This window comes from Arachis hypogaea, chromosome 4 (assembly GCF_003086295.3).
Source record: "Arachis hypogaea cultivar Tifrunner chromosome 4, arahy.Tifrunner.gnm2.J5K5, whole genome shotgun sequence".
NCBI lineage: Eukaryota > Viridiplantae > Streptophyta > Magnoliopsida > Fabales > Fabaceae > Arachis > Arachis hypogaea.
In genome coordinates, this window is record NC_092039.1 from 100,655,142 (window position 1) to 100,727,230 (window position 72,089).

The following is a 72,089-nucleotide window of genomic DNA, read 5'->3' on the forward strand; positions in this document are numbered from 1 at the left end:
TGTCACACTTCCCAAAAACCTTCATCAATCACCTCACTCCCTCTTCACAATTACCCCATTCACCATTCACATCAACCCACTCTTCCCCATAAACCCCACCTACCTCCATAACATTCAAATTCAATTTCCCACCCATTCCCACCCAAAATGGCCGAAACCTAACCCTCCCCTCTCCCTATAAATACCCTTCCATTCTTCTTCATTTTCACACAACACAACCCCTTTCTTCTCCCACAAAGCCGAACCCACTTCTCTCCCTCTCTACCATATTCTCTTCTTCTTCTTCTACTCTTCTTTTCTTTCTTGCTCGAGGACGAGCAAGTTTTAAGTTTGGTGTGGTAAAAAGCCTAAGCTTTTTGTTTTTCATCACCATCAATGGCACCTAAGACCGGAATTTCCTCAAAGGAAAAGGGAAGGCAAAAGCTTCCACCTCCGAGTCATGGGAGAAGGAAAGATTCATTTCCAAAAGCCATCAAGACCACTTCTATGATGTTGTGGCAAAGAAGAAGGTGATCCCCGAGGTCCCTTTCAAGCTCAAAAAGAATGAGTATCCGGAAATCCGACATGAAATCCAAAGAATAGGTTGGGAAGTCATAACCAACCCCATGCAACAAGTCGGAATATTGATGGTTCAAGAGTTCTATGCCAATGCATGGATCACTAGGAACCATGATCAAAGTATGAACCCGAATCCAAAGAACTATATCACAATGGTTCGGGGGAAATACTTAGATTTCAGTCCGGAAAATGTGAGGTTGGCATTCCATCTACCCATGATGCAAGGTGATGAACGCCCCTACACAAGAAGGGTCAACTTTAATCAAAGGTTGGACCAAGTCCTAAGGGATATATGTGTGGAAGGCGCCCAATGGAGAATAGACTCCAAAGGCAAGCCGGTCCAACTAAGAAGACTGGACCTCAAGCCTGTAGCCAGAGGATGGTTGGAGTTCATCCAAAGATCCATCATCCCTACAAGCAACCGATCTGAAGTTACTGTGGATCGGGCCATCATGATTCATAGCATCATGATTGGAGAGGAAGTGGAAGTTCATGAAGTCATCTCCAATGAACTCTACAAAATAGCTGACAAGCCTTCATACATGGCACGGCTAGCCTTCCTCCACCTTATATGTCATCTATGTTACTCAGCTGGAGTTATCATAGATGGAGATGTCTCCATTGAAGAAGACAAGCCCATCACCAAGAAAAGGATGGAGCAAACAAGAGAAGTTCCTCACGACCCTCAAGAAGAACATGAGGGAGTTCATCATCAACAAATGCCTCAAGGAATGCACTTTCCTCCCAACACCTATTGGGAGCAACTCAGCACCTCCTTAGAAGATTTGAGCCATAATGTGGAACAATTAAGGGTGGAACACCATGAACACGCCCTCACTCTCCAAGAAATAAGAGAAGATCAAAGAGCAATGAGGGAGGAGCAACAAAGGCAAGGAAGGGACATAGAAGAGTTGAAGAACATCATTGGTCCTTCAAGAAGAAGACGCCACTAGAGGTGGATTCATTCCTTGTTCTTTATTTCTTTCTGTTTTCGGTTTTTTAGTATTATGTTTATCTATGTTTTGTGTCTTTATTTCATGATCATTAGTATGTAACCATGCCTTAAAGCTATGAATAAAATCCATTAATCCTTCACTTCTCTTAAATGAAAAATGTTTTAATTCAAAAGAACAAGAAGTACATAAATTTCGAATTTATCCTTGAATTTAATCTAATTATATTGATGTGGTGGCAATACTTTTTGTTTTCTAAATGAATGCTTGAACAGTGCATATTTTTGATCTTGTTGTTTATGAGTGTTAAAATTGTTGGCTCTTGAAAGAATGATGAACAAAGAGAAATGTTATTGATGATCTGAAAAATCATGAAATTGATTTTTGAAGCAAGAAAAAGCAGTGAAAAAGGAAGCTTGCGAAAAAAAATAGAAAGAAAAAGAAGGAGCAGTAGAAAAAGCCAATAGCCCTTAAAACCAAAAGGCAAGGGTAGCAAGGATCCAAGGCTTTGAGCATCAATGGATAGGAGGGCCCAAGGAAGTTAAATCCAGGCCTAAGCGGCTAAATCAAGCTGTCCTTAACCATGTGCTTGTGTCATGAAGGTCCAAGTGAAAAGCTTGAGACTGAGTGGTTAAAGTCGTGATCCAAAAGAGTGTGTTTAAGAGCTCTGGACACCACTAACTGGGGACTCTAGCAAAGCTGAGTCACAATCTGAAAAGGTTCACCCATTTATGTGTCTGTGGCATTTGTGTATCTGGTGGTAATACTGGAAGACAAAGTGCTTAGGGCCACAGCCAAGACTCATAAGTAGCTGTGTTCAAGAATCAACATGCTTAACTAGGAAAGTCAATAACACTATCCGAAATTCTAAGTTCCTAGAGAAGCCAATCACTCTAAACTTCAAGGGAAAAAGGGAGATGCCAAAACTGTTCAGAAGCAAAAAGCTACAAGTCCCGCTCATCTAATTAAATTAATATTCATTGATATTTTGGACTTTATAGTATATTCTCTTCTTTTTATCCTATTTGATTTTCAGTTGCTTGGGGACAAGCAACAATTTAAGTTTGGTGTTGTGATGAGCGGATAATTTATACGCTTTTTGGCATTGTTTTTAGATAGTTTTTAGTAAGTTTAAGCTACTTTTAGGGATGTTTTCATTAGTTTTTATGTTAAATTCACATTTCTAGACTTTACTATGAGTTTGTGTGTTTTTCTGTGATTTCAGGTAAATTCTGACTGAAATTGAGGGATTTGAGCAAAACTCTGAAGAAGGCTGACAAAATGACTGCTGATGCTGTTGGAATCTGACCTCCCTGCACTCGAAATGGATTTTCTGGAGCTACAGAACTCCAATTGGCGCGCTCTCAACGGCGTTGGAAAGGAGACATCCAGGGCTTTCCAGAAATATATAATAGTCCATACTTTATTCGATGAATGACGACGTAACTTGGCGTTGAACGCCAAGTTCATGCTGCTGTCTGGAGTTAAACGCCAGAAAAACGTCATGATTCGGAGTTGAACGCCCAAAACACGTCATAACTCGGAGTTCAACTCCAAGAAAAGCCTCAGCTCGTGGATTGATCAAGCTCAGCCCAAACATACACCAAGTGGGCCCCGGAAGTGGATTTATGCATCAATTACTTACTCATGTAAACCCTAGTAGCTAGTCTAGTATAAATAGGATAAGTTACTATTGTATTAGACATCTTTGGTCTCAGTTTTGTTTTATTCTTCATCTGAGGAGATCATTGATCACGTTTTAGGGGGCTGGCCATTCGGCCATGCCTGAACCCTTTGCTTATGTATTTTTAACGGTGGAGTTTCTGCACACCATAGATTAAGGGTGTGGAGCTCTGCTGTACCTCAAGTATTAATGAAATTCTATTATCTTTTATTCAAATCTCTCTTATTCTTATTCCAAGATATTCATTCGTACCCAAGAACATGATGAATGTTATGAGTCAGATTACCCTCATTATCATTCTCACTTATGAACGCGCGTGATTGACAACCACTTCCGTTCTACATGCAACAGAGCTTGAATGCGTATCTCTGAGATTCCCCAACAGAATCTTCGTGGCGGCATTTATGAGGATCCGGAAAGTCTCACCTTGTCTGTGGTATTCCGAGTAGGATCCTGGGAATCCGGAAAGTCTCACCTTGTCTGTGGTATTCCGAGTAGGATTCCGGTAATGAATGACTGTGACGTGCTTCAAACTTGCAACCTGCTGGGCGTTAGTGACAAACGCAAAAGAATCAAGGGATTCTATTCCAGTAGGAGCGGGAACCAACCGGTGATTAGCCGTACTGTGACAGAGTGCGTGAGCATTAGTTTTCACTGCGAGGATGGGATGTAACCATCAACCATGGGTGATGCCTCCAGACGATTAGCCGTGTGACTGACAACCGCATAGGATCATTTTCCCGAGAGGATGAAAGTAGCCACAGCTGATGGTGAACCCCTATACAAAGCTTGCCATGGAAGGGAGTAGGAAGGATTGAGTAGAAGCAGTAGGAGAGCAGGCGTCCTTGAGCCATGCAGCATCTCCATTCGCTTATCTGAAATTCCCACCAATGAATCTGCATAAGTCTTCTATCCCTTTTATTATTCCTTTTTGTTTATTATTTATTCCAATAATCACAATTACCATTTAATCTGCCTGACTGAGATTTACAAGGTGACCATAGCTTGCTTCATACCAACAATCTCTGTGGGATCGACCCTTACTCACGTAAGGTTTATTACTTGGACGACCCAGTACACTTGCTGGTTAGTTGAATGGAGTTGTGAATTCAACCAGTGCCATAATAAAGCTTTCATTCAAAATCCAAAGAACGTAGATCACAATTTCGTCCACCAATTAACAACAATGATGTTAAAATAACATCTTATCAACGATTAGCAGTAGTGAATAGTAAACAATATTAATAATCCAATACTTAGTATGAAAAAGAGAAAATAAAATAAAAATTTAACTAATTAAATAACTAATTAACTAACTAATTAAAAGAAGTGGTTAAAATGGTGTTTGGGAGTGTTTGATGAGGGGTAGGAGAAAGGAAGAAGAAAGGAGAAGGAAAGAAATGGAAAGAAGAGAAGAAAAGGAGATGATGGAAGAAGGCTATCCACGCGTACGCATAAGTGACGCGTGTGCATGGGTGGTGGCGAAATGGAGGCGACACGTACGCGTGGGTCACGCGTACGCGTGCATGGAAAACCAGAGAGGCAACGCATACGCGTGAGGCACACGTACGCGTACGTTGACTTGTGCCTGAGGCACAATATTCGCACAGTGCAGGCGCAACTCTCGGATTTTTGGCTGGGAGGTGGAATTTTGCAATCCACGCGTATGCGTGGTTGACACGTGCGCGTGGATGGTCGAAAATGCTCGGGGCACGCGTACGCGTGGGTTGGTGCTTTGTTTTTCAAAAATTTTTCAAGTTCTTGCACCAAAGCAAGCATTCTAATCTCCAAACAGCTACCAAAACACCATAAAACCTTATTGAACATGCTAGGCTACCAAATAAACTCAACAATTAATCAAAACATGAAAGTAAACTAATTACCAATATGTACAAAAGAGAAAAATGAAAAGATTTTACCATGGTGGGGTGTCTCCCACCTAACACTTTTGTTTATTGTCCTTAAGTTGGACTTATGGGGAGCTCCTCTCAAGGTGGTTTGTGCTTAAATTCATCTTGGAACATCCACCAATGCTTGAATCTCCAATAAGCTCCATTATTCAAAGTTAATGACTCCAAGCTTTGATGGATTTCTTCACAAACCATGAGCTCCCAAAGTTCATTCTCCTTGTGCGATCCGGGATCCCACACTTTGTTTTGACACCCGTCTTTAAATTGATCATTATTAGTCCATATGGGTAGTAGGCAAGATGAATTCTCAATAAAGTGACCAAACATCTTCCAGGATCCATGCACTCTAGTTCTACACCAACATTTGCTTTTAAGTCTTGAGCATGTAATCATCATGGACTTAGAATGATGTTTCCACCTACTAACCATCTCCCTTTTGCTTTTAAAGCCACAAAGATGTTTAAGTTGACCATCCGTTTCAAGTAAACCATATTCAAGGGGAATAATAAAGCTTAAGAATAAGGAATTTACCCACTTGAATGAAAAAATGGATGGTGATGGCTTGGGGAGAGGTATCTCCAATGTGCTAGTAAGCTCTACTCCCTTGTGTTTTTCCTTGATCATTTCCACCTCTTAACAAACTTCTTCAATTTCAATTCTTTGCTCGTCAACTTCATCTAACTCTTCTTCATCACTCAAATCATAAATGGGAGGATGAAAGAAATCTACTTCCACGTCATTCTCTATCTTATCGGGAGAAAGGCTCTTCAAGTTCAAAAGATTCACCACCAAGAAGGTTTGATGCATGGTCCCCATTACCAAGGAAACTCAATTCTTGCTTCACTCTCTCCAAGTCTTCATCCAAAATTTGTTTTGGAGGTTGTGCACATTCCTCCTTAACGTCAAATTCAACCTTCTTGGAGGGGCTCTCTTCAACTCTAAGTTCCAATGGCAGTTCCGCATCTCCTAAGTCTTCAACCACTTCCTTTTCTTCTTTAATGATCATAGACTTCTCCAATTGTTCTAACACAACGTAGCATTCCTCCCTCTCCACCGGAGTATCCAATCTCTCTTTCATGCTATGCTCCTCAATTAATTCTCCACATGTGACCATGGGAGTGCTTTGAGTACTCAAGCATTGGGAGGCTAATCGGCTTACTACCTCGGTCAAGGTAGCCATAAATTGTTGCACATCCCTTTTCATCTCATCTTGCCCTTGAAGAAGAACACCAAGGGTTTCATCCATTGGAGATTGGAGTGGGTAGGAGGGATTCATTGTTTTGGAGAAAGGGTTCATGATAGGAAAGTGGTTCTTCTTGGTAAGGATGTGGAGGTGGTGTGCTTGAGGTGGTTCTTGGGAGTATTGATATTGGAATGGTGGTGGTTCTATATGTGGCTCATATGGTTCAAAAAGTGGTTGGTATGGTAGAAATGGGTTAAGGTCACATGGAGGTGTTGGGTGAAAAGAGGCTTGTGAGTGTGGTTGAGGGTTATATTGAGGATATGGCTCATAGGCGTATGGTGGTGGTTCTTGAAAGTCATAAGGAAACTCACCATAGCCATTTGATTAGTATGCATCATAGAATGGCTCTTGTTCATAGTGTATTGGTGGAGGTTGTTGCCATGAAGATTGATCATATGCATATGGCTCTTTCCACTATTGATTGTCCCATCCTTGATGCATATCTTCATTGTAGCTTCCATCTCCTACAACATAGTTAGAACCAAACTCATAGCTAAAGTGAGAATTCATAGTGAAGAGAAAATAGAAACAAAACTAATAAGAAAGAATGAAACAAAGTCCTAAAGATAGCAAAAACTAACAAGCACTCTAAAAATCAAGCTATTCACAATATTCACATATATACAATAACCAATAACACAACACCATTGCAATTCCCTGGCAACGGTGCCATTTTGATGAATGGATTTCTGATGGTATAGAATTTCACAATAAATTCTCGTTGCAAGTATAGTTTCTAAACCAACGATAATCTTTTCATACAAAAATTTGTTTGTCACAAGTATAAACCCCTAAAAATAATAACCAAAGTATTCAAACATCGGATCGTTCTCCCTAGGAATTACAATAAGGTGTTCTTGTTATTGGTTATGAAGTATGTTTGGTGTTTTTGAGATAATAGACAAGAAATATAAATGGCAAAGGAAATAAACTAACAACTAACAAAGCTCTTGGCAAGATATAAAAACTAGAAGTCCTATCCTTATTATCAACATCAATTGTGATGAGAATTATCCATTGCTCCCACTTAGTTAACCTCTAACTATGAAAGAAAGTAAAGTGGATGAATTAACTTGATTCCACAAGTCCTAGCCAAATCATAATGAAAGACTAGCTTTAGTAGTATTCAAGTCAATTAGCAACTTCTAATTATCAATCAACAAGAGAGTTTGATAACTCAAGAGTCACCAATTACTCAACCACAACCAAGAGGAATAAAATCTAACTCATAACTAGAAGAAGCATTTCATCAAACACATAAAAAGCAACAAAGGTAAACAACATGAATTGCAAGAATTAAAGAGAGATCTAACTACAAAGACAAGAGATCCATAATAGAAAATCAAAGCAACATAAAAAGACATGAAAATCATAAATTGCACTGAAAGAGAAACAGAGATTTACATAAGAATTCATAAAGCAAAAGGAAAATTGAAGCAAGAGTAGAAGTAGATCTAGATCTAAGAGAAGAGAACTAAAATCCTAACCTAATCCTAATTCTAGAGAGAAGTGAGAGCTTTTCCCTCTAGAAACTAAATTTTCCTCCAAAACTAAACTAAACTAAAACTAATATGATGGAAGGTGTTGATTTCCCTTCAATCCTTGGGTTAAATAGTACCAGAGATGAGTTGGATTTGGGACTGGGAAGCCCAGAAATCGCCCCAGCGAATTCACTTTAAGTGGGTCATGTGCGAGCACTAACACGTGCGCGTGGGTCACACGTATGCGTCGCTTGACAAATTTCTATCCATGCGTACGCGTCATATACGCGTACATGTCACTTTGCGACGTCACTTTCCACGCGTGCGCGTCTGCTGTGCGTGCGCGTCGATCTCGGCATCCCAAATCCTTGTTTCTTCATGAGTTCTCCACTTGCATGCTTTTCCTCTCCATCCCTTTGATCTATTCCTAGCCTTTCTAATCTGAATTCACTAACAAACATATCAAGGCATCTAGTGGAATCAAAGGTGAATCAAAATTAGCAATTAAGGGCCTAAAAAGCATGTTTTCACACTTAAGCACAAATTAGGAGACAATCATGAAAACATGTCATTTTCTTAGATAAATGTGAGAAATGGTAATAAAATTCCCTAAATTAAGCACAAGAGAAACCCTAAAAATGGAGTTTATCACTAACACTCTTTAAATTCATGTTATCTAACACTCATTCAACTATTTTATACCTAATTTTTTTCTACTTTGATCTACTTAGTTAAAATAAATCAATTTCTAACAACATATAAGAGCATATATGGCTAAAATCAATATAACAAACAATTCAATCTCATTAATCAATTTGAGTTCTAAAAAAAAACTTGCAAGATAAGATTTTCATGAGAAGGGAGAGCATAAATTGAGCAATTGAACCCTCACCGGATATGTTTACTTATTGTTCTAGTGTTTAGAATTCATTCTCTCAATTTTCTTCTAACCTTGCTTTCTACGACTTGTCTCCTTCTAACAATTTACAAATTTTCGAGGAATACATACAAATATATCAAGAGGACTTTAGAAAGTTGTAATGAGTATAGGGATAAGGTGAGGATGTATTTAGTTAAGTGAACTGGAAATTTGAATAGTTTAAACTTTTATATAACCTACAGCAACCTATTCAACTCCAATGCAAAATCCTACCACCCATTATATTCTGCACTTTACTTTTCACACACACACACAAACACACATGCATTTTTAATTAATTTTCACATATGTAATTATACACTTATTACTCCGAGGAATGCTTAAACAATATTTATTGCTTTCAGTTTTTTTCTTCTTCTTTTTCCTTTTTTTATTATACAAATTTTTATTTTCTTTTAATTTTTTTAATAAATGCATATTCTTTCACAATACAATGCATTTAACATATTCTTACCCAATTTCTAAAATTTTCAATCAAAATACTTTTTCTCCCCACCAATGTCTTTCTTTTCTCCCCATACTTGAATGATGTAACATCCACTAGTCTAAGCTAATCAAAGATCAAATTGGAGAAATTCATTATTTTTCATTTAGGGGAATGTTGTGCTAAAAATTAAGAACAAAGATAAATACATTAGGCTCAAAATTAGTTAACAATGGTTGATTGATGAGATAAGGCTCTTTGGACAAGTGAGTTCATATGAACAATGGTCTCAATCATATAAATGCATGCATACACGAAATATTAGACATCAAGAACCAAACAAGTCAAAGATTACAATCGTAAAGAGAATAACATACATAAAAATAAAATAGTGGTTCAAAAGATGCAACCACATATCTTAGGCTCAAATCTCACTAGGTTGTGTATTTTAGCTCTAATCTATGTTCCATAATCCTTACTCAAGTAAGTTTCAATGAAAAACTTTAACTCAAACTAATGGGATGTCCTAAAATAAATGTTTTCTTAGAAACTTATTATTCTAACCAAGTAGCCAAGTAGTTAATTAATAATTTTTTTCAAAGGGTGGTTGGATGAAAATTAAAATTTTAAGTTTTTTCTCTATTGTCTACTATTCTCAATTCAACACCCGCTAGAGAAAAAAATCTAGGTCTTATTATCCACAATAATCCAAACACAATAAAAGATAAAAAAATATACAAACCATATTACCAGAACTAAATTAAAGCCCTAAGTAGACACCCATGCGTTAAAACGTAGTTAAGAGTACATTGAGAGTACGACAAAAAGAATGACGGTGCAAGTGGGAAATAGGGTTCAAGGGTGGCTCAAAGTGAGCTTTCCAGCATGGCCAGAGGCGAAAATAAGGGAGAGAGTGTGGAAGGGGTTGCTTCGGGTGTCAAGGAGGTCCCAATTTTGCGATGAAGTTATGGGAGCTTCTACGCCAGCTATACTAGGAGCATTGGACCTTCTTGATAGAGATCAATTGGCATCAATCAAAGGAAAACAGAGAAATCATTCTCCTCCTAGTGTTACCTTCAAGGAGGAGGTGAGAGTGACTCTTGCTCAACCTTACAAGGACGCTATAGTTCTTAAGGTTCTGGACAAGAATCTAAGTTACACTGCCTTGTCATACAAGCTCAACAGTGTTTGGAGATTGAAGTGTGGCTATGAACTTCTTGACGTGGGATATGAATACTTTTTGGCAAAGTTTGATATACTAGGAGAAAGAGACAGAATTCTGCTAGGAGGACCGTGGAGTTCTTCTTTTTGTGCGGGTGAAAGGTCTTTTGGAGCTACCATGGTATGGGTTAGGATTGTAGGATTACCTATCATGTATTATCATGAAAAAGCCATGAATAAGATAACTTCCGCCATAGGTAACCCCATTAAGATCAATTTTGCAACAATCAACAGAAAGGGGGTAAATATGCTCGTGCTTGTGTTCAGATCAATTTGGATTTACCAGTAGTGCGAAGGATTATAGCGGATGGAATTGAATATAATGTTGAATATAAAAGTTTGCATTTGGTTTGTGGGCTTTGTGATTGCTACGGACATATTGCAAGAGAGTGCTCAAAAGGGAGAAACGATGAAATCAAGAACGGTCCATCATCAGCAATGGCAGCTAAGAAGCAGTAATAGCAACAGGGTGCTCCGGCATTGGAAATTTTGAATTGCGAGAAACTGGACAACCTGTGAGATGTTTTCGAATTTGGCAAGAATCCTGGCACAATTAATGAGAAACTAAATTCAACAAATTCTCAAGAAAAAATTAGCATGCAATGGGGGTAACGTATCTCCACATGCAGATGAGGCGAGATGGGAAGTAGTCCACCGAAAAGGAAATGCAAAAATGGACAAGGGTCCACTACAAAAAAGGCCAACTTCTTTTTAACACAAGCCCAAAACTAAGAGAAAATAATGGACCATCCTCTTCTGGATCCAAGAAAATAACACTCCCTTAATGTGTTGGTTTGCAGATCAACCCCCGTAATGTTACTAAATCTCCCATGCGCACAAGAGGAGAAGACCTCCATCGCTGCAAAGCTAACCCAATATAGTGGAGGAAAACGTTTAGGCAAGTGCACCTAGCGAGAAAGGAGTCGAAACCAATCAAGATGTTCATGGAGCTTCTAAGGATGGCTACTCATTAATGGGTACTTGGTTTCTCTCTTTTATTTTTCATGGTTATTATGGATAGTACAAATTTCAAAATCTTGGCTTGGAATGTGAGCGGAGTCTCTAATAAAATGGCTAGGGTTCACTGCAAGAAACTTGTTAAGAGATATCATCCTTCATTTGTTATTTTAGTTGAGACTCATGTCCTTTTTTCTAATTTAAAGTATTTTTGAAAGAAGTTGGGATTTCATGATGTGAGTATTGTCAAGGCTTGTGGCCATAAAGGGGGACTTCGGTTTCTCTCGTCTGTTAGTCGTGTAAGTTGTAATATTGTGAATTTCTCTCATCAATGTCATATGTTGAAGTTCAGCTGGATGGTAAAAACTGGATGTGTAGCGTAGTGTATGGGAGTCTGCAATATTTCCATCGTATTTTGCTTTAGGAGCTTCTTATTTCTCTAAATTCTAGTCGTTAATGTTCTTGGTGTCTTGATAGATGATTTCAATGAAATTTTACATCCAGAAAAAGTAATAGGAAAAATTTTTATGAAACCCATTTGAGTGTCTTTGTTGATACGTTAGATGCTTATGGTCTTCTTGACTTGCCTTGTACAGGTAGAGGTTTTACTTGGTATAGAAAAAATTATGGATGTTGCAATATTGCTAAAAAACTTGATAGGAAAATTTCATATGTTTCTTGGAGGTACTCCTTTCTAGAAGCTTTTTTAGAAGTTTTATCTAGACTTCATTTAGATCGCTGTCTCATTCTTCTTAAATGCTTTGGTTTGGTACAGCCAAAAGGGAATAGACCTTTCAGATTTTAACAAGTATGGAGTACTCATCCTAGTTACAAGATAGTGGTGCAACAAGCATGGAGTAAGAAAATGCCTCGAATAATTGATTATTTAGTTGAAGTGCAAAAGAGTTCATTGGAGTTCAACAAAGAGACCTTTGGCAATATATTTATAAGGAAGCAAAACTTGAAAAAGAAGACTGATGACAATCACAAATAGCTTGAGCATTTAGATAGTCTATCTCTCAGAACAAAGGAGAAAGAGTGCCTTGATGAATACAATGTTATCCGGCTTCAAGAAGAGATGTTGTGGGCTCATAAATTAAGGAAAAAGTGGGTTTTTTTGGGTGATAAAAATGCAAAATTTTTTCACACACAAACACTTGTGAGAAGAAAATACAAGAAGATTCATGACCTATTTATCAATGATAGAACTTGGGTAATAGAGGCAGATATCCTTCAAAAAGAAGCAAGGACGTTCTTTCAAAATCTTTTTTGTTCCACAGAAAAGGTAGTACTGGACAGCATGGGTGAGTATCCATTACCTTCTCTCCCTCATAAAGCACGTGAAGCTTTGACATCTCCAATAAGGTTTGAAGAAGTGAAGTCAGCTTTGTTCAGTATGAGTCCCCTTAAGGCTCTAGGACCTGATGGATTTCAAGCTAACTTCTTCAAGGAAAATTGGAGTATAGTGAAAAAATATGTTTGGGCTTTGGTTAATAGTGCTTTTTTGGGTGCTACCATTGATTCTTCAATTTTTGAAACTTTAATTGTTTTAATTCTGAAGATTAATGCTCCAACTAGTTTGGCACCCAAGACCTCATAACACGTGCCTCGTTTATGGAGACATGGCACTAAACGCCTAACCACCGTCGTTTAGCACCCAAGCCCATAATTTGTGTGCAACCTCCACTACTTGGGTGGCACCAAATGCCCAGAACCTGGCATTTGGCACCAAGCACATACTAAAAAGGATGGGACAACGTTTATAACAAATCAACAACGCTTTTGGAGATTTGATTTTGTAAATCACAAGACTGTTAGAAAAGATCTTATAGGATTGAGATCTACCTACGCGGGAATTTCTCTTCTCCTAATTTTCATTCTGCACTTTTCATACTTTTTCTCTACTAGGGTTTTCTTCACCATGAGCTACTAAACCTTCATTGTTAAGGTTAGGAGCTCTGTTTACTTGAATGGATAAATAAATATTTGTTTTTTTATTCTTGATTAATGCTTCGATTATTATTTAAGGATTGGTTTTGTTCTTCATTCTAGGGATTAGTGATTATTGGAAAATAACTCTAATTCTACTTGAATTCTATTTGAGTCTTGAAAAAATGATGTCATTAGAAGTACAGCTTGAAATCAATTCCTCATAACTTCTAATTATCTAGACTTAATATGGTACGTGACATATAACTACATTATGCTTTGGGATTCTTAGGGTTGTGTGGCATGTAAATCGGAATTTGAACTTAACCCTCTAATACAATTTAGTGATCAAGGAATTGACGGTCAATTGGACTAGAGGAGGTTGGATTGCCTTGGAATAGGAATTTAATCACCTGGGGTTTGCTATAAATATAATCATTGCATGATCAAGGTAGTTAATATTTGATATTAATCTGGACATTTAAACATCTCCAAAGTCTTAACTTTATTCTCATACCAATTTCTCAACCATTCATTGTTAGTCTTCCTAGTTTGTTGTTTCTTATGCTATTCAAACATCAACCTCTTTATTTTAATCTGTCTAAATAGAATAGCTCATCAATCATTGCTTGCTTAGTTTGTTAATCCTCATGGGATCGATATTCACTCACCTGAGTTTATTACTTGGTATGACTCGGTGTACTTGCCAGTTAGTTATGGATTGTAAATTCTGCACCACTACTGCGTCTCTTCAAGCTAAAAGAGACCTTGCTAATTGTAATATTTATCTTTGTTGCTACAATGGAGTGGAGTCTATTTTTCATTGTTTGCGTGACTGCAGTATTAATGCAAAATTTACACCACAATACTACCGGCAAGTGCATCGGGTCATACCAAGTAATAAACTCACGGTGAGTGAGTGTTAATCCGAGAGGATTAACGAATTAAGCAAGGAATGGTAAATAACTCAAAAATTGCACTGTTAAGCAAAACAGGGGTCATGCATACACGAGAATTTGGAAAAAGACAGTTCTGCATACAAATACATTGTTTGCGTACACAAGATTTTTAGGCAGCGAAGAGGTTCCGCGTAGCATGATACATCCCGCGTACGCATGAGTGTAAAAATGTCAATGTCGTGTATACAGCCATGTTCTGCATATACGAGTGTGTGGTAGAGCTTAAAACTCGTGTCGCGTGACACTGTCGCATATGCAACCATATCAGATTTGCCAAAAAGCTTTTAAGTTCAGAAAAATCATTTTTTCATACCGAAATTCAAACGCAAATAACTTTTTTGTTAAAAATAATTTTCAATATGTTCTTTGTATGTTATAAACTTTTCGGACCCAATTTTTATTCAAAATAAGTTTCACACGATTTAGGGTTCTGGAAGCTAAGTTATGGCTTGCCAAAATTGGTCAAAAATAACAATTATAACATACAAATAATTTTCAATATGTTCTTTGTATGTTATAAAGGTGTTTCCTCTATCCTATTCAAACTTTTCACTATCTTAACAATTAGCAACCAATTTTGTGACCAACAGCCCCAAAGATGTTACTTTTTGTTTTGGTTGCTAAATTAAAAAAAAAGCCACCGACTCTAGCGACCAACTTTATTCTTGTTTATAAAAAATTTATTGGTCATTAATTCGGTTGCTATTCGTGACTTATTTTTTTTGGTTGTTGAATATAATTTAGTGACTAATTTAGTGACCAACATTTTTTTATCCTAGAAATTCTATATCGGTTGCTAAATCAGTTGCTATTAGCAACCAATTTTTTCGATCGCCAAAATCGGTTACTATTCTGTAATTTTTGTAGTGATAGGTCATTAGATATATACATGGTTTTTGGACCAAAAAATTTAACAAACATTATTTATTAACAAATTGAAATAAAAAATTTTTTCTCCAAATTAAATAAAAAAAGTGAGGCTCTCCTCCACCCATTTTATTTCTCTTATTTTATATTATCATTAAAAATAATTAATTTATCCTTTATATATTAATACAAAAAGAATAGTTTTAAACAGAAAGTAAGGGCAATAGTCTGTAGAAAAATATATCTACAATGTTGGACAACCACTCGTCAATAGAACCTATCCTTATGTCAGCCTACCAAGAGTAATTGCTAATTGACTTCGAGAAATAAACACAACTGATTGACCACTAGTCGACATCTGTGAAAATAAAGACAACTGATTGACCACTAGTTGATATTTGTGAAACAACTCTTTTTGATTGTCGAACAACACTTATTGACCTACCTTATCAAACCCTGATCGACTACTGGACAATGACCTCAAATTATGTAGGTCGGTCACCATCTTCCCATCCCTTGGTGCCTGCTAACTAGCCTTGGATGACCTCTTTGTCCACGAGAGCTTTTGGTCCTAGTCTCCTCAGCCCACGTGATGTTTCTGCTCTACGAGTTTTTTTGTAAAAATAGTCTGATGAGCGGATAATTTATACGCTTTTGGGCATTATCCTCCGAGTCATGGGAGATGGAGAGATTCATCTCGAAGGTCCATCAAGACCACTTCTATGAAGTTGTGGCCAAGAAAAAGGTGATCTCTATACAATTCAGCTAGAATTGTCATAGAGGAAGACACCTTTATTGAAGAGGACAAGCCCATCACTAAGAAAAGGATAGAGCAAACAAGAGAGCCCACTCATGGACCTCAACAAGAGCATGAGGAAATTCCTCATGAAATCCCTGAGATGCCTCAAGGGATGCATTTTCCTCTACACAACTATTGGGAGTAACTCAACACCTCTTTGGAAGGCTTGAGTTACAACATGGACCAACTAAGGATGGAGCACCAAGAGCACTCCATCATTCTCCATGAGATTAGAGAAGATCAAAGAGCTATGAGGGAGGAGCAACAAAGGCAAGGAAGAGACATAGAGGAGCTCAGGTGTTCCATTAGACCTTCAAGAGGAGGAACTAGCCGCCATCACTAAGGTGGACCCGTTCCTTGATTTCCTTGTTCCTATTTTCTGTTTTTCGAATTTACTACTTTATGCGTCATCCATGTTTGTGTCTTTATTACATGATCATTAGTGTCTAGTGTCTATGCCTTAAAGCTATGAATAATTCCATGAATCCTTCACCTCTCTTAAATGAAAAATGTGCTTAATTACAAAAGAACAAGAAGTACTTGAATCTCAAATTTTATCTTGAAATTAGTTTAATTATTTTGATGTGGTGGCAATACTTTTTGTTTTCTGAATGAATGCTTGAACAGTGCATATTTTTTATACTGAAGTTTATGAATGTTAAACTTGTTGGCTCTTGAAAGAATGATGAACAAAGAAAAATGTTATTGATAATCTCAAAAATCATAAAATTAATTCTTGAAGCAAGAAAAAGCAGTGAAAAAAAAAGAGAGAAAGAAAAGGAAAAGGAAAAGCAAGCAGAAAAAGCCAATAACCCTTTAAACCAAAAGGCAAGGATAAAGAGGATCTAAGGCTTTGAGCATTAATGGATAGGAGGGCCTAAAGGAATAAAATCCTGGCCTAAGCGGCTAAATCAAGCTGTCCATAACCATGTGCTTGTGTCATGAAGGTCCAAGTGAAAAGCTTGAGACTAAGTGGTTAAAGTCGTGATCCAAAGCAAAAAGAGTGTGCTTAAGAACTCTGGACACCTCTAACTGGAGACTTTAGCAAAGCTGAGTCACAATCTGAAAAGGTTCACCCAGTTATGTGTCTGTGGCATTTATGTATCCGGTGGTAATACTGGAAAACAAAGTGCTTAGGGCCACGGCCAAGACTCATAAAGTAGCTGTGTTCAAGAATCAGCATACTGAACTAGGAGAATCAATAACACTATCCAAAATTCTGAGTTCCTACAGATGCCAATCATTCTGAATTTCAAAGGATAAAGTGAGATGCCAAAACTGTTCAGAAACAAAAAAGCTACTAGGCCCGCTCATCTAATTGGGACTAAGTTTCATTGATATTGTGAGATTCATTATATGTTCTCTTCTTTTTATCCTATTTGATTTTTAGTTGCTTGGGGACAAGCAATAATTTAAGTTTGGTGTTGTGATGAGCGGATAATTTATACGCTTTTTGGCATTATTTTTAGGTAGTTTTTAGTATGATCTAGCTACTTTTTAATATATTTTTATTAGTTTTTATGAAAAAATCATATTTCTGGACTTTACTATGAGTTTGTGTGTTTTTCTGTGATTTCAGGTATTTTCTGGCTAAAATTGAGGGACCTGAGCAAAAATCTGATTCAGAGGTTGAAAAAGGACTGCTGATGTTGTTGGATTCTGACCTCCCTGCACTCGAAATGGATTTTTTGGAGCTACAGAAACCCAAATGGCTCGCTCTTAATTGCGTTGGAATGTAGACATCCAGCGCTTTCCAGCAATATATAATAGTCCATACTTTGCCCGAGTTTAGATGACTCAAACTGGCGTCCAACGCTAGCTTTCTGCCCTATTCTGGCGTTAAACACCAGAAACAAGTTACAAGCTAGAGTTAAACGCCCAAAACAGGCTGTAAACTGGCGTTTAACTCCAAGAAAAGTCTCTACACGTGAAAGCTACAATGCTCAGCCCAAGCACACACCAAGTGGGCCCGGATGTGGATTTCTACATCATTTACTTATTTCTGTAACCCTAGTAACTAGTTTAGTATAAATAGAACTTTTTACTATTGTACTCAAGACTTTTGGGATCATCTTTTGGAATATCTTTGGATCATTGTTCACGTTTTGGGAGGCTAGCCATTCAGCCATGCTTACCCTATTTTCACTTATGTATTTTCAACGGTAGAGTTTCTACACACCATAGATTAAGGTGTGGAGCTCTGCTGTTCCTCGAGTATTAATGCAAAGTACTATTGTTCTTCTATTCAATTCATGCTTATTCTTATTCTAAGATATTCATTCGTACACAAGAACATGATGAATGTGATGATTATGTGACACTCAACACCATTCTCACTTATGAACGCGTGATTGACAACCACTTTCTTTCTACATGAAAACAAGCTTGAATGTATATCTCTTGGGTTTCTAATCAACGATTCACATCGACTCCCCTCTGAAAATGGGGCATCTGAATCCGAGATTGGAATCTTCATGGAATAGGCTAGAATCCATTGGCAGCATTCCTGAGATTTGGAAAGTCTAAACCTTGTCTGTGGTATTCCGAGTAGGATCTGGGATGGGATGACTGTGACGAGCTTCAAACTCGCGACTGTAGGGCGTATTGACAGACGCAAAAGGATAGTAAATCCTATTCCTACATGATCGAGAACCAACAGCTGATTAGCTATACGATATCTGTGCATGGTATTTTTCATCCGAGACGAGAAATCCAACAGTTGATTAGCCGTACAGAAACCGTAGAGGACCATTTTCACTGAGAGGACGGGAAGTAGCCATTGACAACGATGACACCCAACATATAGCTTGCCATGGAAAGGAGTATGAAGGATTGGATGAAGGCAGTAGGAAAGCAGAGATTCAAAAGGGATAAAGCATCTCCATACACTTATCTGAAATTCCCACCAATGATTTACATAAGTATCTCTATCTTATTTTATGTTTTATTTATCTTTTAATTATCAAAGCTTCATAACCTTTTGAATCCGCCTGACTGAGATTTACAAGATGACCATAGCTTGCTTCAAGCCGACAATCTCCGTGGGATCGACCCTTACTCACGTAAGGTTTATTACTTGGACGACCCAGTGCACTTGCTGGTTAGTTGTGTGAAGTTGTGAAAAAGAGTTGAGATTAAAATTGTGCGTACCAAGTTGTTGGCGCCATTGAGATCACAATTTCGTGCACCAAGTTTTTGACGCCTTTGCTGGGGATTGTTCGAGTTTGGACAACTGACGGTTCATCTTATTGCTCAGATTAGGTAATTTTCTTCTTTTTTCAACCTTTATTTTATTTTCAAAAAATTTTCAAAAATATTTCAAAAAATTTTCTTCTTTTTCGTTATTTTCAAAATAATTTTTGAAAAAAAAAAATACAAAGGAATTATAAAATCATAAAACAAAAAAATATTTTGTGTTTCTTGTTTGAGTCTAGAGTCAAGTTTTGAGTTTGGTGTCAATTGCATGTTTTAATTTTTTTTTCTAAAAATTTTTGAAAATTCATGCATTGCATTCTTCATGATCTTCAAGTTGTTCTTGATTATTGTCTTTGTTTAATCTTGTGATTTTCTTGTTGTTGTTTTTTTTCATATGCATTTTAAATTTGTTAGTGTCTAAACATTAAAAATTTATAAGTTTAGTGTCTTGCATATTTTTCTTTTCTTGAAAATTTTCAAAAATAAGTTCTTGATGTTCATCATGATCTTCAAAGTGTTCTTGGTGTTCATCTTGACATTCATAGTGTTCTTGCATGCATCATTTGTTTTAATCCAAAATTTTTATGTGTTGAGTCATTTTGTGGTTTTTCTCTTTCCTCATTAAATTCAAAAAAATAAAAAAATATTTTCCTTATTTCACTCATAAATTTCGAAATCTTTGGGTTCACTTAGTCAAAAATGTTTAAAATAAGTAGTTTCTTGTTAGTCAAGTCAAGATTTCATTTTTAAAAATCTTATCTTTTCAAATCTTTTTCAATAATCAAATATTTTTCATTTTTTCTTAATATTTTCGAAAATTTAAAAATTCTTTTTCAAAATCTTTTTCTTAATTTCATTTCAAATTTTCAAAAACTTTACTAACAATTAATGTGATTGATTCAAAAATTTCAAGTTTGTTACTTTCTTGTTAAGAAAGGTTCAACCTTTAAATTCTAGAATCATATCTTTTAGTTTCTTGTTAGTCAAGTCATTAACTTTAATTTTCAAAATCAAATCTTTCTAAATTTCTTTTTCAAATCTTTTTCAAAATAAAGTTCAATCATATCTTTTCAATCATATCTTTTTTTTCAAATCATATATTTTTCAATCAAATCTTTTTCAATAATATCTTTTTCAAAAATTTGATTTCAAAAATCTTTTCTAACTTCCTATCTTTTCAAAATTGATTTTCAAATCTTTTTCAACTAACTAATTGATTTTTTTGTTTGTTTTACTATTTCTTATCTTTTTCAAAACCACCTAACTACTTTTCTCTCTCTAATTTTCGAAAATTCCTCACCCTTTTTCAAAATTCTTTTTAATTAACTAATTGTTTTAAATTTTAATTTTAATTTTATTTCTTCTCCTTATTTTTGAATTCTAACTATATTTTAAAATAAAAACAAAAATATCTTCCTTTTCTTCTTAATTATTTTTGAAAACTCCTCTCTCTCATCTTCTTCTATTTATTTATTTATTTACTAACACTTCTCTTCTACTCATAATTTGAACCCTCTTCTCTTCTCTCTCTGAGTTCGAATTTTTCTCTTTCTTTCCTCATTCTTATTCTTTATTTCTTCTACTCACATAAAGAAATCTCTATACTGTGAAATAGAGGATTCCACACTTTCTTTGTTTTCTTCTCTCTCATATGAGTAGGAACAAGGAAAAAGGCATTCTTGTTGAAGCTGATCTTGAACCTGAAAGGACCTTGAAGAGGAAGCTAAGAGCAGCTAAAGCACAGTACTCTGAAGAGGACCTAATTGAAATTTTTGAACAGGAAAAGGATATGGCAGCCAAACCCAACAACAACAATGCAAGGAAGATGCTTGGTGACTTTACTGCACTAAATTCCAACTTCCATGGAAGAAGCATCTCAATCCCTGCCATTGGAGCAAACAATTTTGAGCTTAAGCCTCAATTAGTTTCTCTGATGCAACAGAATTGCAAGTTTCATGGACTTCCATCAGAAGATCCTTTTCAGTTCTTAACTGAATTCTTGCAGATCTGTGATACTGTTAAGACTAATGGAGTTGATTCCGAGGTCTATAAGCTTATGCTTTTCCATTTTGTTGTAAGAGACAGAGCTAGAACATGGTTAGACTCTCAACCTAGAGATAGCCTGAACTCTTGGGATAAGCTGGTCACGGCTTTCTTAGCCAAGTTTTTTCCTCCTCAAAAGCTGAGCAAGCTTAGAGTGGATGTTCAAACCTTCAGGCAGAAAGAAGGTGAATCCCTCTATGAAGCTTGGAAAAGATACAAGCAACTAACCAAAAAGTGTCCGTCTGACAGGCTTTCAGAATGGACCATCCTGGATATATTCTATGATGGTCTGTCTGAATTGTCTAAGATGTCATTGGACCATTCTGCAGATGGATCTATTCACCTAAGAAAATGCCTGCAGAAGCTCAGGAACTCATTGACATGGTTGCAAATAACCAGTTTATGTACACTTCTGAAAGGAATCTGTGAGTAATGGGACGCCTCAGAAGAAGGGAGTTCTTGAAATTAATGCTCCGAATGCCATATTGGCTCAAAACAAAATGTTGACTCAACAAGTCAATTTGATTTCTCAGAGTCTGAATGGATTGCAAAATGCATCCAACAGTACTAAAGAAGCATCTTCTGAAGAAGAAGCTTATGATCCTAAGAACCCTACAATGGCAGAGGTAAATTACATGGGTGAAGCCTATGGAAACACCTATAATCCCTCATGGAGAAATCATCCAAATCTCTCATAGAAGGATCAACAAAAGCCTCAACAAGGCTTTAATAATGGTGGAAGAAACAGGTTTAGCAATAGCAAGCCTTTTCCATCATCCTCTCAGTAACAGATAGAAAATTCTGAGCAGAACCCATCTAGGTTAGCAAATATAGTCTCTGATCTATCTAAGGCCACTCTCAGTTTCATGAATGAAACAAGGTCCTCCATTAGAAATTTGGAGGCACAAGTGGGCCAGCTGAGTAAAAGAGTCACTGAAACTCATCCTAGTACTCTCCCAAGCAATATAGAAGAGAATCTAAAAAGAGAGTGCAAGGCCATAACCTTACTTGGTGTGGCCGAACCTAGAAAGGAGGAGGAGGACGTGAATCCCAGTGAGGAAGACCTCATGGAATGTCCTCTGGACAAAAAGGAGTTCCCATTTGAGGAACCTACGGAATCTAAAGCTCATCTAGAGACCATAGAGATTCCATTGAACCTACTTCTGCCATTCATGAGCTTTGATGAATATTCTTGCTTTGAGGAGGATGAAGATATTACTGAAGAGCAAGTTGCTAAGTACCTAGGAGCAATCATGAAGCTGAATGCCAAGTTATTTGTAATGAGACTTGGTTGGATGAACCCCCCCTTGCTCACCAATGAACTGAATGACTTGGTTAGGCAGATATTACCTCAAAAGAAATAGGATCCTGGTAAATTCTTAATTCCCTGTACTATAGGCACCATGACCTTTGAGAAGGCTCTGTGTGACTTGGGGTCAGGCATAAACTTAATGTCACTCTCTGTAATGGAAAAATTGGGAATCTTTGAGGTACAGACTGCCAAATTCTCATTAGAGATGGCAGACAAATCCATGAAAAAGGCTTATGGACAGGTAGAGGACGTGCTAGTAAAGGTCAAAGGCCTTTACATCCCTGCTGATTTCATGATCCTAGACACTGGGAAGGATGAAGATGAATCCATCATCCTTGGAAGACCCTTCCTAGCCACAACAAAAGCTGTGATTGATGTAGACAGAGGAGAGTTGATCCTTCAATTGAATGAGGACTACCTTGTGTTTAAAACTCAAGGATCTCCCTCTGTAACCATGGAGAGGAAGCAAGAAAGGCTTCTCTGAATGTAGAGTCAAACAAAGCCCCCATAGTCAAACTCTAAGTTTGGTGTTGGGAGGCCACAACCAAACTCTAAGTTTGGTGTTGAACCCCCACATTCAAACTCTAAGTTTGGTGTTGGGAGGTCCCAACAATGCTCTGAACATCTGTGAAGCTCCATGAGAGCTCACTGTCAAGCTATTGACATTAAAAAAGCACTTATTGGGAGGAAACCCAATTTTATTTTTCTATGTTATTTTCATTTTTTAGGTTGATAATCATGTGGAGTCACAAAAACAACTGCAAAAATTAAAGAAAAATAAAAAATAGCATTAAAACGCCCAATCTGGCACCATTCTGGGCGTTAAAACGCTAGAAAGAAGCACCAGACTGGCGTTAAACGCTAGAAAGAAGCAACAAACTGGCGTTAAATGCTAGAAACAGGTTGTAGCTTGGCATTTAACGCTAGGAAAGGAATAGAAGCTGGCGTTTAATGCCAGAAACAAGCAGCAGTCTGGCATTAAACGCCAGAATTGCACAATAAGGGCATTTTGCACGCCTAAAAGGAGCAGGGATGAGAAATCCTTGACCCCTCAGGATCTGTGGACCCCACAGGATTCCCACCTATCCCACCTCTCTCTCTCGCCCCCTCACACATCTCTATAATACTCTACCCAAAATACCACTCACCTATCAAATCATACCCTCTTCCCTATATTCTCTTCACCAATCACCTCCATATCTCTTCCGGAAAAACCCCACCTACCTCACTTTTTAAATTCAAACACTTTTCCCTCCTAAACCCACCCAATTCCATTCGACCACTCTCCCTCTCATTCTCTATAAATACCCCCTCTTCACTCCTTCATTTTCACACATTACCACCACTCTCCTACCCCTTGGCCGAACCTATCTCTCCCTCTATCACCTCCATTTTCTTCTTCTTCCCCTTCTTTCTTTCTTCTTTTACTCGAGGACGAGCAAACCTTTTAAGTTTGGTGTGGTAAAAGCATTGCTTTTTTCCATAACCATTTATGGCACCTAAGGCCGGAGAAACCTCTAGAAAGAGGAAAGGGAAGGAAAAAGCTTCTACCTTCGAGTCATAGGAGAGGGAGAGATTCATCTCGAAGGTCCATCAAGACCACTTTTATGAAGTTGTGGCCAAGAAAAAGGTGATCCCTATGCAATTCAGCTGGAATTGTCATAGAGGAAGACACCCTCATTGAAGAGAACAAGCCCATCACTAAGAAAAGGATGGAGCAAACAAAACAGCCCACTCATGGACCTCAACAAAAGCATGAGAAAATTCCTCATGAAATCCTTGAGATCCCTCAAGGGATGCATTTTCTTCCACACAACTATTGGGAGCAACTCAACACCTCTTTGGAAGGCTTGAGTTACAACATGGACCAACTAAGGGTGGAGCACCAAGAGCACTCCATCATTCTCCATGAGATTAGAGAAGATCAAAGAGCTATGAGGGAGGAGCAACAAAGGCAAGGAAGAGACATAGAGGAGCTCAGGTGTTCCATTGGACCTTTAAGAGGAGGAACTAGCCACCATCACTAAGGTGGACCCATTCCTTCATTTTCTTGTTCCTATTTTTCTGTTTTTCGAATTTAATGCTTTATGTGTCATCCATGTTTGTGTCTTTATTACATGAACATCAGTGTCTAGTGTCTATGCCTTAAAGCTATGAATAATTCCATGAATCCTTCACTTCTCTTAAATGAAAAATGTGCTTAATTACAAAAGAACAAGAAGTACTTGAATCTCCAATTTCATCTTGAAATTAGTTTAATTATTTTGATGTGGTGGCAATACTTTTTGTTTTCTGAATGAATGCTTGAACAGTGCATATTTTTTATAGTGAAGTTTATAAATGTTAAAATTGTTGGCTCTTGAAAGAATGATGAACAAAGAAAAATGTTATTGATAATCTAAAAAATCATAAAATTGATTCTTGAGCAAGAAAAAGCAATGAAAAAAAAGGAGAGAAAGAAAAGAAAAACAAAAAGCAAGAAGAAAAAGCCAATAGCCCTTTAAACCAAAAGGCAAGGGTAAAGAGGATCAAAGGCTTTGAGCATTAATGGATAGGAGGGCCTAAAGGCATAAAATCCTGGCCTAAGTGGCTAAATCAAGCTGTCACTAACCATGTGCTTGTGTCATGAAGGTCCAAGTGAAAAGCTTGAGACTGAGTGGTTAAAGTCATGATCCAAAGCAAAAAGAGTGTGCTTAAGAACTATGGACACCTCTAACTGGGGACTTTAGCAAAGCTGAGTCACAATCTGAAAAGGTTTACCCAGTTATGTGTCTGTGGCATTTATGTATCCGGTGGTAATACTGGAAAACAAAGTGCTTAGGGCCACGGCCAAAACTCATAAAGTAGCTGTGTTCAAGAATCAGCATACTGAACTAGGAGAATCAATAACACTATCCAAAATTCTGAGTTCCTATAGATGCCAATCATTCTGAATTTCAAAGGATAAAGTGAGATGCCAAAACTGTTCAGAAGCAAAAAGCTACTAGCCCTGCTCATCTAATTGGGACTAAGTTTCAATGATATTGTGAGATTCATTATTTGTTTCTCTTCTTTTTATCCTATTTGATTTTCAGTTGCTTGGGGACAAGCAACAATTTAAGTTTGGTGTTATGATGAGCGGATAATTTATACGCTTTTTGGCATTGTTTTTAGGTAGTTTTTAGTATGATCTAGCTACTTTTTAGTATATTTTTATTAGTTTTTATGCGAAAATCATATTTCTGAACTTTACTATGAGTTTGTGTATTTTTCTGTGATTTCAGGTATTTTCTGGCTGAAATTGAGGGACCTGAGCAAAAATCTGATTCAGAGGCTGAAAAAGGACTGCTGATGTTGTTGGATTCTGACCTCCCTGCACTCGAAATGGATTTTTTGGAGCTACAGAAACCCAAATGGCTCGCTCTTAATTGCGTTGGAAAGTAGACATCCAGCGCTTTCCAGCAATATATAATAGTCCATACTTTGCCCGAGTTTAGATGATGCAAACTGGCGTCCAACGCCAGCTTTCTGCCCTATTCTGGCGTTAAACACCAGAAACAAGTTACAAGCTAGAGTTAAACGCCTAAAACAGGCTGTAAACTGGCATTTAACTCCAACAGAAGTCTCTACATGTAAAAGCTTCAATGCTCAGCCCAAGCACACACCAAGAGGGCCCGGAAGTAGATTTCTGCATCATTTACTTATTTCTGTAACCCTAGTAACTAGTTTAGTATAAATAGAACTTTTTACTATTGTACTCAAGACTTTTGGGATCATCTTTTGGAATATCTTTGGATCATTGTTCACGTTTTAGGAGGCTGGCCATTCGGCTATGCCTACCCTATTTTCACTTATGTATTTTCAATGGTGGAGTTTCTACACAACATAGATTAAGGTGTGGAGCTCTGCTATTCCTCGAGTATTAATGCAAAGTACTATTGTTCTTCTATTCAATTCATACTTATTCTTATTCTAAGATATTCATTCGCACACAAGAACATGATGAATGTGATGATTATGTGACACTGATGTTAGGATTTTTGCTAGTAAAGAATTTTATAAAAATATAGTTGCGTTGTAAGTATAGATTCTAAACCAACAGAAAATCCCTTCGTACAAATATTTTGGTTGTCACAAGTAACAAACTCCCTTTAAAATTGATAACCGAGTATTTAAACCTCAGGTCGTTGGTGCGCGAAATTGTGAACAATACTTTTCACAACTCTCATAATCCCCGGTCATGAACCCCAAAAACTTGGTGTTCAATACCATGGCATTACACAACTTCGCACAACTAACCAGCAAGTGCACTGGGTCGTCCAAGTAATAAACCTTACGCGAGTAAGGGTCGATCCCACGGAGATTGTTAGTATGAAGCAAGCTATGGTCATCTTGTAAATCTTAGTCAGGCAAACTCAAATGGATATGGTGATGAACGCATAAAAACATAAAGATAAAGATAGAGGTACTTATGTAATTCATTGGTAGGAACTTCAGATAAGCGCATGAAGATGCCTTCCCTTCCGTCTCTCTGCTTTCCTACTATCTTCATCCAATCCTTCTTACTCCTTTCCATGGCAAGCTTATGCAAGGGTTTCACCGTTGTCAGTGGCTACCTCCCATCCTCTCAGTAAAAATTTTCCTATGCTCTGTCACAGCATGGCTAATCATCTGTCGGTTCTCGGTCAGGCCGGAATAGAATCCAGTGATTCTTTTGCGTCTGTCACTAACGCCCCGCCTGCTAGGAGTTTGAAGCACGTCACAGTCATTCAATCATTGAATCCTACTCAGAATACCACAGACAAGGTTAGACCTTCCGGATTCTCTTGAATGCCGCCATCAGTTCTAGCCTATACCACGAAGACTCTGATCTCATGGAATGGTTGGCTCGGTTGTCAGGTGAGCACTCGGTTGTCAGGCGATCAACCATGCATCGTGCAATCAGGAATCCAAGAGATATTCACCCAATCGAAGGTAGAACGGAGGTGGTTGTCAGTCACACGTTCATAGGTGAGAATGATGATGAGTGTCACGGATCATCACATTCATCAAGTTGAAGAACAAGTGATATCTTAGAACAAGAACAAGCGGAATTGAATGGAAGAACAATAGTAATTGCATTAATACTCGAGGTACAGCAGAGCTCCACACCTTAATCTATGGTGTGTAGAAACTCCACCGTTGAAAATACATAAGAACAAGGTCTAGGCATGGCCATGAGGCCAGCCTCCCAATGATCTAAGATAGCATAACAATGAAGATAGCTACCCCTCGATGTCTCAATACAATAGTAAAAGGTCCTACTTATAGAAAACTAGTAGCCTAAGGTTTACAGAAATGAGTAAATGACATAAAAATCCACTTCCGGGCCCACTTGGTGTGTGCTTGGGCTGAGCAATGAAGCATTTTCGTGCAGAGACTTCTCTTGGAGTTAAACACCAGCTTTTATGCCAGTTTGGGCGTTTAACTCCCATTTTGGTGCCAGTTCCAGCGTTTAACGCTGGGATTTCTGAGGGTGACTTTGAACGCCGGTTTGGGCCATCAAATATTGGGCAAAGTATGGACTATCATATATTGCTGGAAAGCCCAAGATGTCTACTTTCCAACGCCGTTGAGAGCGCGCCAATTGAGCTTCTGTAGCTCCAGAAAATCCGCTTCGAGTGCAGGGAGGTCAGAATCCAACAGCATCTGCAGTCCTTTTCAGTCTCTGAATCAGATTTTTGCTCAGGTCCCTCAATTTCAGCCAGAAAATACCTGAAATCATAGAAAAACACAAAAACTCATAGTAAAGTCCAGAAAAGTGAATTTTAACTAAAAACTAATAAAAATATACTAAAAACTAACTAGATCGTACTAAAAACATACTAAAAACAATGCCAAAAAGCGTACAAATTATCCGCTCATCACAACACCAAACTTAAATTGTTGCTTGTCCTCAAGCAACTGAAAATCAAATAAGATAAAAAGAAGAGAATATGCAATGAATTCCAAAAACATCTATGAAGATCAGTATTAATTAGATGAGCGGGGCTTTTAGCTTTTTGCCTCTGAATAGTTTTGGCATCTCACTCTATCCTTTGAAATTCAGAATGATTGGCTTCTTTAGGAACTTAGAATCCAGATAGTGTTATTGATTCTCCTAGTAGAGTATGATGATTCTTGAACAAAGCTACTTATTGAGTCTTGGCTGTGGCCCAAAGCACTCTGTCTTCCAGTATTACCACCGGATACATACATGCCACAGACACATAATTGGGTGAACCTTTTCAGATTGTGACTCAGCTTTGCTAGAGTCCCCAATTAGAGGTGTCCAGGGTTCTTAAGCACACTCTTTTTGCCTTGGATCACAACTTTATTTCTTTTTCTTTCTTTTTCTCCCCTTTTCTCTATTTTTTTTTCGATTTTTTTTCTTTTTTTTCATTGCTTTTTCTTGCTTCAAGAATCATTTTTATGATTTTTCAGATCCTCAGTAACATGTCTCCTTTTTCATCATTCTTTCAAGAGCCAACATTCATGAACCACAAATTCAAGATACATATGCACTGTTTAAGCATACATTCAGAAGACAAAAGTAATGCCACCACATCAAAATAATTAAACTGTTATAAAATTCAAAATTCATGCAATTCTTTTTCTTTTTCAATTAAGCACATTTTTATTTAAGAGAGGTGATGGATTCATAGGACATTCATAACTTTAAGGCATAGACACTAAGACACTAATGATCACAAGACACAAACATAGATAAACATAAGCATGAAATTCGAAAAACAGAAGAATAAAGAACAAGGAAATCAAAGAACGGGTCCACCTTAGTGATGGCGGCTCTTTCTTCCTCTTGAAGACCCTATGGAGTGCTTGAGCTCCTCAATGTCTCTTCCTTGTCTTTGTTGCTCCTCCCTCATGATTCTTTGATCTTCTCTAATTTCATGGAGGATGATGGAGTGTTCTTGATGCTCCACCCTTAGTTGTCCCATGTTGGAACTCAATTCTCCTAGGGAGGTGTTTAGTTGCTCCCAATAGTTTTGTGGAGGAAAGTGAATCCCTTGAGGTATCTCAGGGATCTCATGATGAGTGGGGTCTCTTGTGTGCTCCATCCTCTTCTTAGTGATGGGCTTGTCCTCATCAATAGGGATGTCTCCCTCTATGTCAACTCCAACTGAATAACAGAGGTGACAAATGAGATGAGGGAAGGCTAACCTTGCCAAGGTAGAGGACTTGTCCGCCACCTTATAGAGCTCTTGAGCTATAACCTCATGAACTTCTATTTCTTCTCCAATCATGATGCTATGAATCATGATAGCCCGGTCTATGGTAACTTCGGACCGGTTGCTAGTGGGAATGATTGAGCGTTGGATAAACTCCAACCATCCTCTAGCCACGGGTTTGAGGTCATGCCTTCTCAATTGAACCGGCTTCCCTCTTGAATCTCTCTTCCATTGGGCGCCCTCTTCACATATGATTGTGAGGACTTGGTCCAACCTTTGATCAAAGTTGACCCTTCTAGTGTAAGGGTGTTCATCTCCTTGCATCATGGGCAAATTGAATGCCAACCTTACACTTTCCGGACTAAAATCCAAGTATTTCCCCCGAACCATAGTAAGATAATTCTTTGGATCCGGGTTCACACTTTGATCATGGTTCTTGGTGATCCATGCATTGGCATAGAACTCTTGAACCATCAAGATTCCGACTTGTTGAATGGGGTTGGTAAGAACTTCCCAACCTCTTCTTCGGATCTCATGTTGGATCTCTGGATATTCACCCTTTTTGAGTGAAAAAAGGGATCTCGGGGATCACCTTCTTCAAGGCCACAACTTCATAGAAGTGGTCTTGATGCACCCTTGAGATGAATCTCTCCATCTCCCATGACTCAGAGGTGGAAGCTTTTGCCTTCCCTTTCCTCTTTCTAGAGGTTTCTCCGGCCTTGGATGCCATAAATGGTTATGGAAAAACAAAAAGTAATGCTTTTACCACACCAAACTTAAAATGTTTGCTCGTCCTCGAGCAAAAGAAGGAAGAAGAGAGGAGAAGAAGAAGAAATGAGGAGAAAGGGAATGACTTTGGGTTTGGCCAAAGGGGGGAGAAATGGTGTTTAGGTTGTGTGGAAAGGAAGGAGTGAAGGAGGGTTTATATAGGAGAGGGAAAAGGGTAGGGTTTGGTCATTGGAGGGTGGGTTTGGGTGGGAAAGTGGTTTGAATTTGAATGGTGAGGTAGGTGAGGTTTTATGAAGGATGGATGTGAGTGGTGAAGAGAAAGATGGGATTTGATAGGTGAAGGGTTTTTTTTTTGGGGAAGAGGTGTTGAGGTGATTGGTGAATGGGTGAAGAAGAGAGAGAGTGGTGGGGTAGGTGGGGATCCTGTGGGGTCCACAGATCCTGAGGTGTCAAGAAAAAGTCATCCCTGCACCAAATGGCAAGCAAAATCTCGTTTTGTGCCAATTCTGGCGTTAAACGCCGGGCTGGTGCCCCTTTCTGGCGTTAAACGCCCAGAATGGTGCCAGACTGGGCGTTAAACGCCCAACAGCTAGCCTCACTGGCGTTTAAACGCCAGTAGGTGCGTCCTCCAGGGTGTGCTGTTTTTCTTCCTGTTTTTCATTCTGTTTTTGCTTTTTTCATTGATTTTGTGACTTCTTATGATCATCAACCTACAAAAAATATAAAATAACAAAAGAAAATAGTTAATTATAAAACATTGGGTTGCCTCCCAACAAGCGCTTCTTTAATGTCATTAGCTTGACAGAGGACTCTTATGGAGCCTCAGAAATGCTCAGAGCTATGTTGGAACCTCCCAACACCAAACTTAGAGTTTGAATGTGGGGGTTCAACACCAAACTTAGAGTTTGGTTGTGGCCTCCCAACACCAAACTTAGAGTTTGACTGTGGGGGCTCTGTTTGGCTCTGTTTTGAGAGAAGCTCTTCATGCTTCCTCTCCATGATGACGGAGGGATATCCTTGGGCCTTAAACACCAAGGATTCTTCATTCACTTGAATGATCAACTCTCCTCTATCAACATCAATCACAGCCCTTGCTGTGGCTAGGAAGGGTCTGCCAAGGATGATGGATTCATCCATGCACTTCCCAGTCTCTAGGACTATGAAATCAGTAGGGATGTAATGGTCTTCAACTTTAACCAGAACATCCTCTACAAGTCCATGGGCTTGTTTTCTTGAGTTGTCTGCCATCTCTAGTGAGATTTTTACAGCTTGTACCTCAGAGATCCCTAACTTCTCCATTACAGAGAGAGGCATGAGGTTTACACTTGACCCTAAGTCACACAAGGCCTTCTTGAAAGTCATGGTGCGTATGGTACAAGGTATTGAAAACTTCCCAGGATCCTGTCTCTTTTGAGGCAGTTTCTCCCTAGACAAGTCATCCAGTTCCTTGGTGAGCAAAGGGGATTCATCCTCCCAAGTCTCATTTCCAAATAACTTGTAATTTAGCTTCACGATTGCTCCAAGGTATTTAGCAACTTGCTCTTCAGTGACATACTCATCCTCTTCAGAGGAAGAATACTCATCAGAGCTCATGAATGGCAGAAGTAAGTCCAGTGGAATCTCTATGGTCTCAGTTTGAGCCTCAGATTCCCATGGTTCCTCATTGGGGAACTCATTGGAGGCCAGTGGACGCCCAGTGAGGCCTTCCTCAGTGGCGTTCACTGCCTCTTCTCCCTCCCAAAATTCGGCCATGTTGATGGCCTTGCACTCTCCTTTTGGATTTTCTTCTGTATTGCTTGGGAGAGTACTAGGAGGGAGTTCAGTAATTTTCTTGCTCAGCTGACCCACTTGTCCTTCCAAATTTCTAATGGAGGACCTTGTTTCAGTCATGAAACTTTGAGTGGTTTTGATTAGATCAGAGACCATGGTTGCTAAGTCAGAGGTGTTCTGCTTAGAATTCTCTGTCTGTGGCTGAGAAGATGATGGAAAAGGCTTGCTATTGCTAAACCTGTTTCTTCCACCATTATTATTGTTGAAACCTTGTTGAGGTCTCTGTTGATCTTTCCATGAAAGATTTGGATGATTCCTCCATGAAGGATTATAGGTGTTTCCATAGGGTTCTCCCATGTAATTCACCTCTTCCATTGAAGGGTTCTCAGGATCATAAGCTTCTTCCTCAAATGAAGCTTCCTTAGTATTGCTTGGTGCATTTTGCATTCCAGACAGACTTTGAGAAATCATATTGACTTGTTGGGTCAATATTTTGTTCTGTGCCAATATGGCATTCAGAGTGTCAATCTCAAGAACTCCTTTCTTCTGACCAGTCCCATTGTTCACAGGATTCCTTTCAGAAGTATACATGAATTGGTTATTTGCAACCATTTCAATCAGTTCTTGAGCTTCAGTAGGCGTCTTCTTCAGATGAAGAGATCCTCCAGCAGAGCTATCCAAAGACATCTTGGACAGTTCAGAGAGACCATCATAGAAAATACCTATGATGCTCCATTCAGAAAGCATATCAGAAGGACACTTTCTGATTAATTGTTTGTATCTTTCCCAAGCTTCATAGAGGGATTCTCCTTCCTTCTGTCTGAAGGTTTGGACTTCCACTCTAAGCTTACTCAATTTTTGAGGTGGAAAGAACTTTGCCAAGAAGGCATTGACTAGCTTTTCCCAAGAGTCCAGGCTTTCTTTAGGTTGAGATTCCAACCATGTTCTAGCTCTGTCTCTTACAGCAAAAGGGAATAGCATAAGCCTGTAGACCTCAGGGTCAACCTCATTAGTCTTGACAGTGTCACAGATTTGCAAGAATTCAGCTAAAAACTGATGAGGATCTTCCAATGGAAGTCCATGGAACTTGTAATTCTGTTGCATTAGAGAAACTAATTGGGGCTTAAGCTCAAAGTTGTTTGCTCCAATGGCAGGGATAGAGATGCTTCTCTCATAGAAGTCGGGAGTAGGTGCAGTAAAGTCACCCAGCACCTTCCTTGCATTGTTGGCATTGTTGTTTTCGGCTGCCATGTGTTCTTCTTCTTTGAAGAATTCGGTCAGGTCCTCTAAAGAGAGTTGTGCTTTGGCTTCTCTTAGCTTTCTCTTCAAGGTCCTTTCAGGTTCAGGGTCAGCCTCAACAAGAATGCCTTTGTCTTTGCTCCTGCTCATATGAAAGAGAAGAGAACAAGAAAATGTGGAATCCTCTATGTCACAGTATAGAGATTCCTTGAAGTGTCAGAGGAAAAGAAGAGTAGAAGACAGAAGTAGAAAATTCGAACTTATCAAAGAAGATGGAGTTCGAATTTTGCATTAAGGGATAGTGTTAGTCCATAAATAGAAGGATGTGAGAAGGAGGGAAGTAATTTTCGAAAATTAAGTAAAAGATTTTGAAAGCATTTTTGAAAACACTACTTGATTTTCAAAAATGAAAGTGGAAAAGAAATCAAGTGATTTTTGAAAAAGATTTTGAAATTAGAAATCAAGAGAGATTTGATTGAAAACTATTTTGAAAAAGATGTGGTTAAGAAGATATGATTGGTTTTAAAAAAATGTGATTGAGAAGATATGTTTTGAAAAACATTTTAAAAAGATTTGATTTTGAAAATTAAAAACTTGACTAACAAGAAAAGATATGATTCAAATATTAAACCTTTCTCAACAGAAAAGGCAACATACTTGAAATGTTGAATCAAATCATTAATTGGTAGCAAGTATCTTTGAAAATGGAAAGAAATTGATTTTGAAAAAGATTTGATTGAAAAATTGATTTGAAAAAGATTTGATTTTGAAAAGATTTTGAAAACTAAAAAAAATTTGATTTGAAAACAAAATCTTCCCCCTTGTGCCATCCTGGCGTTAAACGCCCAGAATGGTGCACATTCTGGCGTTTAACGCCCAAAATGCTACCCTTTTGGGCGTTAAACGCCCAGCCAGGTACCCTGGCTGGCGTTTAAACGCCAGTCTGTCCTTCTTCACTGGGCGTTTTGAACGCCCAGCCTTTTCTGTGCAATTCCTCTGCTGAATGTTCTGAATCTTCAATTCTCTGTATTATTGACTTGAGAAGACACAAATTAAAAATATTTTTGGATTTTTAATAATAAGGATAAATCAAAATGCAACAAGAATCAAATAACAATGCATGGAAGACACCAAACTTAGCAGTTTGTATACTGCTGACACTAACAAAATGAGAATGCATATGAGACACTCAAAACACTCAAGTCAATAGAATTCAAAGATCAGAGCACGAAAATCATCAAGAATTACTTGAAGATCCTTAAGACACATGAATGAATGCATGCAATTGACACCAAACTTAAGATGAGACACTAGACTCAAACAAGAAATTTTTGGATTTTATGATTTTTTTTTTTATTTTTTTGTGTTTTTCGAAAATTAAGTGGAAAAAGAAAATAAAGGTATCAAAATTCTTAATGAGAATTCCAGGAATCATGCAATGTTAGTCTAAAGCTTCAGTCTAAAGGAATTAGACATGGTCAGCCAAGCTTCAGCAGAACATTGCATTCAAGAGCTAAATTGATGAAGATCAATCAGCTTTGGTGATGATAAGAACATCACCTTGAAACACTAGAATTCATTCCTAAGAACTCTGAAGAAAAAATACCTAATCTAAGCAACAAGATGAACCGTCAGTTGTCCAAACTCAACAATCCCCGGCAACGGCGCCAAAAACTTGGTGCGCGAAATTGTGAACAATACTTTTCACAACTCTCATAATCCCCGGTCATGAACCCCAAAAACTTGGTGTTCAATACCATGGCATTACACAACTTCGCACAACTAACCAGCAAGTGCACTGGGTCATCCAAGTAATAAACCTTACGCGAGTAAGGGTCGATCCCACGGAGATTGTTAGTATGAAGCAAGCTATGGTCATCTTGTAAATCTTAGTCAGGCAAACTCAAATGGATATGGTGATGAACGCATAAAAACATAAAGATAAAGATAGAGGTACTTATGTAATTCATTGGTAGGAACTTCAGATAAGCGCATGAAGATGCCTTCCCTTCCGTCTCTCTGCTTTCCTACTATCTTCATCCAATCCTTCTTACTCCTTTCCATGGCAAGCTTATGCAAGGGTTTCACCGTTGTCAGTGGCTACCTCCCATCCTCTCAGTAAAAATGTTCCTATGCTCTGTCACAGCATGGCTAATCATCTGTCGGTTCTCGGTCAGGCCGGAATAGAATCCAGTGATTCTTTTGCGTCTGTCACTAACGCCCCGCCTGCTAGGAGTTTGAAGCACGTCACAGTCATTCAATCATTGAATCCTACTCAGAATACCACAGACAAGGTTAGACCTTCCGGATTCTCTTGAATGCCGCCATCAGTTCTAGCCTATACCACGAAGACTCTGATCTCATGGAATGGTTGGCTCGGTTGTCAGGCGAGCACTCGGTTGTCAGGCGATCAACCATGCATCGTGCAATCAGGAATCCAAGAGATATTCACCCAATCGAAGGTAGAACGGAGGTGGTTGTCAGTCACACGTTCATAGGTGAGAATGATGATGAGTGTCACGGATCATCACATTCATCAAGTTGAAGAACAAGTGATATCTTAGAACAAGAACAAGCGGAATTGAATGGAAGAACAATAGTAATTGCATTAATACTCGAGGTACAGCAGAGCTCCACACCTTAATCTATGGTGTGTAGAAACTCCACCGTTGAAAATACATAAGAACAAGGTCTAGGCATGGCCATGAGGCCAGCCTCCCAATGATCTAAGATAGCATAACAATGAAGATAGCTACCCCTCGATGTCTCAATACAATAGTAAAAGGTCCTACTTATAGAAAACTAGTAGCCTAAGGTTTACAGAAATGAGTAAATGACATAAAAATCCACTTCCGGGTCCACTTGGTGTGTGCTTGGGCTGAGCAATGAAGCATTTTCGTGCAGAGACTTCTCTTGGAGTTAAACGCCAGCTTTTATGCCAGTTTGGGCGTTTAACTCCCATTTTGGTGCCAGTTCCAGCGTTTAACGCTGGGATTTCTGAGGGTGACTTTGAACGCCGGTTTGGGCCATCAAATCTTGAGCAAAGTATAGACTATCATATATTTCTGGAAAGCCCAGGATGTCTACTTTCCAACGCCGTTGAGAGCGCGCCAATTGGGCTTCTGTAGCTCCAGAAAATCCGCTTCGAGTGCAGGGAGGTCAGAATCCAACAGCATCTGCAGTCCTTTTCAGTCTCTGAATCAGATTTTTGCTCAGGTCCCTCAATTTCAGCCAGAAAATACCTGAAATCACAGAAAAACACACAAACTCATAGTAAAGTCCAGAAAAGTGAATTTTAACTAAAAACTAATAAAAATATACTAAAAACTAACTAGATCATACTAAAAACATACTAAAAACAATGCCAAAAAGCGTACAAATTATCCGCTCATCAGTCGTCTTCTCAAGGAATTGCATGGAGGTATGTTCTTATTATTGGTTATGCAAGGTATATTTTGGGGTTTTGAAAAGGGTTGAACAAGTAATGTAAAATAACAAGTCGTTAAAATAATAACTAATAAAGCTTTTGGCAAGGTTTGAGAACTGGAGGTCCTATCCCGGTTATCCTTATCAATTGTGATGAGAATTGGATTTTTCTCCCACTAAGTCAACTTCTAACTATGAAGGTAAGTCAAGTGGATGAATTAATTTTGATTCCTCAGGTCCTAGTCTTTCCTTGGGAAAGGCTAGAGTTATTGGAACTTGAATTAATTCTTATAGAATTCCAATTTTCAGTCAACAATGAGTTTGATAACTCAAGAGTTACCAATTAATCAACCAAAGCCAAAAGTGAAGAAAATCTACTCAAATGAAAATAAATTGGATAAAGCTAAAGTATCCATAACATATAAGTCTGAAATACCTCAATTTATATTAAATAAAGAAAATTCTAACATGAATGGCTCATAAGCCAAATAGGCAACATATGTAATACAAGCATTAAAGTATCTGAAACTAAAAGAGAAATATAAAGTAAAAGGAATATTGAACCTGATGAAGAGTTGAAATCCTAAATCCTTTAAGAGGAATTCTAATCCTAAATCCTAAGAGAGAGGAGAGAACCTCTCTCTCTATAAAAACTACATCTAAACTAAAAATTATGAATTATGAAAAGCATGTTGAGTCTCTGCATGTTCCCTGACTTTAATCTGTGTTTCTGGGCTGAAAAGTGGGTTGAAATGCGGCCCATAATGTCTGCCAGTGACTTTTGTAATTCTGCAGATCGCGCACGTCACGCGTCCGCGTCGTCCACGCAATCGCGTCACTCAACGTTTTTCGTACCACGCGTGCGCGTCGTCCACGCATTTGCGTCGTTCGTGCAGCTTCCAATCCGCGTGATCGCGTCAGGCATGCGAACGCGTCACTCTGATTTCTTCCATTTCTCGCGGTCGCGTGAGCCATGCGACCGCGTGTCTTCTCGCTGGTCATCTCCTCAATTCCTTGTGTTCCTTCCATTTTTGCATGCTTCCTCTTCATTCTCTAAGCCATTCCTGCTCTATGAATCCTGAAACACTTAACACACAGATCAAGACATCGAATGGTAATAAGAGAGGATTAAGATTAGCTAAATTAAGACCAAAGAAGCATGTTTTCAATCATAGAACTAAACTAGGAAGGAATTGTAAAATCATGCAAATCCTATGAATAAGTGGGTAAAAAGCTTGATAAAACCACTCAATTAAATACAATATAAACTATGAAATAGTGGTTTATTAACCTCCCCACACTTAATCATTAGTATGTCCTCATGCTAAGCTCAAGGAGACTAAATAAATGAGTAGGGAAAGGTAAGACTCATGCAATGCAACCTATGAATGTGAATGCAACTACATGCTAGAATGATTCTACCTACTTGGTGAAAAAGTAAATAAATCTTTCAAGAATAAATATTAGCTGGATTTCACTAATTCAAATCACAAAATACAATACAAATAACTTGCAAGAAAAAGATAGCTCATGAAAGCAGGGAATATAGAATTGAGCGCTGAACCCTTACTGGTAGTGTATATCACTCTAACTCTCAAGTGTCTAGGGTCAATTCTCTCAATTCTCTACTAATCTTGCTTTATATAGCTTGCTCTTCATCTAACAATCAACAAGAATTTAATGCACTAATACACAAATCAAGAGGTCTTTTAAGGGTTGTAATGGGGTTAGGGTCAAGGTAGGATTGTATTTGGCCAAGTGGACTAAAATTTGAATCCTTAATTAACATAAACTTTCCACCTAACTTAAGACAATCCATTTAATTAAAATATAAATCTAATTTCCCATTAACTATGTTTTCCATATATTCATGCATCCTAAATTTGAGTTTAGTACATATGCATTGATACCAACACTTACTTTGGGGCATTTTGTCCCCTTTTATTATTTTTTTCTTTTTCACTTTTTTTTTATTTTTCTCTTCCTTTTTTTTATTTTTCTTTTATTTTTCTCAATGCATATGATTAAAGTATTGAATGCAATAATATGTGCTCAACTATTATTTTGCACATTTTCACACAAAGTCTAACATACTCAATTCTCAAACCAAACGTTTCCAAACCCACTTTCCCCACACTTAAATCATGGGCACTTTTACTAGTCTAAGCTAACTAAGGATTCAAATTAAGGACATTATTGTTTTCCGCTTAGAGTTAGTAATGAGCTAAAGTAAAGAACAAATAGGTAAAATAGGCTCAAATTGGTTTGCAAAGGATAATGGAAGGGTAAGGCCATATGGGTATGTAAGCTTAGTGAAACAAGGCCTCAATCATATAAGTGCATGCATACATCAAACAATGGAAATATAGAATTAAGCAAGATAAAGATTACAATTTTAGAGAGAATAACACACAAAAACAAAATATATTGGTTGATAAAATGCAACCAATCAAATGGGCTCAAAATCTCACTGGTTTTGTGTGTTCGAGCTCTAAACCATGTTCTAAAATAATATTTCTTCATACAAGTTTTTCAAAAAGTTTTATTCAAATTAGTGAAATATTATAAAAGGTTTCTTGAAAAAGAAAATATTACTTCAACCAAGTGGTAAAATATGCACAAAATAAAACAGACATGCAATCAAACATGCAAATGCAACAATGAAAAACAAAAATTGGTGTTGAGAAGGGACTAACTTACCCGTGGAGATCGGTATCAACCTCCCCACACTTAAGGATTGCACCGTCCTCAGTGCATGCAAAGATGTGTAGGTGGCGGGGGATGTGGTTCCTCAGCTGTTGCTCGTTGTAGAGGCATTCTCTTTACTCTTCCTGGTGGCCAGCCTGAAAAAGGGAGAAGAGAAAGGGGCATAAAGTCAAAGGGATAGAGCAAGGGAAAGGGCAGTACTAGTAAGAATCATGCCAAAATAAAGAAGAATGTCGTTAACACATGGTCGCGACTCCATGAAATTAGGACAGCAATGGAAACAGGGCATGATAAATTGAGGCAATTAAATGCAAGATGTTTATTGGCATGCTGGAAAAGGCATGAGTAGCGTAAATCAAGCATTAAAAGCCTTAATGTATTATTAGTCGTGAGAAACTAACAATAACGTTTGTATTGACAATTATATTTAATTAATAAAATAGTAAAGGGAATTTGTGAAAAGCAAGCATTGAATAGTAGAATAGAATAATGTAGAAAAGTGCATGATGCCATACGGGCTTTTTCACAAACACATAGCATGCATGGTAAATAAGTTATTGAAAGTATTAAATTGAACATGCAAGCAGCCTTTTTTTAAAAAAAGTTATATAATTGTCAAACAATTCTTTGAATAACCTACAAGCAAAATAAATAAATTTCTAACACCAATGAAAATAATGCAATGAATAAAATATGAAAATAAATTAAATGGAAGTGAAGAGGGATGAGAAGAAGAAAGTAAGAAAAGGAAGAAGAAAGAAGAAAAGAAATAAGAAGGGAAGAAAAGAATTAGATATAGGGAAGAAAAGATAAGATATTTGGCTACCCTGGATAAGTTATGCGGCGCAAGCGACGTGGACGCATGGGGGACGCGGTCACGCGACTTGCGTTTAAATTAATCGACGCGGTCCCGTCGGTTACGCGGACGCGTGATGCATTTTGTGCTACTGGCAGGAGAGCAGCCTCGCGTTCGCACAACTCTCTGTTCAAAATTCATTATTGCCAAATTCCAGGGTGACGCGGTCGCGTGGTCGACGCGATCGCGTGAGTGGCCATTATAGGGATCTGACGCGGACGCGTCAGCCATGCGTCTGTGTGGTAAGACTTGTGCTTTTAGCACGAGTCCAGCCATGATCCAACTCAACTTTCGGCCATACACCCTTTTTACGTCGATTTACAGGGCACGTGTTCGCGTGGGTGACGCGGACGCGTGGTAGGCATTTTTCCCACATGACGCGGACGCGTCAGCGACGCGGTCACGTGGATCAAATTTGTGCCAAAGGCACGCCTCCAGCCACACTCTCGCGTGACTCTCTGTTCACTTTTCGTTTCTCCCTAAAGCACCTGTGACGCGGACGCGTCAGCGACGCTATCGCGTCACGTGCGAAAAAATTTTTTTATAATGCAGTATGCAGAATGCAATGCTTAATATGAATGCTATGCAAGTATGCATGATTCCAGGTTCAATCAAAACTCGAAAACAAACAAAACAGACTAGAATTAAAATTGAAAGAGGAACGATAATACCATGGTGGGTTGTTGATGAGCGGATAATTTGTACGCTTTTTGGCATTGTTTTTAGTATATTTTTAGTATGATCTAGTTAGTTTTTAGTATATTTTTATTAGTTTTTAGTTAAAATTCACTTTTCTAGACTTTACTATGAGTTTGTGTGTTTTTCTGTGATTTCAGGTATTTTCTGGCTGAAATTGAGGGACCTGAGCAAAAATCTGATTCAGAGACTAAAAAAGACTGCAGATGCTGTTGGATTCTAACCTCTCTGCACTCGAAGCGGATTTTCTGGAGCTACAGAAGCCCAATTGGCGCGCTCTCAACGGCGTTGGAAAGTAGACATCCTGGGCTTTCCAGCAATATATGATAGTTTATACTTTGCCCAAGATTTGATGGCCCAAACTGTCGTTCGAAGTCACCCTCAAAACTCCCAGCGTTAAACGCCGGAACTGGCACAAGAATGGGAGTTAAACGCCCAAACTGGCATAAAAGCTGGCGTTTAACTCTAAGAAGAGTCTCTATACGAAAATGCTTCAATGCTCAGCCCAAGCACACACCAAGTGGGCCCGGAAGTAGATTTTTATGTCATTTACTCATCTCTGTACACCCTAGGCTACTAGTTCTCTATATCTAGGACCTTTTACTATTGTATTTAGAGCTTTTGATCATGTTTTTATGATTGAACCCTCTTTGGAAGGCTGGCCATTCGGCCATGCCTAGACCTTGTTCTTATGTATTTTCAACGGTGGAGTTTCTACACACCATAGATTAAGGTGTGGAGCTCTGCTGTACCTCGAGTATTAATGCAATTACTATTGTTCTTCTATTCAATTCCGCTTGTTCTTGTTCCAAGATATCACTTGTTCTTCAACTTGATGAATGTGATGATCCGTGACACTCATCATCATTCTCACCTATGAACGTGTGCCTGACAACCACCTCCGTTCTACCTTAGATTGGGTGAATATCTCTTGGATTTCTGATACACGATGCATGGTTGATCGCCTGACAACCGAGTGCTCGCCTGACAACCGAGCCAGCCATTCCGTGAGATCAGAGTCTTCGTGGTATAGGCTAGAACAGATGGCGACATTCAAGAGAATCCGGAAGGTCTAACCTTGTCTGTGGTATTCTGAGTAGGATTCAATGATTGAATGACTGTGACGAGCTTCAAACTCCTGAAGGCGGGGCGTTAGTGACAGACGCAAAAGAATCACTGGATTCTATTCCGGCCTGATTGAGAACCGACAGATGGATAGCCGTGCCGTGACAGGGTGCGTTGAACATTTCCACTGAGAGGATGGGAGGTAGCCACTGACAACGGTGAAACCCTTGCATAAGCTTGCCATGGAAAGGAGTAAGAAGGATTGGATGAAGACAGTAGGAAAGCAGAGAGACGGAAGGGACAAGCATCTTCATACGCTTATCTGAAATTCCTACCAATGAATTACATAAGTATCTCTATCTTTGTCTTTATGTTTTATTTGTATATCACCCATATCCATTTGAGTTTGCCTGACTAAGATTTACAAGGTGACCATAGCTTGCTTCATACCAACAATCTCTGTGGGATCGACCCTTACTCGCGTAAGGTTTATTTCTTGGACGACCCAGTACACTTGCTGGTTAGTTGTGCGAAGTTGTAGTAATCACAATTTCGTCCACCAAGTTTTTGGCGCCGTTTCCGGGGATTGTTCGAGTATGGACAACTGACGGTTCATCTTGTTGCTTAGATTAGGTATTTTTTTTCTTCAGAGTTCTTAAGAATGAATTCTAGAGTTTCATGATGATTTGTTGAAATCTGGCTGGCTGTGAAGCCATGTCTAATTTCATTGGACCGAGGTTTCAACTTATCATCACGAGAGCTTGTTGATTTCTATCAATCTTGCTATTGGAGCAGTGATCTGCTAAGGCTTGGCTGGCCTTTGGCCATGTCTAGTGTTTTGGACCGAAGCTTTCTTTGAAAGCTTGGCTGGCTGTGAAGCCATGTCTAATTCCTGGACCGGAGTCTTAGACTAAACATTGCATGATTCCTAGAATTCTCATTAAGAATTTTGATATCTTTATTTTCTTTTTCCACTTAATTTTCAAAAAAGCACAAAAAAATTTTTAAAATCCAAAAATATTTCTTGTTTGAGTCTAGTGTCTCATTTTAAGTTTAGTGTCAATTGCATGTTTCTGTTTTTCTTGCATTTTTCATGTGTCTTCAGTGATCTTCAAGTTGTTCTTGATGATTTACTTGCTCTGATCTTTGAATTCTCTTGACTTGAGTGTTTTGTTGTTTTTCATATGCATTCTCATTTTGTTAGTGTCAATGGTATACAAATTGCTAAGTTTGGTGTCATGCATGCATTGTTATTTGATTTTAGTTGCATTTTGATTATTCCTCACTTTTAAAAATCCAAAAATATTTTTAATGTGTGTCTTTTCAAGTCAATAATACAGAGAATTGAAGATTCAGAACATACAGCAGAGGAATTATACAGAAAAAGCTGGGCGTTCAAAACGCCCAGTGAAGAAGGACAGACTGGCGTTTAAACGCCAGCCAGGGTGCCTAGTTGGGCGTTTAACGCCCAAAAGGGTAGAGTTTTGGGCGTTAAACGCCAGAATATGCACCATTCTGGGCGTTTAACGCCAGGATGGCACAAGAGGGAAGATTTTGTTTTCAATGCAAATTTTTTTTCAAGTTTTCAAAATCTTTTCAAAATCAAATCTTTTTCAAATCATATCTTTTCAATCAAATCTTTTTCAAATTCAATTTCTTTCTATTTTCAAAGATACTTGCTATCAATTAATGATTTGATTCAACATTTCAAGTATGTTGCCTTTTCTGTTGAGAAAGGTTTAATGTTTGAATCATATCTTTTCTTGATAGCCAAGTCATTAATTTTCAAAATCAAGTTTTTTTAAAATGTTTTCCAAATCATATCTTCTCAATCACATCTTTTTAAAACCAATCATATCTTCTTAACCACATCTTTTTTTCAAAATAACTTTCAATCAAATCTTTTTGATTTCTAATTTCAAATTCTTTTTCAAAAATCACTTGATTTCTTTCCCACTTTTATTTTCGAAAATCAATTAGTGTTTTTCAAAATGTTTTCAAAATCTTTTACTTGATTTTCGAAAATTACTTCCCCTCTTCTCACATCCTTCTATTCATGGACTAACACTATTCCTTAATGCAAAATTCGAACTCCATCTTCTTTGATAAGTTCGAATTTTCTACTTCTGCCTTCTATTTTTCTTTTCCTCTGACACCTCAAGGAATCTCTATACTGTGACATAGAGGATTCCACATTTTCTTGTTCTCTTCTCTTTCTTATGAGCAGGAGCAAGGACAAAAGCATTCTTGTTGAGACTGATCCTGAACCTGAAAGGACCTTGAAGCGAAAGCTAAGAGAAGCCAAGGCACAACTCTCTGTAGAGGACCTAACAGAAATCTTCAAAGAAGAAGAACCCATGGCAGCCGAAAATAACAACAATGCCAACAATGCAAGGAAGGTGCTGGGTGACTTTACTGCACCTACTCCCGACTTCTATGGGAGAAGCATCTCTATCCCTGCCATTGGAGCAAACAACTTTGAGCTTAAGCCTCAATTAGTTTCTCTAATGCAACAGAATTGTAAGTTCCATGGACTTCCATTGGAAGATCCTCATCAGTTTTTAGCTGAGTTCTTGCAAATCTGTGACACTGTCAAGACTAATGGGGTTGACCCTGAGGTCTACAGACTTATGCTATTCCCTTTTGCTGTAAGAGACAGAGCTAGAATATGGTTGGACTCAAAACCTAAAGAAAGCCTGAACTCTTGGGAAAAGCTAGTCAATGCCTTCTTGGCAAAGTTCTTTCCACCTCAAAAATTGAGTAAGCTTAGAGTGGAAGTCCAAACCTTCAGACAGAAGGAAGGGGAGTCCCTCTATGAAGCTTGGGAAAGATACAAACAATTAATCAGAAAGTGTCCCACTGATATGCTTTCTGAATGGAGCATCATTGGAATTTTCTATGATGGTCTCTCTGAACTATCCAAGATGTCTTTGGATAGCTCTGCTGGAGGATCTCTTCATCTGAAGAAGACGCCTACAGAAGCTCAAGAGCTGATTGAAATGGTTGCAAATAACCAATTCATGTACACTTCTGAAAGGAATCATGTGAACAATGGGACCAATCAGAAGAAAGGAGTTCTTGAGATTGACACTCTTAATGCCATACTGGCTCAGAATAAAATATTGACTCAACAAGTCAATATGATTTCTCAAAGTCTGTCTGGAATGCAAAATGCACCAAGCAGTACTAAGGAAGCTTCATCTGAAGAAGAAGCTTATGATCCTGAGAACCCTTCAATAGAAGAGGTGAATTACATGGGAGAACCCTATGGAAACACCTATAATCCTTCATGGAGAAATCATCCAAATCTCTCATGGAAGGATCAACAGAGACCTCAACAAGGTTTCAACAACAATAATGGTGGAAGAAACAGGTTTAGCAATAGCAAGCCTTTTCCATCATCTTCTCAGCAACAGACAGAGAGTTCTAAGCAGAATACCTCTGACTTAGCAACCATGGTCTCTGATCTAATCAAAACCACTCAAAGTTTCATGACGGAAACAAGGTCCTCCATTAGAAATTTGGAGGCACAAGTGGGTCAGCTGAGCAAGAAAATTACTGAACTCCCTCCTAGTACTCTTCCAAGCAATACAGAAGAAAATCCAAAAGGAGAGTGCAAAGCCATCAACATGGCCGAATTTGGAGAGGAGGAAGAGGCAGTGAACGCCACTGAGGAAGACCTCAATGGACGTCCACTGGCCTCCAATGAGTTCCCCAATGAGGAACCATGGGAATCTGAGGCTCAAAATGAGACCATAGAGGTTCCATTGGACTTACTTCTGCCATTCATGAGCTCTGATGAGTATTCTTCCTCTGAAGAGGATGAGTATGTCACTGAAGAGCAAGTTGCTAAATACCTTGGAGCAATCATGAAGCTAAATGACAAGTTATTTGGGAATGAGACTTGGGAAGATGAACCCCCTTTGCTCACCAAGGAACTGGATGACTTGTCTAGGCAGAAACTGCCTCAAAAGAGACAGGATCCTGGGAAGTTTTCAATACCTTGTACCATAGGCACCATGACCTTCAAGAAGGCCTTGTGTGACTTAGGGTCAAGTGTAAACCTCATGCCTCTCTCTGTAATGGAGAAATTAGGGATCTTTGAGGTGCAAGCTGCAAAAATCTCACTAGAGATGGCAGACAATTCAAGAAAACAAGCCTATGGACTTGTAGAGGATGTTCTGGTAAAAGTTGAAGACCATTACATCCCTGCTGATTTCATAGTCCTAGAGACTGGGAAGTGCATGGATGAATCCATCATCCTTGGCAGACCCTTCCTAGCCACAGCAAGGGCTGTGATTGATGTTGATAGAGGAGAATTGATCATTCAAGTGAATGAAAAATCCTTTGTGTTTGAGGCTCAAGGATATCCCTCTATCATCATGGAGAGGAAGCATGAAGAGCTTCTCTCAAAACAGAGCCAAACAGAGCCCCCACAGTCAAACTCTAAGTTTGGTGTTGGGAGGCCACAACCAACTTCTAAGTTTGGTGTTGAACCCCCACATTCAAACTCTAAGTTTGGTGTTGGGAGGTTCCAACATTGCTCTGAGCATCTCTGAGGCTCCATGAGAGCCCACTGTCAAGCTATTGACATTAAAGAAGCGCTTGTTGGGAGGCAACCCAATGTTATATTTTATCTATTCTCTTTTGTTATTTTATGTTTTCTGTAGGTTGATGATCATGAGAAGTCACAAAATCAATTGAAAAAGCAAAAACAGAAAGAAAAACAGGAAGAAAAATAGCACACCCTGGAGGAAGAACCTACTGGCGTTTAAACGCCAGTAAGGCTAGCAGTTGGGCGTTTAACGCCCAGTCTGGCACCATTCTGGGCGTTTAACGCCAGAAAAGGGCACCAGACTGGCGTTAAACGCCAGAAAAGGGCAAGCATTCGGCGTTAAACGCCAGAAATGGGCACCAGCCCGGCGTTTAACGCCAGAATTGGCTCAAAACGTATTTTTGCATGCCATTTGGTGCAGGGATGACTTTTCCTTGACACCTCAGGATCTGTGGACCCCACAGGATCCCCACCTACCCTACCACTCTCTCTCTTCTTCACCCATTCACCAATCACCTCAACACCTCTTCCCCAAAAACCCTTCACCTATTAAATCCCATCTTTCTCTTCACCACTCACATCCATCCTTCAAAAAACCCCACCTACCTCACCCTTCAAATTCAAACCACTTTCCCTCCCAAACCCACCCATACATGACCGAACCATGAGCCCCCCACTCCTATATAAACCCATCTTCACTCCTTCATTTTCACACAACCAAACCACCACTTCTCCCCCTTTTTGGCCGAACACAAAGCCATTCCCTTCTTCTTCATTTCTTCTTCTTCTCCTCTCTTCTTTCTTCTTTTGCTCGAGGACGAGAAAACCTTTTAAGTTTGGTGTGGTAAAAGCATTGCTTTTTGTTTTTTCATAACCATTTATGGCATCCAAGGCCGGAGAAACCTCTAGAAAGAGGAAAGAGAAGGCAAAAGCTTCCACCTCCGAGTCATGGGAGATGGAAAGATTCATCTCAAGGGTGCATCAAGACCACTTCTATGAAGTTGTGGCCTTGAAGAAGGTGATCCCCGAGGTCCCTTTTTCACTCAAAAAGAGTGAATATCCGGAGATCCGACATGAGATCCGAAGAAGAGGTTGGGAAGTTCTTACCAACCCCATTCAACAAGTCGGAATCTTAACGGTTCAAGAGTTCTATGCCAATGCATGGATCACCAAGAACCATGATCAAAGTGTGAACCCGGACCCCAAGAATTGGCTTACTATGGTTCGGGGGAAATACTTGGATTTTAGTCCGGAAAATGTAAGGGTGGCATTCAACTTGCCTATGATGCAAGGAGATGAACATCCTTACACTAGAAGGGTCAACTTTGATCAAAGGTTGGACCAAGTCCTCACAGTCATATGTGAAGAGGGCGCCCAATGGAAGAGAGACTCAAGAGGGAAGCCGGTTCAACTGAGAAGGCATGACCTCAAACCCGTGGCTAGAGGATGGTTGGAGTTTATCCAACGCTCAATCATTCCCACTAGCAACCGGTCCGAAGTTACTATAGACCGGGCTATCATGATTCATAGCATCATGATTGGAGAAGAAATAGAAGTTCATGAGATGATATCCCAAGAACTTTATAAGGTGGCGGACAGGTCCTCTACCTTGGCTAGGTTAGCCTTTCCTCATCTCATTTGTCACCTCTGTTATTCAGTTGGAGTTGACATAGAGGGAGACATCCCCATTGATGAGGACAAGCCCATCACTAAGAAGAGGATGGAGCAAACAAGAGACCCCTCTCATCATTAAATCCCTGAGATGCCTCAAGGGATGCACTTTCCTCCACAAAACTATTGGGAGCAACTAAACACCTCCCTAGGAGAATTGAGTTCCAACATTGGACAACTAAGGGTGGAGCACCAAGAACACTCTGTTCTCCTCCATGAAATTAGAGAAGATCAAAGAATCATAAGAGAGGAGCAACAAAGATAAGGAAGAGACATTGAGGAGTTCAAGCACTCCATAGGATCTTCAAGAGGAAGAACAAGCCGCCATCACTAAGGTGGACCCGTTCTTTAATTTCCTTGTTCTTTACTTTCCTGTTTTTCGAATTTTAGTGCTTATGTTTGTCTATGTTTGTGTCTTGTGATCATTAGTGTCTTAGTGTCTATGCCTTAAAGTTATGAATGTCCTATGAATCCATCACCTCTCTTAAATAAAAAATGTTCTTAATTGAAAAAGAGTAGAATTGCATGAATTCTGAATTTTATAACAGTTTAATTATTTTGATGTGGTGGCAATACTTTTGTTTTCTGAATGTATGTTTAAACAGTGCATATGTCTTTTGAATTTGTGATTCATGAATTTTGGCTCTTGAAAGAATGATGAAAAAGGAGACATGTTACTGAAGATCTGAAAAATCATAAAAATGATTCTTGAAGCAAGAAAAAAGCAGTGAATACAAAAAAAATTCGAAAAAAAAGAGAAAAAAAAGAAAAAGAAAGAGAAAAAGAAAGAAAAAGAAAGAAATAAAGTTGTGATCCAAGGCAAAAAGAGTGTGCTTAAGAACCCTGGACACCTCTAGTTGGGGACTCTAGCAAAGCTGAGTCACAATCTGAAAGGGTTCACCCAATTATGTGTCTGTGGCATGTATGTATCCGGTGGTAATACTGGAAGACAGAGTGCTTTGGGCCACGGCCAAGACTCAATAAGTAGCTGTGTTCAAGAATCATCATACTTAACTAGGAGAATCAATGACACTATCTGGATTCTAAGTTCCTAAAGAAGCCAATCATTCTGAATTTCAAAGGATAGAGTGAGATGCCAAAACTGTTCAGAGGCAAAAAGCTAAAAGCCCCGCTCATCTAATTAATACTGATCTTCATAGATGTTTTTGGAATTCATTGCATATTCTCTTCTTTTTATCTTGTTTGATTTTCAGTTGCTTGAGGACAAGCAACAATTTAAGTTTGGTGTTGTGATGAGCGGATAATTTGTACGCTTTTTGGCATTGTTTTTAGTATGTTTTTAGTATGATCTAGTTAGTTTTTAGTATATTTTTATTAGTTTTTAGTTAAAATTCACTTTTCTGAACTTTACTATGAGTTTGTGTGTTTTTCTGTGATTTTAGGTATTTTCTGGCTGAAATTGAGGGACCTGAGCAAAAATCTGATTCAGAGACTAAAAAGGACTGCAGATGCTGTTGGATTCTGACCTCCCTGCACTCGAAGCGGATTTTCTGGAGCTACAGAAGCCCAATTGGCGCGCTCTCAACGGCGTTAGAAATTAGACATCATGGGCTTTCCAGCAATATATGATAGTCCATACTTTGCCCAAGATTTGATGGCCCAAACCGGCGTTCAAAGTCACCCTCAGAATTCCCAGCATTAAACGCCGGAACTGGCACAAGAATGGGAGTTAAACGCCCAAACTGGCATAAAATCTGGCGTTTAACTCCAAGAAGAGTCTCTATACGAAAATGCTTCAATGCTCAGCCCAAGCACACACCAAGTGGGCCCGGAAGTAGATTTTTATGTCATTTACTCATCTCTGTACACCCTAGGCTACTAGTTCTCTATATATAGGACCTTTTACTATTGTATTTAGAGCTTTTGATCATGTTTTTATGATTGAACCCTCTTTGGGAGGCTGGCCATTCGGCCATGCCTAGACCTTGTTCTTATGTATTTTCAACGGTGGAGTTTCTACACACCATAGATTAAGGTGTGGAGCTCTGCTGTACCTCGAGTATTAATGCAATTACTATTGTTCTTCTATTCAATTCCGCTTGTTCTTGTTCCAAGATATCACTTGTTCTTCAACTTGATGAATGTGATGATCCGTGACACTCATCATCATTCTCACCTATGAACGTATGCCTGACAACCACCTCCGTTCTACCTTAGATTGGGTGAATATCTCTTGGATTCCTGATACATGATGCATGGTTGATCGCCTGACAACCGAGTGCTCGCCTGACAACCGAGCCAGCCATTCCGTGAGATCAGAGTCTTCGTGGTATAGGCTAGAACAGATGGCGGCATTCAAGAGAATCTGGAAGGTCTAACCTTGTCTGTGATATTCTGAGTAGGATTCAATGATTGAATGACTGTGACGAGCTTCAAACTCCTGAAGGCGGGGCGTTAGTGACAGACGCAAAAGAATCACTGGATTCTATTCCGGCCTGATTGAGAACCGACAGATGGATAGCCGTGCCGTGACAGGGTGCGTTGAACATTTCCACTGAGAGGATGGGAGGTAGCCACTGACAACGGTGAAACCCTTGCATAAGCTTGCCATGGAAAGGAGTAAGAAGGATTGGATGAAGACAGTAGGAAAGCAGAGAGACGGAAGGGACAAGCATCTTCATACGCTTATCTGAAATTCCTACCAATGAATTACATAAGTATCTCTATCTTTGTCTTTATGTTTTATTCGTATATCACCCATATCCATTTGAGTTTGCCTGACTAAGATTTACAAGGTGACCATAGCTTGCTTCATACCAACAATCTCTGTGGGATCGACCCTTACTCGCGTAAGGTTTATTACTTGGACGACCCAGTACACTTGCTGGTTAGTTGTGCGAAGTTGTAGTAATCACAATTTCGTCCACCAGTTGTCTCCCACCTAGCACTTTTAGTTAAAGTCCTTAAGTTGGACATTCTGGTGAGCTCCTTGTTATGGTGGCTTGTGCTTGTACTGATCCAGGAATCTCCACCAGTGTTTGGAATTCCAATAGCCTCCGGGATCCCAAACTAGGCGCAGAAAGCCTTCAAGTAAGCTGAAGCAAGTGACAAGGCCCCAAGAGTATTGATTTCTAGATTGAATTCTGGGGTCCCAAACCTTGCTTTTGCACCCGTCTTCTTGTTGATCATTAGTGTTCCAACCGGGTGGCAGGCAATCTGAATTCTCACTAAAGCAGCCAAATAACTTCCTAGACCCATTCAGTTGAGCTTTACACCAACCTTCGTGTTTAAATTTTGAGCACACAACCATGTTAAACCTTGCAGGATAACTCTTACCACTAACCATCTTCCTTTTACTCTTGATGCCACATAGAGCTCTAAGTTGACCATCCGTCTCCAGTAGCCCATATTCAAGTGGAATTAGAAAGCTAAGGGATATGAATTTTACCCACTTGAATGTTGTGACGGATGATGGCAACTTAGGTGGAGGTGTTTCTAATGAACGTGCAAGCTCCACTCCCTTGTGCTCTTCTTCGACATCTTCCACCTCTTTGCAATCTTCTTCAATATCAACCTCTTCCTCTTGGTGGATTTCTTCCGATTCAATTTCTTCTTCATTTTTCACCAAGGGCATGGGAGGTTGTGCTTCTTCTTTTTAAATCTCCATGTCAAGTCCAATGGGAGAGGATTCAAATGTAGATAAGAATTCATTAATGATTGAATCCATTTCTTGATCATCCCCTTCAAAGTCTTCAACCCTGATATGTTTAGGAGGTTTTACACCCTCTTCAACATCAATGTCAAACGTCTTGGAAGGAGGCTCTATAACTGGACTTTCCAATGGAGGCTCAGCATCTCCTAAGTCTTCGACCACTTCTTCTTCTTCAATAATTCCGGCTTCCTCTACTTGTTCCAGTACAAAGTCATGATCCTTACTGTCCCCTGGAGTTTCTAGTATTTCCTTCATGCTACGTTCTTCATTATATTCTCCACATGAAGCCATGGGGGTTCCTTGAGTGTCCAAACATCTGGAAGGTAATTGATTTATTGCTTGCTCCAGTTGATAAAGGGTTACATGAAATTGATCTACTGATTCCTTGAGGCGAGCCTGTGATTCTTGGGTCGATCCAAAAATTGGTAGTGGTGGTTCTTGGGAGTAATTAGGGTGTAATTGGGGTGGTTCTACATATGGTTCATACGGTTCATAGGGTGGTTGGTATGATGGATATGGGTTAGGGTCATATGGAGGTGAGTGGCGGAAAGGGGCTTGTGAGTGTGGTGGTTCAAAGTTATGTTGTGAGGATGGTCTCTGAGCATATGGTGGGGCTTGTTGGTAGCTACTAGGCAGTCCACCATATCTATCAGCTTGGTATGCATTGTAGAATGGTCTCTGGCTGTGATATCTAGGATGGTGTTGTTGCCTAAAGGGTTGATCAGATCCTCTTGGCTCCGTCCATCTTTGATTGCTTTGACCTTGATGCATATTCCTGTTATAGCTTCCTCTTCGTGCAACATAGTTGTAACCAGACTCATAGCCAAAGGGGTGAGAGTTCATAGTAGTGAGAGAAAATAAAAACAAAAACTAACAAAAAGAAAATATTTTGAAAAAGATTTGAAATTTTTTTTTTGAAAAATATTTACAATAACTAATAATAAGGCACACGTTTGCAATTCTCCAGCAACGGCGCCATTTTGACGTTAGGGTTTTTGCTAGTAAAGAATTTTATAAAAATATAGTCGCGTTGTAAGTATAGATTCTAAATCAACAGAAAATCCCTTCGAACAAACGTTTTGGTTGTCACAAGTAACAAACCCCTTTAAAATTGATAACCGAGTATTTAAACCTCGGGTCGTCTTCTCAAGGAATTGCAGGGAGGTATGTTCTTATTATTGGTTATGCAAGGTATATTTTGGGGTTTTGAAAAGGGTTGAACAAGTAATGTAAAATAACAAGTCATTAAAATAATAACTAATAAAGCTTTTGGCAAGGTATGAGAACTGGAGGTCCTATCCCGGTTATCCTTATCAATTGTGATGTGAATTGGATTTTTCTCCCACTAAGTCAACTTCTAACTATGAAGGTAAGTCAAGTGGATGAATTAATTTTGATTCCTCGGGTCCTAGTCTTTCCTTGGGAAAGGCTAGAGTTATTGGAACTCGAATTAATTCTTGAAGAATTCTAATTTTCAGTCAACAATGAGTTTGATAACTCAAGATTTACCAATTAATCAACCAAAGCCAAAAGTGAAGAAAATCTACTCGAATGAAAATAAATTGGATAAAGCTAAAGTATCCATAACATATAAGTCTAAAATACCTCAATTTATATTAAATAAAGAAAATCCTAACATGAATGGCTCATAAGCCAAATAGGCAACATATGTAATACAAGCATTAAAGTATCTGAAACTAAAAGAGAAATATAAAGTAAAAGGAATATTGAACCTGATGAAGAGTTGAAATCCTAAATCCTTTAAGAGGAATCCTAATCCTAAATCCTAAGAGAGAGGAGAGAACCTCTCTCTCTAAAAACTACATCTAAACTAAAAATTATGAATTATGAAAAGCATGTTGAGTCTCTGCATATTCCCTGACTTTAATCTGTGTTTCTGGGCCGAAAAGTGGGTTGAAATGCGGCCCAGAATCTCTGCCAGTGACTTTTGTAATTCTGCAAATCGCGCACGCCACGCGTCCGCGTCGTCCATGCGATCGCGTCACTCAGCGTTTTTCGTACCACGCGTGCGCGTCGTCCACGCATTCGCGTCGTTCGTGCAGCTTCCAATCCGCACGGTCGCGTCAGGCATGCGAACGCGTCACTCTGATTTCTTCCATTTTGCGCGGTCGCGTGAGCCATGCAACCGCGTGACTTCTCGCTGGTCATCTCCTCAATTCCTTGTGTTCCTTCCATTTTTGCACGCTTCCTCTTCATTCTTTAAACCATTCCTACCCTATGAAGCCTGAAACACTTAACACACAGATCAAGGCATCGAATGGTAATAAGAGAGGATTAAGATTAGCTAAATTAAGACCAAAGAAGCATGTTTTCAATCATAGAACTAAACTAGGAAGGAATTGTAAAATCATGCAAATTCTATGAATAAGTGGGTGAAAAGCTTGATAAAACCACTCAATTAAATACAATATAAACCATGAAATAGTGGTTTATCAGACACTCATCACTATTCTCACTTATGAACGCGTGATTGACAACCACTTTCGTTCTACATGAAAACAAGCTTGAATGTATATCTCTTGGGTTTCTAATCAACGATTCACATCCACTCCCCTCTGACAATGGGGCATCTGAATTCGAGATTGGAATCTTCGTGGTATTGGCTAGAATCCATTGGCAGCATTTCTAAGATCCAGAAAGTCTAAACCTTGTCTGTGGTATTCCGAGTAGGATCTGGGATGGGATGATTGTGACGAGCTTCAAACTCACGACTGTAAGGCGTAGTGACAGACGCAAAAGGATAGTAAATCCTATTCTTACACAATCGAGAACCAACAGCTGATTAACCATACGATATCTGTGCATAGTATTTTTCATCCGAGACGAGAAATCCGATAGTTGTAGCCGTATAGAAACCGTAGAGGACCATTTTCACTGAGAGGACGGGAAGTAGCCATTGACAACGGTGACACCCAACATATAGCTTGCCATGGAAAGGAGTATGAAGGATTGGATGAAGGCACTAGGAAAGCAGAGATTCAAAAGGGATAAAGCATCTCCATACACTTATCTGAAAATTCCACCAATGATTTACATAAGTATCTCTATCTTATTTTATGTTTTATTTATCTTTTAATTATCAAAGCTTCATAACCTTTTGAATTCGCCTGTCTGAGATTTACAATATGACTATAGCTTGCTTCAAGCCGACAATCTCCGTGGGATCGACCCTTACTCACGTAAGGTTTATTACTTGGACGACCCAGTGCACTTGCTGGTTAGTTATGCGAAGTTGTGGAAAAGATTTGAGATTACAATTGTGCGTACCAAGTTATTGGCGCCATTGAGATCACAATTTCGTGCACCATAGTCCCTTAGCCCTTTAGCCTTTTTCATCATAATTCATGAGGCTATGACCAAACCAATGGAAGATTAATGTTATTAACAACACTACATGTCTATTTTCTAATTTATTTGATATAATAATTTAATATTTACACAAAAATAAATAAATACAATATTATTAAAAATAAAAATAACATTTCACATTATTTGAATTTAAATAAATAATATATAAATTTTATTGCTTATATATAATTATTAGCCTTTAATATTTTTTACTACTGTAAAAAAAAAAGAAAAGAAAAACAAAAGCCTATAATAATCTAATCTAATAAGAATGATACAAACCATGGGCTTCTACACAATCCTATAACATTCTTATAAAGCAAAGTTTTGAAGATAGTAGAATTCTGATGTGTCTTTCACCAAAGTAATTCAAGCTGAAACATCCATCTTGGAATGATAAAATCCCTACACGTTCCAAGGTTGATTAATCTCTCTATTCATTGTCTTATTCATCAAGCTTCCTAACCTTTTCCCTATTTCCATTGTTTTTATTCATTTGGAATTCTCCACACTTTGGCTTTGCTTAGATTTGTTATCTTTACTGATTCGTTGTATATTGGCAAAGTAAAGAGAATGTTTGACTTCAAATTTTAGTAAAATTATATGAACCATTTACTTATTTCATGTATTATCCCAATCACACGTGAATGAACTTTTTACCCAGTCATCACATTCATTCATAGTACATCATGTACAGTAAACCATATAATTTTATAATTTCATACACGTCTCAGTGTTGTTAATTGTAGTTATTCATTCATATTCCTTTAGAAGTTGTGTAACCTTTATCAATTGTAATCAATTTTCTATTTGTCATGATTGCTCATTCTAAGGAATTCCCAATCATCGTTGCTTGCTTTATATTGTTATCATAGTTTCAAAATCCTTCTCACTTATCTACTCTATGTTCATGCCCGGTTGTACAATTTTCTAGAATACATGACACTCTCATTGGTTCGTTATTGTAATTTATTTTTTTAATTTTTTTATATTTGGTTTGATTTTTGTTTTGAATACAGAGTAACCATTTCCCTTTACCTATTTTTTCTATATATACTACCATACCCTCTCATGGTTCCCTTAATGATCAACGTATTTTTAGTTACTTTAAGCTCCTTTCCATTCCACCATCACATTCTTTTCTTATTATTTACGTTTAGCTCTGCTATCCAAAATGAAGTTTCATGATCAAGGCTGTTATTTCTTTATGGAAGTTAATCCTGATATGGTAGTATATTAATTGAATCATCTCTTTATGTCAGTTTTTTTTTATTTGTTAACTCATCTTCATCTTTGGTTTGTTTACATTGATATAAAAAATCATAATTTTTGTTTTACAACAGGAGATGAGGAAATTGCCATCTATCTTTTACAAGAGATTCAAGGATAAATTATCCACCAACTTATCCTTTTATGATTTCTCTGGCAATGGGTTCCAACTTATCAATGAGAAGGGTCACCGCACTGCAATAATTGTTCATAGTTACAACAATTTTTACATGTTGTATGGGCTTGAACAAGGTGGTTAGTTGAGCGTTTGTTATGCTAAGAAGAATAACTTTCTTATTCTTGAAGTTAAGGACCACAATATACGGCTTAAAGAGCCCTATTTTCCATCAGTTAAGCTTTTCGGTGATATTAAGTCATTTATTTCTGTTAAGGATGTCATAGATCTTTTTGAATCTACTAATGTTCTTAATCCTATTTTACACTTTGTAAACTTTCCAGATATTAATGTCTCCCTTAATGAATCTAATCAAAGTTCCTTTCATAGCCCATCACCTCGAGTCACCATTTTCTGTTCATTACATAAAGAACTCCCTGTTTATTCTTATTGCATTGCATATCACATCCAAGATAGTGTTACGGACAACTATATTCCATGTGAAATGGTTACTGGTCCTGTAAATATTTCTGATCCTTTTAAACAAGTTTTGTCATTAGAGGAGGTTCCTTCTTCTTCAATTTGTCCTAATCCTTTAAATGTTAGTTTCTCCATCAGTTGTTATCATGTATCTAATGATCAACCTTCCCTTCCATATATTCTCACTTATTGTCTGCTATCCAGCAACCTGCTTCTACCCCTGTAGTTTTATCCTTACCTTCAATTATTATTAATGTTGAACCATCTCCTGTTTTTTCTGTTGTGTACACTTTGGAGAAGCATGTACCCGCTTCTCATGCTTCAAAATACTCTATGGTAATAACATTGCATGTTATTCTATTTAAGTTGTTTTTTGTTTATTATCATTATCACTGTATTCACTTTTTCTAATTTTTTTTTTAATAAATTTTTTATCCAGGTTTTGACTTCAAGATTTGCCTCCCAAGCATTCCCATCTCGATTTCATCATGTTAATGTTATCCAACCTAATGGATCAAATGTTGTGACGAAATTACGCTGAAGAAGCTCAACATCCTCTGAGGCTTTTCTTACAAAGGCCTGGAGTAGATTTTCCTTGAAACATGGACTTAAGATTGGAAGTCTTCTTCGTTTCACTGTTACTTTTGATGATGAGACCACCATGTCGATTTCAATTATTAGTATTTAATTTTGTTGTCAATGTCATAGTCAGATTAGTTGTTGTCATCTAAGTTTATGTTATGATTTTCTCCAAATTGTAATGTTTCATTATTTCAACTATGGTTATATTGTAATTTCATCTTTATTATATTAATGCCCAATTTCCTTTTGAATTCCTTTAATTTTATGACAGTATCCTTTACACTCATTGTATATTTATATTATTACCTCAAGTTTGACTTTATTAATCCTTATTTCATCTGAAGTACATTAATGCTAAATTTTGCTCTATTTCTTTAATTTCCCATTCCAATTTGTATAATATTGTTATTCTATTTAAGATAATGTAATCAATCACATTCAAGCCCATGTGTTTCTCATATCAGTAATTGTTTTAATTCTCTAAAAATCACATTAATCAACAATTTCTATAAAAAATGTTCTTAAATTTCTTTGTTACATTTGATAGTTTTCTGTTGGTTCATTCATATAATTCAGACATTTAACAGTTTTGTTTCTTACTTGATCACACTTTCAAGATAATGAATCCCATATGAAATATGATTTTCAAAAAAAGTCTTATCTTAGCTTATAATTAGTCTTATTATTTACTCAGTATATTTCTCTTTCAAATGAAATGCTTAATTAATTACTCATCATGTAGCATACTTATTACTTCAATGCTCTTTTTATTCTGACCAGTTATTCATCTGAAGTATAATTTCATTTTAAGTATTTCAGGTACACTTGAACAACAAATTATTAAGTCATGAATTTTTTTTTATAATGTTGTCATGTAGTCAACAAAACTTCAATTCATACATTTAATTTTTTAGACGTACTTCATAAGCACACAAGTACAGCTTTCTATCTTTCATTCACTATCCCTGACTTTTTCGATTTTTATAAACTTTAAAATTTATTAATAATGTACATAGTTTATTTTTTTGTGTAAGATGACATCTACTTTCCTCATTTATTATGACTTCATCAAACATAGTTTACAATTACTCTTCATCCACTTCTACAAATTTTTTGTGTCTTTGTCTGATTTCATGCACTACTATTTTCTAACATGTTCATGACTTTTTCCTGTCTGATTGCTATTGTCCATTTATGGTGTCCTCTCGTCAATTTCTAAGCAATCACATTCCAACCTCTATATATGTTGCCTTCTAGGCACTCCCTATACCTCACATCCTATTTATATCCCACTATTAGTTTCCTAACTCTCCCTTTTTTCTTGTTCTTTAATTATTTTCTCACTTGAAATGGCTTCACAGTTTACTCTCTTGAAGGATATAGACCCCTCATCTGAAAATCAGGTCTAAAAGATCAAAGTAAGGCTCATTAAGTCGTAGTTACTAACTTATTCTGAACTTAAGTATCAGAAGCCAATGATTGAACTGGTTGTGATTGATGAAATGATTTGTGTAGTTTGCTATTTTTCATATAAGATATTTTAGTAGTTCACAAAGAACTTATTATTAACTTTATATCATTATGCTTTTACATGGGATCGTATTTAATGTACCATAAGGAATCTTCTCAAGAGACTATTTGAGGTTGAGTTATCTGATGACAAAGTATACACAATATCTAACTTCTCATTGTCACTAAATAATCAGAAGTACAAGCCAACAACTCAATCTCATCGTATATATTTCAAGAGATAAACTCAGCTAAGGATTGTTCACAAGCCTAGCTTCATTGATCATATTTTCCATTTCGTATCTAATGAAGTGATACTCAAGCATTCCAATCCTCAGTCCTACTTGATTGGTATAAAATATTTGAACTTCTAAGATCAATTTTTCTTATATTATCCAGCTTTTATATAGGTAACTTCCATTTTTTGCTAGATGTTATTGGCTTGCTTACTAGGAAGGGTGACATAATTGAGTTTATAAGGAATGACAAGAGTTGTGTATACACTATGGTTGAACCTGATGACATGAAGTATTTCGAACCATTATATATGTTGTTAAACTCTGTTATTTATGTTCTATAATTTCATTATTCCTTTTCACCATCATTAAGTTTTTGTTATATGATTTTAAATAGGGATAATGGTAAAATTAGGGGTACTCTGTGGGAAGAGTATGCCAAGATGTTAGTTAAGCATATTGAGGATTAACCCATGGTGCGCGAATTTGTAACTCGCACAGCTAAACCGGCAAATGCATCGGGTCGTCTAAGTAATACATCTGGTGAGTGAGGGTCGAATCTCACGAGGATTGCCAAATTGAGCAAGCTGTGGTTATCCTACAGATCTTAGTCAGGCGAATAGAAAAATAGTTGTTGGTTGTTGTAGGCACATAAATTACGAGCGAATTTTCTATCGGTAAAGAAATTCACAAATATAATCGCGTTGTAAGTATAGTTTCTAAACCAACAGAGAATCCTTTAGTGCAAAAATTTTGGTTGTCACAAGTAACAAACCTAGTAAAATTTATAAATGGAAGTATTCAAACCTCGGGTCGTCTTCTCAAGGAATTACAGGGAGGTATGTTTTATTATTGGTTATGAAAAACAGTAATTTTTGGGTTTTTGAAAGGTTTGAACAAGAGAAATAAATTGCAGGAATTAATAAATCAACAGCTAAGAAAACTCTTGGCAAGGTATGAAAATTAGAAGTCCTATCCTAGTTATCCTTATCAATTATGATGAGAATTGCTCGTTGCTCCCACTTAGTCAACCTCTAACTATGAAGGTAAGTCAAGTGGATAAATCAATAGGAATCCTCAATTTCTAGTCAATTCCCAAAGAAAGAATGGAGTTAGTGGAATTCAAGTCAATTAGCAACTTCCAATTATCAATCAACAAAAGAGTTTGATAACTCAAGAGTCTCTAATTACTCAACCAAAGCCAAGAATATAGAAAGCTAAATAAAAATCATATATCTGAAATACCTCAAATTATATTAATAAAAGAAATCAAATCTAACATAGAAAAGTGCATAAGCCAATTTGGCAACATAAGTCATTAATAAATAAAAGCATTATAGTATCTAAAAGTAGAAGAGAAATCAAAATAAAGGAATATTGAACCTGGTACGAAAAAACAATCCTAATGACTAAAAGAAATCCTAATCCTAAAATCTAAGAAAGAGGAGAGAGCCTCTCTCTCTAGAAAACTACATCTAAAACCTAAAATTATGAATTATGAATGTTGTGTCTGTCTGTGTGAATTGTTCTCTCTTGAATGGATGCATTCCCCTATTTCATAGCCTCTAATTTGTGTTTTCTGGGCTTGGATCTGGACCGAAAAGGGTCAAGAATTTGCTGGGGGCGACTTCTACAATTTTCTACACGTGGGGTCCGTCACGCGTCCGCGTGGGTCACGCGTCCGCGTGGGTCACGCGTCTGCATAAGTTGTGTTTCGCGCTAGTCACGCGTCCGCGTCGTTCACGCGTTCGCGTCGATGTCATTTTGCGCAAGGCACGCGGTCGCGTCATCCATGCGTTTGCGTCGCTGCCAATTCTTCAAAAACTCCATTTTGTGCGTTCCTTCTATTTTTGTGTGTTTTCTTTCTGTCCTCTAAGCCATTCCTGCCCTATAAAGCCTAAAAATACTTAACACACAGATCACGGCATCGAATGGTAATAAAGGATATTAAATTTAACATTTTAAGGCGTAGGAAACATATTTTCACATATATCATAAAATAAGGAAGGAATTATAAAACCATGCAATTCATATGAATAAGTGGGTGAAGAATTGATAAAATCACTCAATTGAGCACAAGATAAATCATAAAATAGTGGTTTATCAACCTTCTCACACTTAACATTAGCATGCCCTCATGCTAAATCCAAGAGAAAAGAATGAAGGCAGAATGGTGGAATCTCGTGCAATGCAATCTATTCTAAATGCAAGCTACCTAAATGAGTTATGCAATTCTAATTACTATTCACTTGTATATATAAAGCTTACATATATTTGAATTGATTCATATTTTCAAGGAATCATATATGTACAATTAAAGCCAAATCATTTTAAAGCACAGTTACAATTGAGTTGAGTTAAGATAGTTCACAAACTTGCAAGAAAATTAATAATTAAACATGGATATATAGGAATGAGCTACTGAACCCTCACTAGATTTGTGTTTACTCTCCAATCACTCAATGTTTGGGGTTAATCACTATTCTTTTCTAGTCATGCTTTCTAAAACTTTGTTCTTTATCTAACCAATCAACAAATATCTAATGTATACATACAAACATCATGAGGTATTTTTCAAGGGTGTATATATAAAGCTAAGTGAGCTAATAAAGTGAATCCTTGACTAGTCTTAAGATCTCACCTAACATATACATTCTCTATTTTTAAAAATCTTGCCTAGCTACCCAAATTTTCACACTTGTGTTACATACTCATGCACCACTTATATTTTGATTTTATCCCATGTGCATTGATTCTTCTATTTTGCATTGGGGTACTGTTATCCCCTTTATTTAATTACTTAATAATAAATACTTTTTTTCATATATAAAAACAATATATCAATGCACATGGTGTTTTAATTATTTTGGTTTCACATGAGTATGCTCCCAAATTTCAAATAATTGTATCAATTAATACCTTTTCCTATCATCCCATGTTCCCATAAATGTCCCCACACTTATTTGATACACAATTTCTATCTTAAGCTAACCAAGGATTCAACTTGGGATTTTTAATTTATTTTTCTGCTTAAGGCTAGTAATGTGGTTATAGAACAGAAGGGGATTAAAAGGCTCAAGGGGGCTAACAAGGGTGACATAAAAGGTAGGTTTATTTGGGATAAATGAGCAAAAATTTAAATAATGGCCTCAATCATATGTAGGTATGTATCTACATTCTATATCGAACATATAGACTAAAACAAAGTAAAGATTGCAAGCATAGAAAAGAAGTGCAAAACACATAGGAATGAAATTTATGGTTGAATGTAACCATACAATTAAGCTCAAAACTCACGGGTTGTGTGTTCTTTGGGTCAGAAACCATATATCAGTTATATATGTCATGCAAGTAGAAATTAAGAGTTTCCATTCAACTCAATGTGAATCCTAGAATGGCTTTTATAAAAATAGGTATTTTCCTTGAAAAAATATTGTAAACTAACCAACATGTATTGTTATATATATAAGGTGTGTAGATTGTTTTGATTCTGTTACACTAAAGCTTCTAGTTTACTCTTTTATTTTCAATTAAACCAACTTATCATGTGCTAAAAGGGTAAACTATTCTAATTAATCCCCATATCTCAACTTAATAAGCTAAAAGTGCAAATTAAGCTAAATATCTAAGATATATACAGCCAAAGTACAAAATACAAAAATAAAATAAAAATACAGCAAAAGCAAAAGAAAAATGTGCAAGTACTAAAAGAGAAAATAAGATTAAAAAAAAGAAAAAAATAAAAATAAAATAAAAATACAGAAAATAAGCAAAATAAGATAGAAGAGTCTGTAGTGGTTCACCAAAAAGATTCGCCAAAGATGGCGACCTCCCCACACGTAAATTATAGTATCGTCCTCGATGCTCAATCAAGTTGGGTGTGAAGAAGTGTCATCTCTGGAAGGATGTGTTGCCGGTGTCTCGGTGGTAAGCTGAGGGTCCGAAGTCTCTGTGAGTGTCAGAGGAGCTGCTTGCTGAAGCGGAGGCTCTGTCTGTAGGAGAACCTCTGGATCTGCGGGCTGTATTTGATGTGACTCCTCATGTTGTGGAGCAGCCTGCTCAGGTCCTCCTTGCTCAGTCTCTGCATGTGCCTCCTCCTCATGATCGTCCACAAAATTGGGTAGCATTCTAGCTAAAATTGGATGTTTCCGAGTGATAAACAGCAACCAATTCAGTTCATATGACATTTAAATTAATACTGAAAAGAGTAACAAATAGCAAGAACATTAAAGAACAGTGTAATAGCAGTATCAAACATTAAAGAACAGCATATGAACAGCATCATCATCATAGCAAATTCAAAATTGCGAATCAGATAAAAATAGGTAACAAGAACGGTGCAATTATCAGGCCTAAATCCACTAACCACATCCTAGCTACCTAACCACCTAAAATCCACTACGATCATGCATCTCTAACTATCCTAATTTGAACAAAATTCAAAAAAATATGCAACTAACTAACTAACTGATAGAGGAATCGATGTTCGGCAGAACCTGGTGTGTAGAGGAACAAAAGTATGGATCAGAGAGATGGTGGGAGTGTGGTGGTGGTGGCGGCAACACGGCGGCGTAGGTAGGTAGCGCAGCGGTGGTCTGTGGTGGAGACAGGGGCAATCCGGTGGTTGGATTAGGGTTATGGAGGGGAAGGAGAGAAGAAGGGGCGAGGGGTTGGGGGTGGTGGTGTGTGGTGGCTGGCGGTTCTGGGTGGGTGGCACGGTGGTGGCGGCTCGGTGATGGGGGAGAAGAGGTGGAGAAGAAGAAGAGAAAGAAAAATGAGGGCGGGTGTCACGGTGGTTGCGAGGTTGTGCGGTGACAGGGGCGCGGCGCGGCAGTTCTGGTGGTTGGTCGGTGGTGGTGGGTTGCAGAGGAGAAGAGAGAGTGCAGAGGAAGAAGGAAGAAGATGAAGTGTTGACGCGAGGGATTTAGGGTTTCGCGTGGGTTGGGTTAGTGGATTCAAAACCATGCGAACGCGTGGGGCACGCAATCGCGTGATTGGAGTGGAAAGGGAATGACGCGACCGCGTTATTAACGCGATCGCATGAGTGAGGTATAATGTAAGTGACTCAAACACATGAAACATGCGAACACGTCGCTTGGAATTGTGCTAAACGTACAATTCCAGCGTCGTTTTGGTGCAACTCTCTGTTTCCATTTAGGGGGCCATAATATCCACGTGACGCGTACGCGTCGCCCACGCTTTCGCGTGGTGTGTGTGTAGTGTAAGTGATGGGATCGCGTCACTCACGCGAACGCGTGGCCCAATTTGTGCCTAACACACACCAGCCGCACGATTCCAGCCCAACTTTCTGGGCATTGGATCTTTACGCTGATTTCCAATCGACGCCCACGCGTGGCCTGCGCGCTTGCGTGGGGTGTTTTTTTATGTAGTATTTAGAATGCAATGCTGATGTGTATGTTATGCATAATTCCAGGTTCAATAAAATAGAATAAAATAAAACTTAAAAACAAACAAAACGAAATAAAATTGAAATTGAAAAAGGAACTATCATACCATGGTGGGTTATCTCTCACCTAGCACTTTTAGTTAAAGTCCTTAAGTTGGACATTCTGGTGAGCTTCTTATTATGGTTGCTTGTGTTTGAATTCATCCAGAAATCTCCACCATTGTTTAGAATGCCAATAGCCTCCGGGGTCCCAAATAAGGCATGTAAAGCCCTTGAGTAAGTTCAAACAAGCTTCAAGGCTCCCGGGGTGTTGAATGTCAGAATAGATTCCAGGATCCCAAATCTTACTTTTACACCCGTTTTTGTCTTGATCTGCATTTTTCCAGTTGGGTGATGCAGAGTTCAGATTCTCACTGAAGCGACCAAACAGCTTCCGAGACCCATTCAATTGAACTTGATACCAATCTTGGCGCTTCAGATTGAAGTGTGGACTCTTATTGGATCTTGCATATCAGCTTTGAGTACGAACCATTTTTCTCTTACCCTTAAAGCCACAGAGAGCTCTAAGCTGGCCATCTGTTTCAAGCAAACCATATTCAAGTGAAAAAGTAAAGATAAAGGTTAAGGATTTTGCCCACTTGAAGTTGGAATTGGGTGGTAGTGGACTTGGAATATGTGTTTCCAGTGGTTCTGCAAGCTCTGCTCCCTTGTATTCCTCTGTGAGTTCCTCCACTTCTTTGCAAACTTCTTCAATTGCAACCGTGTCTTAATCAGAGTCTTTGATTTCTTCCTCATCACTCAAGTCATAAGTTGGAGGCTGAGAAAAGTCTACCTCAACATCATCTTCGTATTCACTTGGGGAAGGTTCTTCTGTCTCAAAGAAGTCACTTGCGGATGCAAGTTCATTACTAGGAGAACTCGACTCGTGATTATCATTATCAAGGAAACTCGCGTCTTGGGTTGTTCCATCCAGTTCTTCATAAGATACCTGCTTTGGGGGGTTGTGCACTGTCCTCCTTAGCATCAATTGTAATTTCCTTGACGAAATTTTCCATAACTCTGGATTCCCATGGAGGTTCAGCATCTCCTAAGTCTTCAACCAATTCTTCTTCTTCTTGGATAATTTCGGCTTCCTCCAATTGTTCCAGTACAAAGTCATGCTCCTTACTGTCCACCGGAGTTTCTAGTATCTCCTTCATGCTACGTTCATCGTTAGATTGCCCACATGAAGCCCTGGGAGTTCCTTGAGTATCCGAACGTCGGGAAGGTAATCGATTTATTGCTTGATCCAGTTGGCGAAGGGTTGCATGAAGTCTCTCCACTATTTCCTTGAAACGCTCCCTTGATTTTTGGGTTGATGGATATGGACATGGTGCATAGGGAAGTGGTGGTTCTTGGGAGTAATTGGATTGGAATTGGTGTGGATAAGGGTTAGGGTCATACGGGGTGAATGGTGATAGGGGGCTTGTGAGTGTGGTGGTTCAAAGTTATGTTGAGGAGGTGGGTTGTGGACATATGGGGCTTGTTGGTAACTACAAGGGGGTCCACCATATCTATTGTCTTGGCATGCATTGTAGAATGGTCATCGTCCATGGTATTTTAGAAGGTGTTGTTGCCTAAAAGGTTGATCAGATCCTCGTGGCTCCGTCCATCTTTGATTGTTTTGACTGTGATGCATGTTCCTGTTATAGCTTCCATTCCTTTCAACAATATTAGAACTAAACTCAAAGCGATGGGGGGTGAGAACTCATAGTAACTAATAAAAATTAAAAATAAAAACAAAAATAAATAAACAAGAAAAATAAAATATTTACAATAACCAATAATAGGACACACATTTGCAATTCCCCGGCAACGATGCCATTTTGACGAGCGAATTTTCTATCGATAAAGAAATTCACAAATATAATCGCGTTGTAAATTTAGTTTCTAAACCAATAGAGAATCATTTCGTGCAAAAGTTTTGGTTGTCACAAGTAACAAACCCAGTAAAATTTATAAACCGAAGTATTCAAACCTCGGGTCGTCTTCTCAAGGAATTGCAGGGAGGTATGTTTTATTATTGGTTATGGAAAATAGTATTTTTGGGTTTTTGAAAGGTTTGAACAGGAGAAATAAATTGCAGGAATTAATAAATCAACAGCTAAGAAAACTCTTGGCAAGGTATGAAAATTAGAAGTCATATCCTAGTTATCTTTATCAATTGTGATGAGAATTGCTCGTTGCTCCCACTTAGTCAACCTCTAACTATGAAGGTAAGTCACGTGGATAAATCAATAGGAATCCTCATGTCCTAGTCAATTTCCAAAGAAAGACTAGAGTTAGTGGAATTCAAGACAATTAGCAACTCCCAATTATCAATCAACAAAAGAGTTTGATAACTCAAGAGTCTTTAATTACTCAACCAAAGCCAAGAATATAGAAAGCTAAATAAAAATCATATATCTAAAATACCTCAAATTATATTAATAAAAGAAATCAAATCTAACATAGAAAAGTTCATAAGCCAATTTGGCAACATAAGTCATTAATAAATAAAAGCATTATAGTATCTAAAAGTAGAAGAGAAATCAAAATAAATGAATATTGAACCTGGTATAAAGAAACAATCATAATGACTAAAAGAAATCCTAATCTTAAAATCTAAGAGAGAGGAGAAAGCCTCTCTCTCTAGAAAACTACATCTAAAACCTAAAATTATGAATTATGAATGTTGTGTTTGTCTGTGTGAATTGTTCTCTCTTGAATGGATGCATTCCCCCATTTTATAGCCTCTAATCTGTGTTTTCTGAGCTTGGATCTAGACCGAAAAGGGTCCAGAAATCGCTAGGGGCGACTTCTGTAATTTTCTGCATGTGGGGTCTGTCACGCGTTTGCATGGGTCACGCGTCCGTGTCATCTGGAGTTTTTCTTTTACACGTGTCAGCGTCAGTCACTCGTCCGCGTAAGTTGTGTTTCGCGCTAGTCACGCATCCGCGTCGTTCACGCGTTCGCGTCGATGCCATTTTGTGCAAGGCACGTGGTCGCATCGTCCATGCGTTCACGTCGCTGCCAATTCTTCAAAAACTCCATTTTGTGTGTTCCTTCCATTTTTGCGTGTTTCCTTTCTGTCCTCTAAGCCATTCCTTTCCTATAAAGCTTGAAAATACTCAACACACAGATCACGGCATCGAATGGTAGTAAAGGATAATTAAATTTAACATTTTTAAGGCGTAGGAAACATATTTTCACATATATCATAAAATAAGGAAGGAATTGTAAAACCATGCAATTCATATGAATAAGTGGATGAAGAATTGATAAAATCACTCAATTGAGCACAAGATAAATCATAAAATAGTGGTTTATCAGTAAACAAGCGATAACAAAAGTTGTAACACCCTACCACACAGGGCTTTACTCCTAGGATGTAAAACAGAGGTGGCTAGGTGTTACGACTTCTAAAATTAAAATACATACATATAATAACAAAAAGAGTATAATAAACTAGGAGTTTTGAAAAATGGGTAAAACAAAATTGCGAAATGAAAAGTGCAACGTTCCAGAAATGGAATAACTTGCGTGTGAAGAAAAACTTTAACTATCAAACATAAGATTATAAAAGTAGGAATAGAATGCCAAAGATAAAAAAATAACGAGCTCCTAACTCATCTCGCAAAGTTAGGGCTGGTCGGAGAATATTTACATACATATATACATATCCAGAACCCAAATGTACATAAACAAAATCTTGTCTCTCCATAAACCTCTAAGAGGGTAAAAAAGAATAAGTTATGCGGAGGGAAAACTAAGTACATATATATACATCACTGTACAATAAAATAACCAGTAACCACTTTGCTTTAGGTGTCTAGACGCCTAACGAGATGCCTTTCGACCTGCATCTGTAAAACAACAACATAGTATGGGATGAGAACCGGAGGTTCTCAGTATGGTAAAGGTGTCACACACATAATATATAAGGTCCTAGGAATGCCAGAGGCAATCCTAGAACGCCGACACTCATATTATAGAGCTTATGTATTAAACAGAAGCCATAGAAGGTGGTTTTCTAAGAATATATAATCCTAACTTAACTTAACCTTAAATCTAAATCCCATTCTGCCATTCCTTCTTACCTCCATCTCGGTCAGCATTTCACAAACAAATAAACAGATAAAGGCAAGAACAAGAAGGTTACAAATACTACAAGTAACAAATATACATTTAGCATGGCAAGTACATTTAGGCACACCCAGTTAATGCACAAACAAGTATTTCAATTAGTATGAATATGATGCATGCATGTCCTATGGCTAATGAGGCTCATCTGTCGGTTATCCAGCTAACCTAACAAGTCCAAAAACCTTAGACTGTCCCTCAACGTGCATCCCCAAGAGTCTATGCATAACTTTTTCTCAAATAATCAATATTGCTCAATGGGGGTTAACATTCCCGGGAATTTATAAGTGCCCGGTCACCCTTACGTCGTAAGATCAATAAAGTATCGAGTTTTCAACCAGGTACACGTGGTGGCAAGCCACGGTGCTTTACCCAGGAAATCTCGTATCTCATATCATTTAATCATTCAAGCCAAGTATCAAGCTTGATCATTCATTTAATTATCAAGCCAAGTATCATACATGATCATCCGTAACATTTCATAATCAATTCATCACTTTTCAGCTTTACTTCACCTCCAAGTTATCTCCTTTTCCTAACTTCATCTAATTATAAGGCTTAAATCTATTATTAATGACTAAAGGAATGAAAATAGAGGTTTTAAATTTGAAATAGGGATTTAAAACCCAAAAATCATGTTTGCTGTAACAGGAGCCACTCGTGCGTGTGGGAGTGTGAAACTACAGCTCGCGCGCGCGTCCCTTTGTCATGCGTACGCGTGGGTGAAAACTTCATGTCACACGTGCGCGTAGGTCACGCGTATGCGTGGACATGCTTGCTAACCCCTTACGCATGCGCATGGGACCAGTCATGTACGCATCACCAAAATTCCATACCACGCGTACGCGTGGACGTACGTTCTTGAAAAAAAAAACAGATTCAGTAGCAAAGCTGCAGAATGGTAAAAATACAGCTTTTAGATATAATCTTCCAACACCCATAACTTCTTCGATTTAAAATATTTTTCATCCGTCCTTCGAATGGCATAAACTTCACAAACCCAATTTTTACTGTAAAACAAGTTGAAAGCAAAATGAGGGTCCGAAAGCTAAGTTATGCCTCGCCGAAGTTTGGCCAAAGACCAAATTTTGCAAAAACTACTTAACCTCAATTTCATTGTTTTCTATCATTCACAAATCAGCCATTTCACTCTTGGAATCAACCCTATTACATGCTATACCCGAGCCACATAATCTTACACCATTTCTTATCATTCTTCACACAAAAACATAGCTTAATACCACACTTCAACAATCTCATTATACATTTAATCAATGTAAACATAATCACATCATCATCAACTCAACAATTATCACATTATTGGCCATACATCCACAATTACCATTACATATCCATCTTTCACTACAAAGGTTAAGAACACTAAACAATGTACATTTCCATGCATTTCAACTTATTCTAAGGTCATCTAGCCTAAGTTTTCACAGAACATTATATATTAAATGCAAGAAACCTAAAGCTAATTGGATCCTCAAGAAACCTAAAACTTCATCTAGAATTATGGTATCCTCACCTTACTCAATTTTCAAAAATTGGGGAAAGAAGTGGCTGAGACCAGAAAAACGAGTTACCTATGAAATTGTTCCAGTAGAAACATAGTGCTCGACGCGGTGGTCGCGTGGCCGTAAACGATGCGGCGATCGGAGCTCAAACAGAGGAGTTACGGCGAGTTGAACTTACCGTAAGGGTTTCGGCGTCCTTCTCTTCTCTGAAGGCTTTCACGTTGCTCCAGCTGAAATGAGAAAGGGAAGGGGGCTTGGGTTCATTTAATGGTTGGTCCGGTTGGACCCACGGGCCCGGTTTGGGCCGGTTCAACCGATTCGGCCCGTTTAGTCCAATCTTGGACTGATTTTCTTCGAAATTAGTGTCAAAATTCTCGTTTCGATAAGCTCTATCCTAATTTGATATAATATTCACATTTCTAATTTTTTTATTAAAGACTAATTTATTGACTAATTATTTACTAATTTAATGGGGTTTACATCCTACCCAGTACCCACCTAACAAAGAATTTTGCCCTCAAAATTCAAATGTAGTTACCTGAAAAGAGATGTGGGTAGTCCTTCTGCATATTTGATTTGAGTTTCCAAGTATGTTTCTCAATACCATCTCGACTTCAAGCTACTTTTACCAATGATACTTCCTTCCTGCGCAATCGTTTAACACTAGTGTCATCAATTATCACCGGAATTATTGGAAGTGTTAGATCTTCTCTTACTTGAATCGGTTTCGGTTCCAGAACATGACTCGTGTCAGGAGTATACTTTCGAAGCTGTGATACATGAAACACATCGTGCAAGTTTGAAAGATATGGCGGTAAAGCAATTCTATAAGCTATCGGCCCAATTCTTTTCAGGATCTCAAACATTCCAATATAACGGGATTCAGTTTCTTAGTCTTAATAGCTCTTCCAACCCGAGTCGTTGGTGTAACCTTCAGAAAGACATGCTCTCCTTTTTTGAACTCCAAAGGCTTTCGCCTGTGATCAACATAGCTCATCTGGTGGCTTTGGGCTATAAGCATTCGGCTACAAATCTTCTTTATCTGCTCAGTAGTTTTAGCTATCATCTCAGGCCCTAATAAGCTCCTTTTTCCAATTTCATACCAACATAGCAGAGATTGACATTCCTGCCATACAGAGCTTCATATGGAGCCATTCTAATGCTCGCATGGTAGCTATTATTATAAGCAAACTCTACTAGTGGCATATACTGATCCCAACTCGCCGGCTGGTCCAAAACATAAACTCTTAGCATATCCTCTAAGGTATGGATAGTTCTTTCTGACTTACCATCTGTCTGAGGGTGGTATGCAGTACTCAAACTTAACTGAGTCCCAAATACACGCTGAAAGGCTCCCCAGAACCTTGATGTAAAATGAGGATCCCTGTCAGAT

At 38.2% G+C, this 72,089-nt stretch overlaps 1 non-coding gene across 1 annotated transcript; it reads left to right on the forward strand.

Moving 5' to 3' along the window:
- Positions 1 to 32,902: 32,902 nt before the first annotated feature.
- Positions 32,903 to 33,010, forward strand: LOC112799363 (small nucleolar RNA R71). The gene has a single exon (XR_003200940.1). It is a non-coding gene; the product is annotated as a small nucleolar RNA R71 (small nucleolar RNA).
- Positions 33,011 to 72,089: the final 39,079 nt, after the last annotated feature.